This window comes from Wyeomyia smithii, chromosome 2 (assembly GCF_029784165.1).
Source record: "Wyeomyia smithii strain HCP4-BCI-WySm-NY-G18 chromosome 2, ASM2978416v1, whole genome shotgun sequence".
NCBI lineage: Eukaryota > Metazoa > Arthropoda > Insecta > Diptera > Culicidae > Wyeomyia > Wyeomyia smithii.
The window spans coordinates 240836216-240908304 of NC_073695.1; the positions used below are offsets into that span (position 1 = coordinate 240836216).

General features: G+C 38.1%; 2 protein-coding genes and 1 long non-coding RNA gene across 3 annotated transcripts in view; all 3 read right to left on the reverse strand.

The window, feature by feature from the left end:
• Positions 1-16476: 16476 nt before the first annotated feature.
• Positions 16477-17034, reverse strand: LOC129721713 (uncharacterized). Its single transcript, XR_008727446.1, has 3 exons — positions 16838-17034; positions 16664-16777; positions 16477-16599 (listed from the first exon to the last, which is right to left on the reverse strand). It is a non-coding gene; the product is annotated as an uncharacterized LOC129721713 (long non-coding RNA).
• A 2679-nt stretch (positions 17035-19713) lies between these two features.
• On the reverse strand, positions 19714-39913 carry LOC129721708 (transmembrane protease serine 9-like). Its single transcript, XM_055674606.1, has 2 exons — positions 38987-39913; positions 19714-20774 (listed from the first exon to the last, which is right to left on the reverse strand). The coding sequence occupies exons 1-2, from the start codon at positions 39837-39839 to the stop codon at positions 19972-19974; spliced, it is 1656 nt and encodes a 551-aa protein (XP_055530581.1). The 5' UTR covers positions 39840-39913; the 3' UTR covers positions 19714-19971.
• A 31194-nt stretch (positions 39914-71107) lies between these two features.
• LOC129721710 (fibulin-1-like) overlaps positions 71108-72089 on the reverse strand; it is a 1903-nt gene continuing 921 nt past the window's right edge. The window contains exons 1-4 of the mRNA XM_055674608.1: positions 71920-72089; positions 71728-71857; positions 71390-71625; positions 71108-71329 (exon numbers count right to left, since the gene is read on the reverse strand). The exon at positions 71920-72089 is cut by the window's right edge and continues 921 nt beyond it. Coding sequence (XP_055530583.1) covers positions 71325-71329; positions 71390-71625; positions 71728-71857; positions 71920-72089 — 541 coding nt within the window. The 3' untranslated portion in view covers positions 71108-71324. The remainder of the gene's footprint in view (positions 71330-71389; positions 71626-71727; positions 71858-71919) is intronic.

A 72089-nucleotide genomic window follows, 5' to 3' on the forward strand; every position in this document is an offset into this window, starting at 1 on the left:
TGCCAACCGGTTCGTAATAAATAGCTTGATTTGTGAAGCAAGTTAGAAGTTCATTTTTCATTTCTATTTATCGCAACCAGGGTTTTTTCAACGCAGATGTGGGTCGAACTAAGAGACTCGAAGCGGTGACATCAACAAACTACCGAAGATTCTGGTACGGGATTTCGCAACTGTGATTGGAAATAGTGGTGAGTTTGTTACCTTACAGTTGCGTTCTTCGTGTGAGGAAGACAGAACTTTGTTGAAAGCTATTATTTCGTTGAGATTTTATTTTCCCTCCAAATTCTATGTTTAAGATGTAATAACAAGAGCTTTTAGTTTACTTTCAGTGAAAGTATATTATTCTTCATTATCAATGAAACTGTGCAACATTCATCCCACAATAATATCTGTTCAAAGTAAACGCACATTTTCTCAACCACCAAAGAAGTGCTTCTAATCCAAAATCTCTTCCAGAACAAGTTCACCTCCTCTGCAGTGACAAATCAGCTACCGTCCTACGTTGTAAACGGTTTCGTTGAATAAAACATTCAAATGTGTCAACGGCGAAGCTCCCAGTGTGACACATAAGACGAACACACTCGCTCGCCTTCCCTCTCCGACTCCCCTCCCTAGTAAAACATGCACACTACAGTACTACTGGATTGTATGTTCGCTGTCATGTTGTTAGCAACAGGGTCAAAGAGTACGAATTGGTGGCCCCCCAAAAAAAAGAGAACAACGAATTTTCGCGTGACATCCATCGCATTCTGCCGAGGATGACACCGCTGCTGGTGGTGCGAAGGCAACGCGGACAAACGGTGTGATAAAACACCCGAACATGTCCAGGCAGTGCAGCGATGTCAACAAGCGGAAATAGAGAGCATTTATCACGGTCAACTGCAGCCGCGCGAGGTCTTGCGCCAGTAAGTGCATCGCGATTTCTGACACTTGTTCGTGTGACGTTATTTCTCCCTTCTGTTTGGATTTACCAACAGGAGGCTCGTTGTTTTCAATATGTTTTTCTAATTAGTAGTTTTTAGTTCCGTAATTAATTTCCGAAATTCATATCTAAATGTTGTACACGAAAAATTGATATCTCCCCCATGAGGTTTTATCCAATCAAACTACAAGTATGAAAATGTTCATTTGGAAATACTATAAAATGTCAAAATATACTAAAGTAAAAAGTAAAAAGTAAAAAGTAAAAAAGTAAAAAAAAATAAAATTAAATTAAATTAAATAGAAGCACAACGCAAAAACCCTCGGAATCATCTCCTCCAAACATGGATGCATCACCGAAAATCTCCCAATACGGGTATTTCCGGAACCTGAATGTCGCTTAGGGGACTCCTCATGTGATTTTGAGGTTCAAGATGACGACTTACGGCTTCTGGAAAACAGCCAAAAAAGACTAAATACTTCACAATATGAGTATATCCGTAATCGTAATAATCGCCGATTGTTGACCTCAAATACCGTTTTAAATTTTAAGACGACGACTTCCGGTGTCGGAAAAACGGCCGAAAGTGACGAAGTACCATCCAATGTGGTTATTTCCGGTATCAGATTCATGCTCGGAGGCAAGAGATCCATTTTTAAAACCAACTGGACGACTTCGACGATTTCAGGAAATTAGCTGCAAATGACCGAATACTATTTAATGTGGGTATTTACAGAATCGAAGTGATGAACGCGTTTTCTTTTGAGTTTGAACGTATCCAATGTCCGATACGTTATGCATTTGTAGACTATAAACAAATCGTAAGCTTAATCTTTAGATGTTTTTGAAATCAATGTAGAAAGTTTTAAATCATTTGAGCAAAGAAAAAAAACGAACGAAGTTTGCCGGTACAGCTAGTTTGAAATAAATGTGGAATCATTTCTTTTTTGGTTTTTTCGTTTTTTTTTTTGGAAAATAAAATCAAACAGGTTGAAGCCATGTTGAGAACCTTTCAATAATTTAATTTTCTTGTTTTGTTTTCTCTTGTTATCAGATCGAGTGTTTAAGGTTAATTTTAAATCATTTTTCATAAACTTTGTTTTACCAGTTGGAATAAGTTTTGTTTTTATTGCATCTATCTGAGAAACCCTTTTTTGATTCTTTCAGTACACATGATGCAAATAAGCATTTGATGTGGCAACCCATTTTCCAAATCATCCGATTAATAAGGACCCGGATGACAAATAATCGAAGGTCCAAAAATCAGAGTTGGCAGTGTGACTTTGCACTCGTATCCAAGTGAGTTTTAAAACTTGCTTGCACATTTATTTTCGGTTTGCACGTAAACCCTACACTAACAGTGCATTACACATGAGTTAGATTTGAGTTTGAATCCTGCATAACAATTGCATAAAAATCGAATTGCGATGAAATTCGCGCCGCGTCTGCTGCAACAGTTTGTTGCATTGTCCTTTGAAAGCATGAATTCGATCTAAAAACAAAACTCATCGCGTCACATCATCGCCTGCATCGTTGGATACATCGTGCACTGCATGCATTGCACGCATTTAAACTCAATCGATCAGAGCGTGCGGTGTAAAAAAACTCAAACTATCGAGAGAAAGCAGACAAGTTGGATTCAAATCAGGAAAAGTGTTACTCAGTTCAACTTTGCACGAGTTCATGCCATCACTGCCAAAAATACATCCAAAAATTAGCAAATTTTGCGGGCCTACCGGAACTCCAGAATTTTTCCTACATCCAGTTTCTTAGTTAAATGGTGTTTGTAGTTCCCCTGTAAATTGGTGTTTCTTTTCGGGTTTGTAGCTACTTTTTTACTAAATTATAGATCAAATTCTTAGCTGTTTCCCCAGTTTAAGTCGCTGTCTAACGTTTTGGTTACGGTTTCAACCGTTTGGCTGAATTTTTATCGTGTTTTTCTGGTCGTTCTCTCTACAAGAAGTTGGAGATTCATAAGCAGACAATGTGTGCAGCAGGGAAAGCGAAAAATAAGCGAACTGGAAGTATGATACATATTTGGAAAAATATACCGCATCCCGACGGGGCTTGAACCCGCAATCTCCCTGTCTCTGGCATGGTGTTTTGACCAATTAAACTACGGGGAACGGTGGAGATTATTTCATTTTCATGCTTTTCTAGTCGCGTTAGGAGCCACATTTCTAAGCCACATTTTGAAAATGACAATCGACTTCCAATGAGTACTTCGTTAGTTTATTATTATTTTCGTTTTAGGTCTCAAGTATTTTCAAAAGCAATTTTTAATTTTTTAAATTTAATTTGGATAGTTTTGTTTATTTTCTGCTTTTTAAAATACATTTTATTATTTTTGTTTTTGTCCCTTTACATGTTTTCAGTGACTTATGATAATATGAGGAATTATTTTCCTTTCGACCTCTACTTAATTTTAGAGATGTTTTTCAGCCTAAATTTTATATGCTTTTTTTTTACATTCTATAGACCTTGCGAAAAAAAATTCAGGTTGTTTTGGGATAAATTTTTGATTGTAGTTTTTGATCGTAAAGACGTAGCCGGTGCCGTTATTGAATTGCCGAATTTTCAAGGGTTTACTTTCAAACACACTGATGAAATTACCCATGCAGCATAAATCATAGTAACCCATGAAGCAGCAAAAAAAAATTATACAGCTCTCTCAGTCGAACTTCAACCCTGATGGCGAACACAGTGCTCAATGGTCCAGAAACCAAACTTAGGGGGAAATTTGGGTCTAGAGCTCTATAGCAACATTTTAGAGGAAAACTTTCTTCTACAAAGTTGTGACATATGATAAAGCGCTTAATGAAAAAATATCATAAATTAGGGTGACCAACATTTTCAATGCAAAAAAGTATCTAACTTTCTTATCTTTATAGATAGAAGAAAAATTTGTTCTGCAATGTTAAAGCTCCATTAATTTTAAGTAACTTTGTAACAAAAAAGATTTTCTCTATCTTTGAAAACAACCGATTTATATTGAAAAAACATATTTTACGCTCTAACTTTTTTATTTCAAGTTTCATCTCAAAACTGCCTTTGAACGACTTTAAGAGCTTTTTAAGAGAAACAATTTGCAATACTGACATCGTAAATATCTCAATTAAACTCAAAATTATTAATATTTTTCATAAAAAAATATGCGTTTTTCATTTGTATGTCATTCTTTTAGGGGCAAACATAAAATATATCTCTTGGTTTCATTTTTAAGGGCATACTTGACTCTATAAATGGAGGAATTTTCAATAATATGTTGTATTTTAAATTTGAGTAAATTCAATTTTAAAACAAGACGAAAATTTCAATAATTTTATACATTATGCATATAAATGCACCCAGATTTATTTTTTGGTATTTTTTTATAACTAGACGTAATTATCTTTAATTTGACTCAAAAAGATCGAAAATCGATCAACTGGTTCGAAAGTTATGAATTTTTCGAAATGGTCACCTTATTCCGGAGCTAATTCTCTTAACAACCCAACGAAACAATAAGGGTTTGATTACTTTCACCATAGATGCATCCTTGCGATTTTGAGCACAACTAAAGCACTTTGCGTGACCAACTTCAAAATAGTGTGACCATAAAAAACGACTGTGTTTAATGTTTTTAATTTGAAAAAAATTCATAATTTTGAACCAGTTGATCGATTTTCAATCTTTTTGGATCAAATTAAAGGTGATTACTCCTAATTATGAGAAAAAATAACAAAAAATAAATCTGGGTGTTTTTATTGCCTAATGTATGAAATTATTGAAATTTTTGTCTTGTTTTTAAATTGAATTTACTCATATTCAAAAAAATAACTTATTTCTAAAAGTTCGTCCATTTATAGAGGCAAGTATGCCCTTCAAAACGAGACCAAGAGATTTTGTTTTATGTTTGCCTCAAAATGAATGACATACAAATGAAAAACGCATATTTTTTGATGAAGAAAATTAATAACTTTGAGTAAAATTGTGACATTTACGATGTCAGCGTTGTAATTTGTTTCTCCTAAAAAGCTCTAAAAGTCGTTCAAAGACAGTTTTGAAATGAAACTTGAAATACAAAAGTTAGAGCGTAAAATATGTTTTTTCAATATAAATCGGTTGTTTTCAAAGATAGAGAAAAACTTTCTTGTTACAAAGTTACTTAAAACTAATGGAGCTATAACATTGTAGAACAAATTTTTCTTCTATCTACAAAGATAAGAAAGTTAGATACTTGATTGCATCGAAAATGTTGGTCACCCTAATTTTTGATAATAACAACTTTGTAGAAGAAAGTTTTTCTCTAAAATGTAGCTATAGAGCTCTAGACCCAAATTTCCCCCTAAGTTTGGTTTCTGGACCATTGTGCAGTGAAGCTACTCCATAATTTATAAACGCATTCATAAAACGCGCGGTACGCCGCTACCAAAAAAAAAACAAACAAACAACGTGTTACTGTGCGTCAAGACGTACGTTTTCACAACGCGTAGAACTTTTTCTGACATCGAGTTTTTTTTAGGTTTATATAGGGTCAATGAACTAGGTTTTTCACAGTTTATTTTGCTATTGGGTACAAAGTACACGAAAAGTTTTTGTTAGAAAAACTGTTTTTCCTTAATAGTGCCAACTGTGGTTAGTTCTGAAGATTTTAGGAAACTAAATTATTCACCTTAAATACTTTATATTACGTCAAGTTCTCAAATAACACTGGAAAACTAGGATAGTTTTTTTTGTACAATGAAAGCGGTTTCGTCAAAATTGATTGAATTGACTTCACGGAGTTCTTACTATTAAAAAATTAACGAAATGTCTTAATCATTTTGTAGTACCCAGTACCTCACCCTGGATGGCAACGACCGGCAGGGCACTTCGTATTTTATTTCTCCACGAAGAAGTACATTTCAAACACCAAGTTTTCTATAAAGGTGCTGCTGTGGCTGACAATCAGCGTCAAATCCCTTCTTCTCTCGTTCCGAACTGGCCGTGAACGGGAAAATTTATAGTACGAAGTGCTTGCCGGAAATGGCGTCGTTCATCAATCAATACCATAAAGGTGAAAACGCGGTGTTCTGGCAATTTATCAAACTCAATTATTTGTCCTAATTTTTTAGAACATAATAAACGTTAGAAGATAATAAACTTAGCTCAAATTTATTTATTTATTTCGTCATGTGAATGTAGACTACATACAATATTTCATTACGGTTGTTACTTATAATGTTCTACAATGTTTTTTGTGCTAAGCATTAATTCTAGTGTATTTCAGACAGTTTTTAATTTGTTCTTTTGACATTGTCACGCCAATGGTTCCACAATGTAGATTATACGCATCATTCGACTTGGGGGACCATTTTTTGCGTAATTAGTTCAGATGAATCTATACGATTTGAAATAATGTCATTGACGAAGAATAGCATTGCAAATTCGCGACGTAGTTTGCAGAGATATTTGCCGTTTGCAGATTAATGAGCATGCAACGTGCTTCATACGATGGCAGAGTAAATACAGTCCAATTCAAGTTGCGAAGCGCGTATAGAAGAAGTTGTTTTTGGACTGTTTCTATACGTTCTTCGTGTGCGGTAAAATTAGGATTCCATATGCGTTTACAATTATTTTACAATAGGTCTGACATATGTAATACAATAGTTTGATAGTGTAGTAGTGCTTAATAACTGGCTTTAGTTATTATAGAAATATAGTGTTCTGGTTAGCTTGGTGTCTAGGATTACTCCTAAGTTCCTAACAATCTTGCATTTTTGTACAGTTTGATTTTCTAGAGATGTTACAATAAGTGGTATTTCAATTTTTCGACCAAACGTTATTGCGTTACATTTCTTGACATTAAGTAGGCTTATATTGCATCAAGTGTAGAAAAAGTTGACTGTTTTCTGGAATTCTTCTGCGTCGCTAGAGTTGCTGATTTCTATGAGGAGTTTCATGTCGTCTGCGTGGATAAGTATATTTATACTAGGGTTTGCAAAATGTCAGCAGATACGTAAAATGTCAGCAGATAAACCTATTTTAGTGTTGTAGGGGAATTGGGGCAAAATCGACATTTTGCTGACATTTTACGTTGATCAGACACCTACCATTCGATTTCTGAGAATTTTTTACTCAAAATAAGATATAATTTGACAACCATTTTAAGATATTAGCGAAATACCATTAATACTCAGAAATAATCAAAATTATTTTGCTTTGTGAAATATACTAAAACTATGCCAAAACCGGTTTCGTAGAATCACCGTTTTGAGCTCAGTTTTTGTCCGATTTAAGATCTGTTTTTTTTTTTCAAAAGATGGGTAAAAGGATGCTAATATGTGGACAAACTCTTAGAGTTTTGATATTTGGCCTCAAAACAAAATGGCGTCGAAAAAACCACACTTAAGGGGCGCCATTGTTGCCCCTTAAATTGAAATATGTTCAAACTCAGGGAAATTTATTTTCGCATCAAACTTTATCAAAAAATCATACATAGGAGCCAAGGCAAAAAAATTTTTACACTGTGTAATCAATTCGCATGAAAATCGAATTAAAAAAAAAAAAAACAAAACATTCATGTTCACATCAGGAATTAGCGATCGATTTTTGTTGCAGATATTTGAAGAAGAGGAAGATTAAGGGTGGGTTTAATGCCCACTTTAGTGCTGCTAGTTGCTATACATTTGGACGACGTCAGTTTCGCGTTTTGATAGTTTATTTAGTTCATTTGCACTCTTGCATAGCAAACTATAGTGAATCTTGCGAAATTTTTCGGGAAACTCGGGAAACCCGGGATCCCGCGAATCAATATTTCTTTTCCCGGAATCCGGGAATCCCGGGAAATATTTCCAGGGATTGCAAACCCTAATTTATGCTTTCAAGTATGAGGGAAATGTCAAAGAAAAAAAATATTAAAAGAAATGGACCCAAATGCGAACCCTGGGGCACCCCAGTGGTGTCAGAAATGGGTTTAAAAAGTTTGTTTTGGAAGCGCAATATTTCTTACATATATCAAAATTTAGTGTACTTACTTTACTTACTTTACTTACTTTGTTGTCTGACGGACCGTTCACCGGTCTAGGGCCGAACGAATTAGAGGTGTCCAGCTTCTTCTGTCTTGGGCAGCCGTTCTCCAGTATCCTCGTACACCAGCAGATCGTGCATCTTCTTGCACCGCGTGCGAAGCCTACCACGGAGTCGACGGCCTCTTGCTGGTTCTCTACTGAAGATAGTTTTGGGCGGCTTTCTCGTCAGGCATTCTGGCTACATGGCCCACTGCAGCCTGCCCCGCTGTTTTATCTTCATTATATCAGCATGTTTGTATACCTGGTACAACTTGTGGTTCATGCGTCTGCGCCACACTCCTTCTTCTAGTTTACCGCCAAGTATCGATCGCGAATTTTACGCTCAAAAACTCTGAGCACTCGTCGATCAGTTTCCTTCAGCGTCCATGCTTCATATCCGTAAAGGGCCACCGGGAGTATCAGCTTCCTATACAGCGCTAGTTTTGTCCTATACAGCGCTAGTTTTGTGCGAGTTTGTAAACTACGGGACCATAGCTGGTTACGTTATCTGTAGAAGGCCCTATTCGCAGCAGCAACTCGTCGTTACACTTCACGGTTCATATCGTTGTCACAAGCGTACCAAGATAAGCGAATTCATCAACCACTTCAAATCGTTCCCCATCCATCTCCACTTTAGCACCCCACGCTCTCTGCCAGCTGCCATGTACTTCGTTTTGGCAGAGTTAATGACAAGTCCCGATCTCGCTGCTTCTCTCTTAAAAGGTACGAAGGCCTCCTCCACGGCCTTACGGTTGATACCGATGATATCGATGTCGTCCGCAAAACCAAGAAGCATGTGAGATTTCGTGATGATCGTACCGTTTCTTTCCACGTTTGCTCTTCGTAGTGCACCCTCAAGAGCGATGTTGAACAGTAAGTTAGAGCTCCAGTCCATCCAACGTTACGAACGCGGCTGATGTCTCGCCAGCTATCCGCACGCACGATTTTGATCCTTCCAGCGTCATACGACTCAGCCTAATTATTTTCGTAGGGAAACCGTGTTCCAGCATGATCTGCCACAGCTCGTTTCTTTTCACTGAGTCGTATGCCGTCCTGAAGTCCACAAACAGATGGTGAGTCGGTAAGTTGTACTCCCGGAACTTATCGAGGATCTGTTGCATGATGAAGATTTGATCTGTCGTGGAACGCCCCTGTCGAAAACCAGCCTGGTATTCGCCAACGAAGGATTCCGTCAACGGTATCAATCTGAAGAACAGGATACGGGAGAGCACTTTATATGCGGAGTTGAGCAACGTTATCCCTCGATAGTTGCCACAATCCAGTCGATGACCCTTCTTATAGATAGGGCATATGAGGCCTTCCAACCAGTCGTTCGGCATTTGTTCATCCGCCCAGATCCTTAGTATTTTGTGGTGGATCACATAGTACGGTCGCTCGCTTCTTGCTTTCGAAAGTTCGTCCGGGATACCGTCCTTCTCAGCGGCCTTGCCGTTTTTCAGCTCACTAATCGCCTTTTTCACCTTCTCCTGTGTTGGTGGCTCCACAGCTTGTTCGTCACTCATAATCGTCATCCTGTTCCTGCTCTGCTCATCCTCACCACTCAACAGCACCTGAAAATGCTCCTTCCACCAGAATTATTCCGACGGTGAGTTCTATTTTCGGCAGCTCTTGCCACCCTGTTCCTCTCTCTGTTCCTACGCGTAGCCGCAGTGAGCATGCGGCTCCTGGCACGGTTCTTCTCATCTGTCGCTCTCTTGCACTCGGCATCAAACCAGCCGTTAGGCTGTCTTCCACGCGTCGTACCTACCACCTCTCTCGCAGTCGTTTCGATGGCGCTGTGAATACTGCTCCACAGCCCATTTATGTCTTCCACTCCTTCCTCCTGCTGTTCTGCGATCCGTTGATCCAGCTCTCTGGCGTATTCTGCTGCCACGCCATCAGCTTTCAACCGCTGTATGTTGAAACGCGTCGTCCTCTCTGTGCGAGATTTCAGCACGTTCGACAACCGTGCGCGGATCTTACAAACGACGAGATAATGGTCCCCGAAAAGACCTAACACCAGTAACATCCGAATGGTGCCGACCGTCAATCAGAATGTGATCGATCTGGGAGCAGGCTTCTCCATTTGGATGCCTCCAGGTGTGTTTCCGAATATTCAAACGTGGAAAATAGGAGCTACATACATATGGCCATTCCTCTGGCCGCGGCAAAGTTTATCAGCCTCAGGCCGTTTTTATTGGTTGACGAGTGGAGGCTATGCATTCCAACTACCGGACGGAAGAATTCCTTCCTCCCAACCTGTGCGTTTGCGTCTCCGATGACGACTTTTACGTCGTGTTTTGTGCACTCGTCATAGAGTCGCTCAAGCTTGTCATAGATTCTGCCTCAATTCTCTACACGCATATATGGTCATCTACGGGCCTCCACCGGATGACTCTTGTTTTCTAATTTTCCAGCACTATGAAACCGACACCTCGTTCCGCTGCTTTGCCGCCACTGTATTAGATGAGGTACTTGAAAGAAGTGTGTGCAATAGGACCTACGATTTCAACTCCCTGCCGCTGTAGTTCTCGAGCTAGTAAGCCAGCCCGCGCCGATTCATTGAGAGACCGGACGTTCCTAGTACCCAATTTCCAATCGTTCACCTTAATCTTTTTCCGTGTTCGTAGCCTAGGTCTTTGCCGATTGATGCGTTTCGTATTTCTAAATTCGTTGTTCGTGATTGAAGAAAGGTTTCGGTATGCTACCTTACCAGGGTCGCAATTCCTACATCCTGCTGATAGGCCTGTAATCTTAGGTGTTGCTGGCGAGATACAGCATTCCATAATTTAGCCGCCCGCTCCGGGTCAGACGCTGTTTCACGCCCCCTCTATGGGGAAACAGCCACGTACGACCCTCTTCCCAGTCACCAAACGTTTTCACCGGAGGTTGGTTACCCTATCTCCGCTAAGGTAACTCATATTCCGGTCGGCACCACGTGCAGGTTGGGATAGGAGTTGCTGGACAGAGGTGAATGGCCACATTTGGGTCTTAAGTTACACGTGTCCAGCTATTTGCCAACCGGTTGATAGAGCTTAGACTGTGCAATAAAATACCGGAAATTAAGGTAGTAGGTATGTGTTGAAGATTTATCAATGTGATGACAGCTAGCAATTTACCAAAACCTGGGCTGAAAAATTGTTTAATAGGGTATTTGTTTCATTATTCATCTCATTAAGCCGATATTTAGGAAGTATACATGGATTAAACACCAAATTTTCGAGAAATAATCGAACAAATAAACAAAATACGCTGACATGCTCTCATGGAATCGACCAGCATTGTATATTTAGTAAACTTAGCTAGATTTATCTCAGTTTTGTAAAACAAACCATTTTTCACAACGCTTCCATATCCATTTAAAAAAAATCACTGGTCAATTATTCATCTCACGACGCCCCCATATTCATCACACTGTTTATCAGGAATGAATCACATTATCATGAATGAACGTAACCGCAGCCCGTCGTAGTAGGTTACCTAGATATCCGCTGTCGTTGTTTATGTGCAAAATTGGTAACCTAGGTAATCACTGCAATGCTGTCGATTTATGTCAATTATGTCGGAATAATTTAACATTTTCAGTATGATTTTTTCGTATTGACCAAAACTAATTTGGCAACTTTTGATTTTCTTCAACGCAATGAAAACAGATGAAAATACATACAGTTGTAATTTATGGCTTGAAAAAATTTATCTCATATATTTCTGCTAATTCAAGCTTGTTTTTGGATCAAAGATCAAAGTATTCTTAGTATAGTGAGTAATTTTGTTTAGTGATTAAAATAAAAAGTGGTCCGCTAGTAATGAAAGAACTTTGATTGGCTGCTGAACGAGTCCCGCTGTAGCCGTGTGGAGCTCGCGATAGATTTTGTTTTCTGATGCAGATTGAAATAAATGAGTTTTCGAGTGCAGATGCTCGACTATAATATCGAATTTAGAGCTTTTGAGTGAATTTTTGAAGATACTTTATGATAAATGAAAAGTGATCTAAGAAGAATCAATTACATGGATTGGTAGATAGGTTTAGTTAAAAGATATGCGTTTTTGCCTGTTTTCTATTGTGTTTTCATGTTGTATGAGATGAATATATGGACTGAGATGAAAAATGGAGCAGTTCGCTACTTTGATATGGTGTTTTTCTAGAGTATTGCGTTTACCTTTTACATTTCGAAGCAAGTTTTGTAGATCTGTAATTGGAGTCCTTCCAAATAGTCGATCGTTTCTTGCTCTACCTCTTAATTCGAGAAGAATAACTTACCAGAGAGCTGCACTTTTAATCTTGGATACAGAGAATAGCCGTTTATGACATAATCTGACGAATTTTAAGGGTGAAAACTAGTTATCGGTCGTCTTGATGAAAGAGCACTTTTTTATTCGCCTTATGCGGCTATTTCACTTTGATTTCAATGTCTTACCAATCCCATAATACTTTTTCATTTCTAAAATGCTTGATCGAAAATTCTTGCGAATGTCAAAAACAAACTTTATCGGATGACTGTTGTGTTATTGAAACCTATTTTTTTATCAGCTAGCAATGGTAACTGAAAAACAACAAAAGTAGCGTAACTTTCAGAGTCATAACTTGAGTACGAGTTAATAACATGTTATCAAATTTTGACATCATTTTAGACACAAGTAACGCCATCTCTGTGTCAGACCAATAGACATTAAAAACGTGAAAGTGAAATTTATGATTATGAACAAATGTGGAAATTGTTGCGGTAGTTGCACACCCCTTGTCATTAGATGACCCTGTATTGATACCGACACTTTGTTCTAATTTTCATTCGCTATTAGTACGTGCTTCTAGACGGTTGAATAAATGAATTTGGTTTAATTATATCGCGTGTATTACTAAAATAGAATATGGTGTCAGAAGTAAAAAAGTAAAGTTTGTTTGTGAAAATAGTGTTTTCTGCGTCATTGACATCGCGAAACAAAAAGTAACAAATAATCGAGACTTTCAAAAAGCGTCACGGGAATAGTGATTGTGGGAAAACGCAAAGTCGCAATTAGTTCGCGACCATTTTGTTTTCAGCAGTTATTACGCATCCTCATTGAAATGGATAATCAGCAGTTCCAGCAACTTTTGGATCATCAAACCAGAATGTTTGAAGAGCTTTTCCGTGGAATAACAGCGACAGTGAATCAACAATCAATAGCCGCTACCGTATCGGCTAGTCGCCAGCCATGCACTGCAAGCGTTTCGGTACCTCAGCCATCGCCGCTTGCATTAGAAGGAGATATGGAAGCCAATTTCGAATTTTTTGAAAAGAGTTGGAGAGACTACGAAAAAGCCATTGGAATGGACCGGTGGTCAGCTACAGATGATCCTCAAAAGGTTAGTTTTCTCCTGGCGGTGATCGGAGAGCCAGCAAGAAAAAAATATTTTAATTTTGAGCTCACCACGAACGAACAAGCCAACCTTGAAGCAGCCTTGCTTGCTATCCAACAGAAGGTTGTATTTAAGCGAAACATAATCATAGATCGACTAGATTTCTTCTCGGCTGCACAGCTTTCAAGAGAGACTATTGATGATTTTGTTTCACGTCTCAAGACTTTAGCTAAAATAGCTAAATTGGGTGCATTAGAAACCGAACTAATAACGTTCAAACTAGTCACTGCAAATAAATGGCTCCATCTTCGCACTAAGATGCTCACAATATATGATATTGACTCCTCGAAAGCAGTTGACATGTGTAGAGCAGAAGAGATAGCAGCCAATCGATCTTTAGAGCTAGGAATGCCGAATGCTGATGCGGAGGTTAAAAAGATACAGAAGGCCAAAACAAAGTTACCTCGCTGTAAGTTTTGTGGTGATCAACATGAGTTTGCAAAAGGTGTCTGCCCAGCGTTTGGAAAACGTTGTCATCAGTGCAATGGTAAAAACCATTTCGAAAAGGTATGTAAAATAAATAAAAAGTCCCGCAAACAGAAGCCACGACGAGTTAAAAAAATCAACGAGAAAACAAGTGAGTCAGAGGAAGATTCTTCCGTTGGTGATGAATCGGAGGAGGATTCAGATCACGAATACGAAATCGGAAAAATTTTCGATAGTACATCCAAAGGAGGAGGTGTATCAGCTCAGTTAGACCTAATATTTGCTGGTGCTTGGCAATCAGTAGTATGCGAACTCGACACAGGAGCGAACACGAGCCTGATTGGTCATGCTTGCTTGTCGAAACTTATTGGGAACGAAAATCCACCACTATTGCCTTCCGAGTTCCGTCTACAAAGCTTCGGTGGAAATCCCATCAAAGTTTTGGGACAAGTTAAGATTCCATGTCGTCGGATGGGAAAAGAATATAGTTTGGTGCTACAAGTAGTCGACGTAGATCATCGTCCCTTACTATCTGCAAAAGTGTGTCGTGTGCTAGGCTTAGTTAAATTCTGCAAAGCAGTTTCTCTGAGCGAACCTAAATCGTCAACATCATATAGCAATTTACTCAACGTTTATCGCATCGAAGCTCAACAAATTGTCGAAGCACACAAAGGACTCTTTGTCAGATATAGAAAACTAGCTGGAAAGATAAAAGCATTTCTCCACTAATTCAACAGCCACGTCGAGTACCTATCGCTTTGCGAGGTAAGTTAAAACAAGAATTGTTTTCTCTCGAAAAAGATGGAATAATTGTAAAAGAACCACAACATACCGATTGGGTTAGCAATTTGGTTTTGGTTCAGCGTGGAAATGCGCAATCGAATGGCATTCGAAGTTGCCTAGACCCCGTTCCTCTCAACAAGGCAATCAAGAGACCCCATTTGCAGTTCATAACTCTGGACGAAATTCTCCCAGAGCTAGGTAAAGCAAAAGTGTTTTCGACAGTGGACACAAAAAAAGGATTTTGGCATGTCGTTCTGGATGAACCTAGCAGCAAGCTAACGACATTTTGGACTCCCTATGGACGGTATAGATGGACACGGCATCCATTTGGCATTTCTTCCACTCCTGAGATTTTCCAAATAAAGTTGCTGGAAGTAATCCAAGGACTTGACGGAGTAGAGTGTATCGCAGACGACCTGCTCGTGTATGGGAAAGGGAACACGTATGTAGAAGCATTGATCGATCACAACAGAAACTTGAGAAACCTTATGTCCAGACTTGAGCAACGTAATGTTAGACTAAACCATTCGAAACTAAAATTATGCCAGACTTCAGTACCTTTTTACGGACACATGCTTACCGACCAAGGTTTAAAGCCTGATGAAAGCAAGATCTCAACTATTCGAAACTTTCCTACTCCTTTGAATCGAAAAGAAGTTCATCGCTTTATCGGTATGATAAATTATTTGAGCCGTTTTATCCCGAATCTTAGCATGCATATTACAAACATGCGGAAACTGATATCTAATTCCGTTAGCTGGCAATGGACTGCAGTTGAGGAAGGAGAATTTAAAAGCGTGAAAGAGTTGGTATCGGATATTGGAACACCACGCTACTACAACATGAACCTGCCGATAACCATCGAATGTGACGCGAGTTGCTTCGGTTTAGGAGCTGCCGTATATCAACAGGATGGAGTTATTGGATACGCTTCCCGAACGTTAACTGCCACAGAGAAATCGTATGCTCAAATAGAAAAAGAACTACTGGCCATTTTGTTTGCTTGCATCGATCAATTGGTTGTGGGAAATCCTAAAGTCACTATTAAGACGGATCATCGGCCACTCATAAACATTTTTCAGAAGCCACTGTTATCAGCCCCGCGTCGACTTCAGCACATGCTGTTGAATCTCCAGCGGTATACATTAACGTTGGAATATGTGACTGGCAAAAAAAATGTGGTTGCCGATGCTCTATCGAGGGCCCCGCTTCACGACGATATTACTGTAGACGCATATAAGAAGAGCAACATATACAAGGTCATCGAGGATTTGGGAAATGTCAAGATTAGCAATTGCCTAAGTATTTCGAATACTCGCTTAAGCGAAATAATGCAAGCAACAGCAAAAGACTCGACGATGCAGCTCATCATCGAATACATCCTGAATGGTTGGCCAACAACGGCTGACCAAGTGCCCGATAGTGTGAAGATTTATTTTCGTTACTCGCAAGAGCTGTCCACCCAAGACGGACTTATTTTCCGGAACGATAGAATCCTGGTACCGCAACCTTTGCGCAGGAAGCTCATTGATATTTGTCACGCAAGTCATAACGGAATTGAAGCTACGTTGAAGCTGGCTCGAGCGAATGTCTTTTGGCCAGGAATGAGTGCACAGATAAAAGAAGCTATCCAGTCGTGTGCAACATGTGCTAAATTTGCTGCATCTCAGTCCAATCCGCCTATGATGACTCACGGCATTCCAGTGTACCCTTTTCAATTTGTTTCCATGGATGTGTTTTTCTCTGATTACCAAGGAACTTAGAGAGCATTTCTTGTGACAGTTGACCATTACTCGGATTACTTCGAAGTTAATATCTTGAAAGATTTGAAACCTGAATCAGTTATAGCCGCCTGCAAGGAGAACTTCGCCCGTCACGGAAAGCCACAAATTATACTAACAGATAACGGTACGAACTTCGTTTGCCGAAAGATGGAAGAATTCGCCATCGAATGGGATTTCCAGCACACTACATCATCTCCTCATCACCAGCAATCTAACGGGAAAGCGGAGGCAGCCGTGAAGATCGCTAAACGTTTACTGAAAAAGTCAGAAGAGTCGGGAATAGATTTTTGGTATGCTCTTTTGCATTGGCGGAATATACCCAATAAAATAGGTTCCAGTCCAGCGGCCCGTTTATTTTCGAGATCCACGAAGTGCGGTATACCGACATCGGCGAAAAATCTATTCCCAAAGGTTGTCGAAGGTGTTCCGAATTCTATCGAGGCAAACCGGAAGAAAAATAAAGTTCGCTATTACAACTCAAGTAAACATCTACCTGATCTTCAAGTTGGATCGCCAGTATATGTGCAGTTATATCCAGAAATTTCAAAAGAATGGTCTCGTGGCACTGTGTCGAATCGCTTAAGTAAACGTTCTTTCCAGGTGGAGGTAAATGGTGCAGGTTATCGCCGTAGCTTGGTCCACATTAAACCCTGCAAAGATCCTACCACAATTCCAAATTATAGTATTTCAACGAAGTCGTCTCAGCAAGAAACTATTTCTGATACGCCTGTTCCGAATGATACATTTTTCGCGAATGACTGTCATGCGTCGAATCAGTCAGCATCTGCTGCGATTGATGCAGTATCGACTGCGCTCCCCGATATGCCTTCTGCGACACAACGTGGTTTTTATTCAAAAGAGAAACGTGCTTCATTAGCTAAAAGTTCCATCGTACGACCAAGAAGAGAAAGTCGTCTACCAACTAAGCTTAAAGATTATCATGTAGATTCAAGATAACTTTTTTATTAGTGAGGAGGATGTTGCGTTAGTTGCACACCCCTTGTCATTAGATGACCCTGTATTGATACCGACACTTTGTTCTAATTTTCATTCGCTATTAGTACGTGCTTCTAGACGGTTGAATAAATGAATTTGGTTTAATTATATCGCGTGTATTACTCAAATAGAACAGAAATGATTGTTTTTAATGATTGAAATAGATGATAATTTGTTCAACCAATTAGTTCTCATATGAAATAAATTAGTCATAGTTGAAAAACATACAAAATATAGCCTTAATTATAACGTTTTTATTTCATGTTGAAGAACATCATGTTTATGTTGATGCCCATACTAAACTTTACTCACGACCTTTAGGATTAGCAACCATATGGCAAGAAAGGGATTCCTTTCTGGTCGTCCAGCAATCGGAGTAATTACGTTATGTTGGCAAAAATTACCCTTTTGATGCTCCTCGTAGCAGCTGCTCTTTACCTAATGTGGTCAATGCTTTTGTCCGGCCGGCAGCGGTGATGGATCTCCAGAAGCGGACGGATAAACACGAAAAAAAAACAACCAATTCACTTTTGATCTTCCGAAACGGTAGCCGCCCGATAGATGGCGACTCTATCGGCGAACAGGCAGCTAAAATTGAATGAAATCATATTCCATTAATGGATCCTGTTTATATCCTCCCCGTTGCAAAAAAAGAGGCATTCGTTGAACATTGCAGAAAACTGTGCATCAAACTAACTGAAACTTTTCATCCCCTCACTCGCAGTCAGCCCCCTGTCACCGCGCTCACCTTTCGGAAGCTGAAGTAAAAAAAAAATTATTTGTACTTTTATTAGAATGCCCTTTCAACACATCAAAAAATCATCATTTACAACCAGCCATTAGCGTTTGTTCCAGTGCCGACGGATTGGACTTTTGGCTTTCACACGAGCCGGTAAACCCGGTGGCACCCTTTGCCTCTAATGGCGAGGAGGAAGCGATGGTCCGGAGCGGGCGCGAGCGAAGGGGTTAATGGTCGAAGGATTCTCGCTGCCGGCTGATGGGTTTTCCGCCAGACTGACCTTTTTTCCGCATCCGACTTTTCATCAATCGCGCTCCAGTCAGCCGGATTTCCATCGGCCAGCAAGCGTACAAAAATTGTATCATTATACGTTGTAGCGCGGTCCTCGCTGGCATGATTCTCACCATCGATGGTAGCCGGAACGCGCATCAAAGTGGCCTTTGATTCTGCCTGCCCGAATGTTCGTGAAGGTGAGCGAAAGGGAATAATAATCCGGGCAACGGCAATTGCACCTGTAATTGGACTGGGTGCGATTGCTCGGGCTCCGAGTGGGAGATTTCACTGGAAAAAATATGGATGTTTGAATTTTGTTTTCTGTCAAAATGAAACAAATATAAATTTTAGAATCGTCAATACAGTATTCCCTCATATAAACACCCGGCCCGAATTTACGCCTAATTTATATTCATTAAATCGCTGCTGAATAAAGCAAACTTTGGCCGAACTGTAGAAAAAACACTCATCAGGAAAATAAAATTCATCACATAGGAAATCAATTCCATTCCCATTTTCTAGCGTCATTTTCCGTCCCATTGTGGCCCAGGAGGTAATCAATTCAAAGTTCCTCACTCAACTTCCCTCAAATTAAGATTCCCACCCCCAGCGAGAAATCGACCTCATTTCGGCGAGTCCATCTACCGTTTTGCCGGAAACCCACCGGAACAGGATCTTCGCAAGGTTGGCGATGGGGGCAGAAGCGGAACTGGGCCGATGTGACAGAGCAAAGCCGGGTCCAAAAGTTTCATTTTCGATTGATATTCAGTAACGCCTCGGTTCGTGTCGGAATGAGTGAATAATTCCCACTCTCAGCAGCCGGTGCGAGGTATCCCGCCACTTACTCGCAGCAACCCATGAAACAGTTGTCTCAATATGTTTCTTTTTGTTCTTCTTCTTCTTCTCTATCATCCCTCGATGTGTAATAAGCGTCTCCGGGCGGTCCTCAACCATCCGTATAATTTATTTCATTAGACAGAATGACTTCTAAACTGAGCCGACAGCCCCGCTGAGCAGAACCGAACGATTGGCGAGTAATTTGCCGAACTTTTCGGGGGGGGGGGGGGGGGGGCTGTCAAGTGTCTTTCGCGACTGAGAGTGAGCTAAGCAAGCTCGAGTAGACAGTTTGGTTTTAGAAAATTGAAAAACAAATTCACTGGCATAGAGTGATGAAGCATGGGGGTGAACCAATTTTGCTAGATTATTCCATTATTTCTTGAAACATTTCATAACAATAAAAAAGCAACAATAATGATTATGAATATTTATTGTAGCATTTATAGAGAAGTTACACAGCATTTTTTCCTATCTTACATTGATCTACAAATAATCGAAAATCTCGCAAAGCTTTTTCCATGGGACACTTTAAGCAGTAATTTTCTTCTTACCGTAGAGGGGAACTTGATGTAACTCGTAGTTATAATTAGATGAGAGCTAACTCTTTTTTATGAATAAATCACACTACTTTTTCCTTAGTATATACAATCCTGTTTGGACTAGGTCTTGCTCACAGAGCATTACATTTTTATTACCCGCGTCTGCAGAGTTATTGAGAATTGATATTTGCTTCGTCTGGTTCTACTACTGAACTATTTTCGCAATACGACAGTGAACTCACCCTAAAAACTAACGCGTGTCTTTTCCGCGATCCACGGCAGGAAATGATAAACGTTCATAATCCAACGATTGCCCTTCGTAACACAATTTACATGTAAATCTACTGCGACTGGTACGATGCCTCCTAAAAACCATCTGTCACCACTTCTAAAGAACACCCCTCCTCCACCGAAACCGGAGCAGATAATAGAACCGTAAATAAATCCACCGCAGAATTTTTCCGCGTCCAGAGCATCATTGTATTTTGTTCGACGTCTTATTCGACGACTTCGCGAGCAGTCATTCACATTGATCACTGAGATGGTTGTCTTTCTCAATTCCGAAGATAAATCAATACCCTGTGTCGATCCCCATCCAACAACAGTACCCAGATCTCCCGTAATGACCTTTTTAGTATACAAGCATGCTGGCTGAACGTAGTTGGTATAACTAATATTAGTTTGAAGTGCAAGCAACGCTATTTTAAGTGTTCGAACATAATACTTGTCGACATCATACTGTTGCATGGTATCCGAATTTAGCGTGTCCAGATTGTGAATCCCTACACGAACAAACAATTTATTCGGTGCATAGTTCATGCTATTGGTCCGATCTTGGATGCAATTTTCTGTGGTCAGAATATACCGTCGGTGAATAATGGTTCCGCCGCATAAGTAAATGTGCGAGCTCCCCTTCCGAAGATAGATGGCTGCGTTCCACGGCCATTCTCCATGAAACGTTTCCCGTTCATCCGTGATCACGTTGTCAGTCTCGATTTTCCGTTTGCCGCACTGTAGTGAGTTCCCTGGGTCTTTACATACAAAAGCTAGAAGAACCAAAAATATGATATCAGTCAATGTGCAATTTATTTTAGTAGGTTTATGCGAATTTTTAACATTGAGTCGATTCGTGACTTTTCGTGATTCTTAGGCATCGTACATGGAATTACAAATATGTTCGATCAATACTCTGCAATTGGGCTCTTGGGTAGCTTTTGAAATGTGTTCGAATAGTGGATTCCAAAGTAATGATGTAATTTGGCCGAACAATGAACATTTATACATTGTGGCATTACTTCAGAAACTCGTCGAGAGGCTGCCTTCTACTGTAAAGCTGGATTGGGCCAAATACCGTCAAACATTGATAGCGGTGAATTTGGAGAACTTCAGCAAATGGCTTAAGGCGCTCGTGGAAGCAGCTTGATTCCGTCAACGGACAGCGCGTATGCTGACAAATCTGAGACACGCGTACGGAAGGAGGAAGTTCACGTTCACCTGCAATCCGGCTCCAATTAGGTAGCGACAGAGTCGTCGACGTCTAAAGGGTTTCCCAAAAATGCGTCGAAGCAATGTGTGATTTGCCAAGGAGGGTGTGGCAGTATGGAATCCCGTAGGAAATTCCAAGGATTAGATATCGGTGCAAGATGAAGCAGCTGCATCACGAACTACTGCTACATTATGATTCCAGATACCAGCGACCGGGAAGCTCCCCAAACTTGGATCGCAGGAACGCTGCAGAAACACCTGCCGAACAGTGCAACACTCACGTCAGCTACGCCAACTAGGTTCTTTTCCGATACGTTCCAGTTATCCTCCATGGACGAGGCAAGTTCGTTCGCATTCTTGCATTCTTGGCCGACGGCTCGTCGGCGACGTTGATGGAACACAGTTTGCTGGACGAATTAAATCTTGATGAAGAGTCGTTTCCCTTGTGTCTCAGCTGGATGGGAGATCATCAACGTCAGGAGATGGAATCCATGATGCTAGCGCTGGAGATTTCCGTAACGCGCGATGCGCAGATGTACCGGATGTCGATAGTTAACACAGTGGAGAGTCTTTCTCTACCACAGCAGACATTGAGAATGGAGGAGCTAGCATCAGACTATCGGTACTGGGAAAATGTGCCAGTGGATTCCTATCGAAATGTTCAGCCACGAATACTTATCGGGATGGACAACTTGGGTCACGCGTTGGACAGCAGAGAAGAAGGAAAAGAGGATCGCCACAAGAACTCGTCTAAGGTGGATAGTGTTCGGACCATGCTCGAAGACATCTCATCCAGCGACGAATTTCACAGCGCTGCACAGCCTTCACGTGTGCCCATGCTATAAGCGAAGCGACGTAGATCTCCATAACATAATGATGGCGTACATGTCTCTGGACAGTACCGGAGTAACGAGTCAAACCATTGTTATCTAAGTACGATGAGCAAGCGGAACAGCTACTAGAATCATTTTTGCAGGTGAGAGGAAAACGGATGGAAACCGGTCTGCTCTAGCGATTTGACGATGTAAGACGCGACTAATCTGTTTGGAGAAGCGTATGCTGCGGGATCCGGTGATGACTGAGGCGGTGAAGGAGAAGATTCGGGACTACGAACGAGCAGGTTACATCGAAAAGCTGACGGCAAGCCATTTAGCCGAGAAATTCGATTCGGTATCTCCCAATCTTTCCGGTGGTCAACTCTAACAAACCAAAGTCTTGGAAGTCTGCCTGAATTCGTTTCTGCTAACGGGGCCGGGTCAAGTCACTTCCTTGCTATCTGTACTACAGCGATTCCGAGGGTTTTGCATTGCCATCACGGACGACATTCGAGAAATGTTTCTCCAGATTTTGATGAACCGGCGCGATCAACAGTGTTCAAGTGTTCCTATGGCGAAGCGGTGAGCAAGACCGCAGCCCAAACGTTTACGCTACAAAAGTAATGACCTTCGGAGCGAGGTGTTCACCCAGTAGTATGTGAAGAACTACAATGCGCAATGTTTCCGTGGGCAATAATCTACAGGAGTTGGAAGCGAGTCCTGGTGAGAAGAGTTTGAACCTGTCGAGTGAGATGGTGACGGAGAAAGTTCTGGGCTTATGGTGATGTACAGCGACCGATACGTTCACCTTTCAAGTTATCTCCGAGAATCAACGGTGAACTGCTACGAAGTGAAATCGTCTTGACGAAAAGGCAGATTCTTAGCACGCTGGGATTACTGGCCCACTTCCTCATGTTTCTGAAGATACTTCTGCAGAAAATTTGGCACAGTGGTGTAGGCTGGGACGAGTGTATCCGGAGTGAGCAGCTAGAGAAATGGCAGACATGGTTACGTGTCCTACCACAAGTGGAGACGGTCAGCGTACCAGGATGTTACCGGATGAAAACTAGCACAGGAGAGCGGAATGTCATTTAGCTGCATGTATTCGTAGATGCGTCGAAGAAAGGTTTTGCTGCAACCCCGTTACGGTTCGTGTCGAACCCCAGACTACAACTACAGGCCGCAGATATCAGAGCTCGCTTAGCGAACGACGTCTTAAAGACTGACAAGCTGAGGCCTACGCGAAGAGTTTTCTGGATAGACTCTCGCAACGTTCTCTGTTGGTTGAATTCTGACCACCGGAAATACAACCAGTCTGTAGCACTGCGGATCAGCGAGATGCTTGAGTTGGCGGAGACAACGGAGTGGAACTGGGTCCCGACGACACTGAACGTCGCTGACGATGTGACGAAATGGCAGAAGTTGCCGGATCTTTCTCATACCAACTGCTGGTTCCGTGGCCCCGAATTCCTGTGGGGACCGAAGGAAGGATGGGATTTCCGTTAAATTTTCGCCGGAAGCGGTCGAAGAAGCCCATGGTTACTGGACCCCTAACGCAAGAAGAATTGAAGAACGCGGAGTCATTCATCTTAAAATCGGTGTAAGATACTGAGTTCCCGAAGCAGAAGCTCTGCTGCTGCAACCGAAGCCGATACAGTGGAGGAACGCTTTACCAAAGCGTAGTGCGCTGTACAAGCTTAGTCCGTTCCTAGCACAAGATGGACTGCTACGAATGAAGGGTCACATAGATGAATGCGCTCATGTCGAGGAATGTACGAAACATCCGATACCAAAATGTGGATGACTTTGAAATGCCAACTATTTTACTACTGAAAAATGTAAAACCTTGTTGAGTTAAGCGCTTGTTCTGACCAATCACCATAGCAGACACTAAACAATACAAAAGATATGAGTTTTACACCAATTTGTTGTTGTTGTTGTTGTTGTTGTTTTACTCGGTCTAGTCCACAAAGACACACCAACCGAAATTTTAACTCTCAGTAGTCTGATGCATATAAAAGCTGACATGCAAAAATTTAGTCTGCATTGTATAAGTGATTATGGCAGCGAGAGGACGGTTAACCACTACTGGAACCTCGCTCAACCCGTAGCCGACAGAGCAGGAATTAATTTTTTTTTTTTGAGTAGCAGCATAGCAGCGTTCCACAGTAGACAGAATAACCAGCAGACGGCAGCACTGCGCAGCATTGCTGAACCTGTCCGAACACGTTAGTATTTTTTCCGGATGTTGTAATGTATGCAATGAAGTATATAATTCAGTTCTTGTTTTTCTTTGTATTCATTTCTAGATCGAGGGAGAGGTTTGGGTTTTTTTTCCTGTATGGGCTTCCTCACTGCGACCAGAGTCGTAGATCTATTGTGAGATATGCCCGGGTGTCTGCTGTATCCCGCACTTCTGTTAATAGCAATACCTCTATTGAGATGTGGCACGCTTATTATTATTGTTCTTCAGTGCTTGTGTGTAATGTGCTACTCTTCTTTACACACTCACTGTTCTATTATACCGATACTCGTTCCTCTTGCCAAATATCACCAATTATAATTCCCTGAAGAAGTTTCGTCGTGCGTTCTTCTGGCTAGTTTCATTGATAAGAGGCACTTATATTTTGTTAAGAGGAAGTCACGCAAAGGTAGTTGTAGATTTCGGCGTAAAGGAAGGGTAACTGGTGGGGATCCTGAGAATAAACCCATGCTTAAGTCCTTTTTGACATCGGATGGCCTGGTTCTACTAAGATTCGAACCCACGACCATCCGCTTGACAAAGCGGACTCTGTAACCTTGCGGGTACGCAGCTCCCAAGGAGGTTTGGGTTACGAATGAGGAACTCATCGTGATCGACAACTCCTTAAAGGTGAGCAAGGCATAGGGACTGGATGGAATCTTTAACCTGGCAATCAAGTTGGCGATAAAAATGGCCCCGGGTTGTTTCGGACAGTCATGCAGAGGTCCTGGATGAGTGTCTCTTCCCGGAGAGGTAGAAGTTACTGAGTTTGGTCTTACTGACAAAAGCTGGGAAACCGCCAGGAGACCAATCGGCATACAGGCCTATCTGCCTGTTGGACACTGCGGGCAAGGTGCTTGAGAGGATTATCCTTAACAGACTGATGAGATACACGGAGGATGTAAACGGTCTGGCAAGTAACCAGTTCAGTTTCCGGAAGGGCAGGTCCACGCTGGATGCTATCCTCTCCGTCACCAAGATGGCGGAGGTAGCACTCCAGCGCAAGAGAAGGGTCATTTCTTGGCCCCGAAAGCCCCTATATACAAAATTTTACGCCGATCGGCGCGTAAGTTTTAGAGCCTATATGTATCAGACAGACAGACAGACTGGACTGCATTTTATATGTTTAGAAGAAGATTTGAGCAGTTCCACAAAAAATGTCCCTTTTCGTCATTTTTGATTTGAATTGGATTTTTTGATTTGCATGGACGTTTCTATAGGCAAACGATGCCATTTTGTGCTTTTGGTTGAATTTTTTGGAACACGACTCATTTTTGAGAAGCTATTGAAAAATGCAATTTTTAGGGCCAAAACGGTTTGTTTGATCGGTGTGACGTCTTCGGCAAAGTTGTAAATAATAATTTTATCTTTCCGAAAAAATGTACACTCTGTAAAAAAAATTATTTAATTTTTGAAAGAAGTTAAAAGAAAGATTAAAGATAATTATCTAAAGAAGTTCATTTATCAAAAATTTAATTTTTTTAGGAAATACTGCAAAAAATTACCTAACAATGCAATCGGTTCGATCATGGAGAAATCAGGAGAAAAGTCAAACAAGCCGTTTTGACAGTAAACATATTTTTATTTCCCCATAGAGTGCTCTATTGGAAATAAAAAATATTTCTACAGCCAAAACGGTTTGAATGATTGGCATCGTGTCTTTGGCAAAGTTGTAGATATCGATTTTGTCCTTTCAAAAAAAACCTAAATTGATCCACTTAGCGGTCAGACCCAGCCTTTCTCATTCAAACTTTTATTTGTTTAAATAGATTTACATGAACGCTTCAATCCAATAAATGTTTATTCACTCTGCAGGTTTTAACATATTGATGTTGTAATCTATACATATAAAAATGAAGTCCGGACTGTCTGTCTGTTTGATCCATATAGGCTCGAAAACTTTTTGGTCCCGATAAAGGTTCCTATGATAGTTTGAGACCCCTCCCTCTTCTGGAAAGGAGGGTCCAATACAAATGAAACATACATTTCTGCACAACTCAAACCAAGCAAATGAAACCGAATTTGGCATGTGGATATTTTAAAGGGTAATAAATATGTCCATAATGGTTCGACGCCCCTCCCTCTTATGAAAGCACATGTTTCTGCACAAATTTTTGCACATCTCGCGAACTAATCAATTAAATGGAACCATATTTGGCAGGTGAATGTTTCCAGTGGTAACAAATTTGTTCCATAATCGGCCTCAGGTAACATTTTGGATTATAAGATGGCAACTTCCGGTTTCTGGAAAACAGCTAAAAATGGACGATTTCCATCCAATATAATGATATCCGGATAAAGAAAGATACACAGGAGCTAAATTCGACCATTTACTATATTGAAATCTAAGATGCCGACTTCCGGTTTCGGAAAAACAGCGGCAAACGACCAAATACCACCCAATATAGGTATTTTCGGAATCGTAATGATGCACTGGAGCCACAAATCGACTTCAGACACCATTATGAATTGTAGGATGGAAACTTGTGGTTTCTGGAAAACAGCGACAAATGGCCGATTTTCGTCTAACATACACAGCAGCTGAAATCGACCACAGACCCCATTTTGGATTCTAGGTTGGCGACATCCGGTTCCTGGGAAACAGCGGAAAATGATCGAATTACACCCAATATGGGTGTTTCTTCAACCAGAATGACGCTCAGAGGCCAGAAATTATCTTAAATACCATTTTGAAATCCAGGATGGCGACTTCCGGTGTGAGAAAAACAGCCCAAAATAACCAAATACCATCCAATATGAGTATCTCTGGAACCAGAATGAGCTAACAATTGACCATATTTTGAATCGCTATATGGCAACTTATAGGAAAGAGTCGAAAATGTCCAAATAATACTCAACATGGATGTTACCGCAATCGAGATGATGCATAGAAACCAAACATTGACCTTTGACACCATTTTGAATTTCAAGACGACCACTTTAATTTTTGGAAAATTCCGGTGTCAGATTGATGCCAGAAAATTTGCTGAAAATTACCGAATACCACCCAATATGAATATATTCAGCACTAATGCGATGTACAGAAGCCAAAAGTCGAGAATGTTGTCATTTCGATAAAACCAATCATTTCAAACGATTTGTCTTTTGATTTTGATCATATCCTATGGCTGATTCGTCGTTCATTTGCAGACTTTAAACACATCGCAATGAATCAAAGAATTTGGAACGTTCATATAGTACAAAACCCCATTTAAATTATGTTAAGACCACATATATCAATCGAAGCAGGTATAGTTTTAAATAGCCTTTGAATTTCTTTTCTTTCCAAAACTTTTGAGCCACATATCAAATTGTTATGAAGTTTGTTATTTGTAAGTTTGAGAGATGACTCGTTCGTATGACACTAGTTATGTTCAAATAAGTCATGTGATCTTTGAGATAATAGACTTTCGTTGTTTTATTAACAATTAAATACATAACAGTTGCTTAAGTTCGATTATAATCAAATGAAATGGGAACATATAGGGCAGCCAAACTTTGAAACCACGTGTTCAATCATAATTCAACAGTTAACCCTTAACAAGCCCGCTCATCTGATAATAATATTGATCAAATCTGTTGTGTAGTTTCTGAGATAATGAAGTTTCGTGATTTTCACATTTTGGTACTTTACATACGAAGTTACAGTCCGATTACAGTAAAATTCAACAGGGTGTTACGAGGCAGCTAGACTTATTAGTTGACACTAATTTTGTGGAAATCGGGTCAGCCATCTCTGAGAAAAGTGAGTGAGTTCAAGTAGTCTTCGGAATATGTTCCTTTTCATAGCTGGATTTCACATTTTTAAACATAACATGCAAAGTAATAGTCTGATTGCAAAAAAATCAATAGGGTCTTATGTGGTAACTAGACCTTTCATATGACACTGATTTTGTGGAAATCGGTTCAGCCATCTCTGAGAAACATGAGTGAGATTAAGTAGTCTTCAAAACATGTTTCTTGTCATTACTTTTGAACCACAAGTTCAATCTTTATGAAATTCAAAAGTTAAGGGTATTTCAGGTAGCCCGTTCATTTGTAATCAATTTTGTTTAAATCGGTTATGTCGTTTTCGAGATTATGATGTTTCATGATTTTTACATTATAATACATAACCTCTAAACTAAAAATCCGATTACAATGAAATATAATAGGGTCTTATGGGACAACGAGACCTTCCATTTGCAATTAATTTCATGAAAATCGGTCCATCCATCTCTGAGAAAAGTGAGTGAGAATAAAAATCTGCACATACACACACATACACACACACATACACACACACACACACACACACACACACACACACACACACACATACAGAAAATTATCAGCTCGTCGAGCTGAGTCGAGTGATATATGCCATTCGGCCCTTTGGAGCACTTTTATACTTTCGGTTTTGCAAGTGATTGCTATACCTTTCTAGGAGAAGGGCAAAAACGTCCTTCGAAAAAAAATTTAAGAAACAAATTTTTTTTCAAAAAATCGTAACTTTTTTCCCTGAGTTCTATATTATCGGACCGATTGCATTGTTTAGGTAATCTTTTGTATATTTTATTTAAAAAAACCCTTAATTAATCCACCTAGCGGTCAGACTCAGCCTTTCTCATTCAAACTTATTGTTTGTAAAAATAGATTTACATGAATGCTTAAATCCAACATAGGTATGTATTTATATTCACTCTTTGTATTCTAATATATTGATGTTGTAATTGAAGTATCAAATATGAAATTTGACGTAATGTTAGTGCTTAAGAAATAGTGAAATAAAAGAAATTACCCTTAATTTCGAACAATTTAATCACGAGCGATACCGGGAACGCTCAAATAGTACGATACCACATTTAAATCACGTTGAGGCCATATATATTGATCAAAGCACGTATTGTGTTGAAAAGTCTTTGAATTTCTTTTCTTACCAAAACTTTTGAACAGCATATCAAATTGTTATGAAGTTTGTTATTTGTAAGTTTAAGAGATGACTCGTTTGTATGACACTAGTAATGTTCAAATAAGTCGTGTAATACTTGAGATAATAGTATTTCGTTGTTTTAACAATTAATACATAACGGTTGCTTAAGTTTGATTACAATCAAATGGAATGGGAACCTATAGGGCAGCCAAACTTTGAAACCACGTGTTCAATCATGATTCATCAGTTAACCCTTAACTAGCCCGTTCATCTGATATCAATATTGTTGAAATCGGTTGTGTAGTTTCTAAGATAATGAAGTTTCGTGATTTTCACATTACGATATATTACAGACGAAGTTACAGTCCGATTACAGCAAAATTAAATAGGGTGTTATGAGGCAGCTACGCCTTTCATTTGATACTAATTCTGTGGAAATCGGTTCAACCATCTCTGAGAAAAGTGAGTGAGTCCAAGTAGTCTTCGGAATATGTTTCTTTTCATATCTGAATTTCACATTTTTAAACATAACAGGCAAAGTAATAATCCGTTCGCAAAAAAAATCATTAGGGTCTTATGGAGCAACAAGACTTTCCATATGACACTGATTTTATTAAAATCGGTCCAGCCATCTCTGAGAAACATGAGTGAGATTGAACAGTCTCCAGAACACGTTTCTCTTTGTATTTTCTGAACAATATGTTCAATTCTCATACAATTCAAAATTTGATGGTTTTTAAATAGCCCGTTCATTTGAAACCAATTTTGTTCAAATCGGTTTGGTAGTTTCTGAGATATTGATGTTTCGTGATTTTTACATTTTGATACGTAACCTCAAAACTAGAAATCAGATTAGAACTCAATTAGAATGCTCAACTCGTCGAACTGAGTCGAGTGATATACAACAATCTGCCCTTTTGAGCACTTTTATACCTTTAGTTTTTGCAGTGATTGCTATACCTTTCTTGGAGAGAGGCAAAAAGTGAAAGGATAGAAATGATTTTTTATTTCAACTTCAATCCTGAGCAAGGCCGCAAACATTAAAATAGTTCAATATCAAAATTAAATTATGTTGAGGCCACATATTTTGATCGTTGCTATAGTTATAAACCGTCTGCGGGTTGCGTTTCTTTCTATAACTTTCAAACCACATGTTTAAACATTATGAAATTCATTGTTTAAGGGTTTAAAAGCCCATTAATTAGAATTCAACTATGTTAATGGCTTCTGAGATATAAGAGCGATTTTTACATTCTGACGCAGCGCCAAAACTCAAAGTTTGATTACAATGAAATTCAATTGCAACCCAAGCGGAAAATAGACCCTTGACACCAATATAGAAAGAATCGGTCAGACCATCTCTGAGAAAAGTGAGTGCGAAAAGAGGTGCACATACACACTTACACACCCACAAACAAACATATACACCTATACATGCATATATGCAGAAAATGCTCGATTTGTTAAACTAAGTCGAGTAGTGTATGACATTCGGCCATTTGGATCACTTTTTTACCTTTTAATTAGCCAGTGATCGTTGGGAGAAAGCCAATATGTTTACATCCATGATGTGATTACACATTTTTATAAACAACGGACAAAGTTACAATCCGATTACAATGAAATTCAATAGCATCCTATAGGGCAACTAGATCTCTCATTTGACACTAGTTTTGTGAAAATTGGTTCAGCCATCTCTGAGAAAAATGAGTGAGTTTAAACAACCTTAGGATAACTTTTCTTTACATAACTTTTGAACCATACGTTCAATCATAACGAAGTATTAGAGTTAGGGGTTTTGAAGACAGCCCGAACATTTGAAACCAGTTTTATTGAAATCGGTTTTGTGGTTTCTGAGATATTGATGTTTCGTGATTTTTACATTTTGATACATAACCTCTAAACTAAAAATCCGATTTCAATGAAATTCAATAGCAACCTATGGCGCAACTAGACCTTTAATTTGCAATTAATTTTATGAAAATCGGTCCAACCATCTCTGATAAAAGTTAGAGAGAAAAAAAAGTTGCACATACACACACACACACATACACACATACATACAGAAAATACTCAGTTCGTCGGAAGGGGTAGAGTGGTATATGACATTCGACCATTGGGACCACTTTTATGCATTTGGTTTTTCCAGTGATTGCTATACATTTCTAGGAGAAAGGCAAAAACATAGTTAAAAAACCTTTTTTGAATAATTAATTTTTAATTTTTCTTTTAACATTTTTCCAAAACTAAAATCATTTTCAGAGTGTACATTTTTTTCGGAAAGATAAAATTATTATCTACAACTTTGCCGAAGACGTTACACAGAACAAATAAACCGTTTTGGCCCTAAAAATATTTGTAATTATCAATACCTTTCCAAAATAACGTTTTTCAATAGCTTCTCAAAAATGAGTCGTGCTCCAAAAAGTTCAACCAATATCATAAAATGGCATCTTTTGCCTATAGAAACGTCTATGCAAAGTTTCGGCCAAATCAAAAATGGTCGATCAAATTGGTTGCCCGTTTTTTTGTGGAATTGCTCATTTTTCTGGAGCACTTTCCAAGTCCTTCTAGGGTCTCATTCATCCAAGGCGTGTCTTTTTTTGACACTGATGTCTTGATTGGACAACTTTCGTGAAGTCACAGAACAGATATGCAATTCGAACAAAACTCTACAGCAAATCGGTGCCCAAGCTTTCGCATTCATTTTTTGCTGTTCCATCCTACATTGATTTTACAGTGCATCGTTCGAACAGTTCGCTTCAATAGTTTGAACATGCACCAAAAAACTTTTTTTTTTCTTTAATGACCAGGCAAAAAGGTGATCTTGAATAGTTGAATCTATCAAAATCAAGTTGAGACAGGACCGCATTCAAGAGATCTTTAAAGTGAAATTCAGTAACAATTCACAATCAACGTCAATAGAACAAATCAAACTAAAAATCTTTCAACCATTCAAACATTGTCTAACAAATATCCTTGGATCGTACACCTCACGACTGTTGAAACTATTTTAACCTGTTAGTTGATTTACTTGCATATTTTCGTTGGACTTGGAAACCGAATTTCTCGATCAACGACAATATTTTTTTTCGTACCGTTTTTTATACCTAACATTGCTAGAAATGCATATCAGACGCGCTGTACCAGCACTGCTTACGACATTAGGTACAATGTAAAAAAATGATTGTCGTTAGTCAAGATAGTCAGTTTTCAACTTGGGCAACAATGAAATTTATTAAAAATATATCTACATAAAAACCGTTGCACGTATGCGGGTGGTACTGTACGATTATCATGAAAAGGCACCCTCGCTATACCAGTACCGGGGAGAACGAAAAAGCGGCAAAAGCTCATACAGTCCTTTTGTTGAATGAACGGAATATAGGGGAGGATTGTACAAAACGCACCAGTTAAGCATTTACGCGATTTACAGCGCTTCAAATCATTTCAAAGCGACATTTAACGTGTAGTATGGTTGTAGGATCTATTTATTGTATGGTATATGACGAAGTTTATAATGAAATACTCGATTTCAATGTCTTTTTTGGTAAAAATTACCATTGCCGCCAAACAAGCCCGTGACCAAAACGCACCACAACAAAGGTCAGTATGCTCCAAAGCAGTATGCTAATATGCCACTAGCAGAAATCAGCACGCGAAGTGAGAAGCGCTTGATGTCTCGAAAGTAAAATCAAAAATAATGGAACACGCTCTAAGTTGTCAAGCAATCTCCTGCAAGCTCTTCGTAGTGCGTCCTGCCCCAATTTTAATGTTGATTGTTTTTAGTTAAAGTTGACGAACGTTGGTGAAATAATTTGAACTACTCATAGCATTATAAACTCCAAAAGTGTAAAGGTTAGGGGAACCATAGTTTTTTGTATAATTTACAAGTCAGTTAATCATAAAAGCTTAAATAAAATTCATAAATAATTACATGTTGGACAGAGCCACAGCAAATAGCACAGTTTTTTGAGTATTTTAGCCATTATGGCACACTTTTTTATATGAGAACTGTAGAGAAGCTGGGTTTTTATGAGAAAAGCGCAGAATTTCGTCATATAAAGCCATATGTATAAGTATTTTGGGGAATTAATAGGATGGGCCATCTTACCCAACTGGTGCGTCTTGTACGGTTCTCCCCTAAGCGTAATGAAATTTCGAGTGTAAAATGCGTTCTCTCCACCGCTAGTTGTCGATGCTTGAAATAAAGAGATTTTGTCTCGTTTTTGGTTCTTCAGTTGAACAGATGTGGTTAAGTTAAATGTGAAATCTGGTATGTAAATATGAAGTTTCAAGTTTCTAAATTATTTCAGTACGAAATCATAAAACTACGTAATTTTTTAAAATTTCAAATAACAAAACCGTTCTTCAAATTTTTAGCTCTACATTTTTGAAGTAAGGTCTCTTGAATCCATACGCGATGAAATATTCATTTTAGCATGCAAACATTTTGAGAAAAACGAGTTTAAATTCACTAAAGTAGGGTAATCGCTCCATTATTCATCTCAACAGCTAGGTGCACCTATATTCATCTTATTTCTCTCATTTGTCCAATTAACCGTCAAATTTCTATAAATTTTTGAAAGTTAATCTATTTGCTTCTCGATTTTGAAAATATGGTAAAATTTGATGATAAATTGATCAAATTGGCGTACTGGTATTGGTACTGGTACCCATTTGCTTTGTTATAGGAAACAACATTATAGAACATTAAAATATTGTAGAAAATCACTACTAAAAGTTATGTTGAAACAACTGATTTTTAGTGGCAATCTGTAGCAAACTCCACATAAGTCCATTAAAATAGGCAGGTAGAAGTATGGTGTCTTTGACAAAGTTGTTTCCTATTAAATGTGCTACAATGCCGAACACGATGAATTTATATATGCAAAAATGAAAAAAGTAAAATTCGCTTTTTACTGTTAAGTGGATTGATCACAGAACTGTAACTTCTATAACATGGAAAATAATTAATGGAACAACTTTACTGAAGACACTATGGCTCTAAAATCAAGTTTTTTGGGTCAAAATAATTTCGATCACGTTTTTGCAGCTTTGGAAACAGTGTGCGCCGGTCCGCTAATCAACGGGTCGTGAGTTAGGGTCTTGGGTGGAGTCGCCTACCCGGGCGTCGGTAAAAAAAAAAAAAACAAACAGATATTGAAATCCTTAAACATATGAACCAAGATTGAAAACAAAACATTGCAAATCTCTTGGAAGTAAAGCATTTTAACAAAACCAAAAAGAAATGAATGAAGATTCATTTTCATGTAAAATGTATTCAAACCAATCATTCCACAAATGAACGGCATCTATGTAACAGTGGATACCAGCAGCATCAGCGGTAAGTGCAGCGGCACTATTTTCTCCAGTCCTATGATCGGAACTTTTCCATTGTAACAACAGAAGGGTTTTACGCAAAGCCACGACTGCAGAGTTGACGTACACCCAACGCAAACGGGGAATATTTTATTACTTTTGGGCAATTTTTTATTACTTTTTGTGTCTTATGACTGCGCATTATACACAAAAAATAACAAACAGAAAGTAATAAAAATTATGACGGCCACACGCTTGTATGTGTTTCTGCAGGAGAACATACAGCCAAGCACCGCAATGCATGTGTTGGCAAGACTTCAATCGCTGCATTTGTATTGATGCAACGATCTGGTTCATTTTTGTCTCCCTCCATCCACACATAATCAGAATCTCAACCGTCAACCTCAAATGTCCAATTAGAAACACTTTCGTTTCGTCCCCCAGTGTTTACTTGAAATGGAAATATGTAATACTGTCTGAGAGTTGCCGAAGTTGCGAATATTGTTCTGGATGGGCACGAGTTTTGTATATTCAAACAGGTCCAAATGAGTTTCCATGAACCAATGATTATGTGCTGTGAATAGCTTGCAAGAAAGCGAATGTTTTTTTTTTCTCTGACGCAGTTTACAGATCGTGATGTCATTTTAAGGCGCATTTCAAGTCTTTGAAATCATCAACGTTTGCATACTCTATGACGGGGAAAATGTTGCTTGGCAGCTCTTGTCATATTTTTTCGCTACTCCGTATGCATACAACGAGCGAACTAATACACGCCCACCGGATGAATTGGAGATTAAAAAAAACTTGTAACATGTGCAACTTATGCGACGGTGTGTGATTTTTTTTGACTTGAGGTGGAAAGGGAGCATTTTTCGGCAGAAAAAACGTTGCATGTGGTTGAAACGACCATTATTAGATAGTCGTACTCTCATAACACGTGCTAAATATATGACAGTATGTGTTGTTACTTGACTGGGGAAGAATTTTATTGCTATTTTAGTAATGGATTTGTTACCTAAAAGGTAATTTTGCGCTATTACTTCCAAAGTAATAAGGAAAAGTTTTGCGTGTAGAATTACATGGGTTGCTTGCTACATTACTTACATTGTTGCGTTCGGGAGTTCCTAATAACAATAATGTTTACCCAACACTAATAAAAGGAATCAGTAAGAGTTCAAACTACCCCTCTGAGATTTTTTGCTGCATTAAAAAAGCACTTGCTTTATAATTCAGCTCAAGTGATTCTTCCAATTAACTCTATAAAAATAATCTAAAATGACTTATCTCACATGAGACCGATTTCTGGAATTGAACGCAAATAACATATAAAAAATCAATTGAAAAATACTACAATGTCTTATACTTTTTTCTGATATATTAATTAACAAAAATTCCATTGAATAGATCAACAAGTTTGGAAAAAAATATGATCCAATGAATTCATAATTCAGCATGAATAAACAAGATGGGCTAGGTAGGAAATTATCGAAATAAAGTAGGAAATGAATAGCCATGAGGGGTGATTACCTGCGTCTTTATTGAGAAGCGTGCATGAGTGTTGTTTATAAATTTCTTAACTTTCAGCTACGTCTAATTTCCATAAATTAATCACGGGGCGGAGGAGGTGAATGTTATCCGAATTAATTATTTCAATATTTATTTCCAAAGTTATTATTTCAATATTTATTTCCAAAAAATTTAGTAGAGTATAACGGAAACCGATAACTATTTCTTTGATTGATCTCAATCACTCCGCTAAGACGCTCGTTATAGATTTTCTAGATTTGACAATGGCATCCAAGCCAAATGAGCCAAATAGGTTTTTGAAGTTAAAAAAGAGCATTGCGGGTATCCACAAATCTATTTCCTTTCTTAAAAATTGTTTGAAATATCATGTCACTCCCACGAGTCATAGAGTAAAAGTTAAAAGTCCTATAGCCCCTCCATTATGAAACATATGGAACGGGAGTGTTTGAAAAGTAGCATCAAGTTTCTTTATAGTAAACTTAGCTCCACAACTCTGGAATGTTATTCACTTCATTTAAAACTTGCCAAAGAATTTCCTTTTGAATTTCAAAATTTTCTAACTAAAGTTAAAGTAGCCGAAAAGTGTGAAGGGGAAAGAAAACGAAAATTGGGATTGAAAAAGTTAAATCAACTGCTTCTATGAAATAACAGTAGTAGAAAGACAGCCAAAGTACACCTCATTGACGACTTTGTGGTCAATAGGTTTTCGTACGAGTTTTCACAACCCCAGCAAAATCTTCCAAATATGGGCCTAAATTTCGCAATTCCTTCACGACCCAATATTGAACAATCGATCATCGATATAGAAGCTGGGATGGACAGTTGTAAACTTTCCACAGAACAAACTGGTGAAGTACGCCAATTTTTTTCAAAAATTACTAAGACACTGCCACGTCATGAGAATTCGTCTGATTTAAAGACAGTTGAGGAATTACGTAAAAAACCTGTTTTCTATTTAAAAGCAGACAAGGGGAACAAAACCGTCATCATGGACAAGTCTGACTATGATGAACAAATAACCCAAAAAATTGATAAAGGTCCATATTGGCAACTGCGACTTAATCCTCTTGCTGATATGCTAAAACGTGTAGAAAATACAATAAAAGAATGCAAACCCGTTTTGGGTAATGCGTTACAAAATCTTCGTGTTTCAAATCCAGTTCTTCCAAGAATAAAGGGTCTCCCCAAAATTCACAAACCTGGAAATGAAATGAGAAATTATCTCAGCGGTAGGGGCTCCCACAGAAAAATTGGCTAAATGGCTGGTAAAAGAATTTCAAGCCATGCCCCATAAATTTCCAAGTCGATCAGTAAAGAGCACCGGAGATTTCGTTGGAAATTTAAGATCCTCGGGTAACATCCAATCTGAGGAGATAATGGTTTCATTTGACGTTACGGCCTTATTTCCTAGCGTTCCGGTGAATGAAACCTTAAACCTTTTAGAGGACTGGCTTCTTTCCCAATATTTTGATAATACTTGGAAAAAGAAAGTTGACAGTTTGTTGAAACTTTCACGCCTTTGCATTACAGAAAACTACTTCACATTTCTGGGTAAATTTTACAAACAGACTAAAGGGGCACCAATGGGGAATCCTCTTTCTCCCTTTCTATGTGAGCTCTTCATGGCAAATATAGAAAGTACATTAGAGAAGAGGAACATCTTACCGATTCGATGGTGGAGGTATGTGGATGATATTTTTTGTATTTTGAAAAGGGCGGATCTTGAAACTTTTTTCATATCCCTTAATAATACCCATAAAAATATAAACTTCACAATTGAAAAAGAACTTAACAACAGACTCCCTTTCTTGGACGTCGTTGTAGTCAGAAAGTCTACGGACTTGGAATTTGAAATTTATTGGAAAACCACGAATACAAAACGGGTAATACCTAACACTTCAAACCATCCCTTCCAGCATAAAATGGCATCCTTCCATCATATGATCCACCGCATGGAAACTTTACCTCCAAGTGAAGTAGCCAAGCGAAAGGAACTGGAATATATTTTCGAAATTGCTAAACTTAATGGCTACAATGAAAGTATCATTCAAGCCATTGTTGATAAAAAGAAGCGTGCTCAAATTCGGAAATCTTTTACAACACTCACCCCAATAACATAAGATCTGAAAAGAGTAGCCGTTGAATATGACTTTAATTTGACACGCCCACTTCGTTCAAAATTTAGAAAATTTGGGATGGCTATTGTCTACACCAGTAGAAATACCCAACTCAAAACAAAATTAGGGTCTACAAAAGACCCTATTGATACCCTGAACAAAGCTGGAATTTATAAAATTGCATGCAGTCACTGTGACATGGTTTACATTGGACAAACTAAACGTAACCTAAGGATACGTTTCAAAGAACATTTCGCAGAAGTGACCAAGCAAGTAAAGTTTCAACAAATGCCCCACCACACCATTTCAAATCAAAAGTGGCTGAACATATTTTTAACGAGGAACATCCACTAACTTCGGATAACATTCACCTCCTCCCCGATAATAATTTATTGAAATTAGACGTAGCTGAAAGTTTAGAAATTTATAAACAACACTCATGCACGCTTCTCAATGAAGACGCAGGTAATCACCCCTCATGGCTATTCAATCTGCTTCCCAAAAACCCCAGACATGGTACGGTAAACAATCGACCGCATAATTCCCTACCTAACTCCAATTAAGGGTGCTAAATTTTCATTTTTACCTACTACAAATATAAAAAAAAAAACAGGATTTACGCTTTGCTCTTTACCAGTCCACATAAGCACTGAGGAAGACTGTACGTCACAGTCGAAATATATATTTGCGGACTGAATTTCAATATTTATTTCCAAAAAATTAAGTAGAGTATAACGGAAACCGATAACTATTTCTTTGATTGATCTCAATCACTCTGCTAAGACGTTCGTTATAGATTTTCTAGAATAAACAAAATCAGTTAATAACAACTTCTTACGCTTAATACTCATTCCTGTGTTGTCGCTTATCCACGATATATAGTGCTGAACCCTCACGAACGCTGCATAACTTGCCGTATGACATTTGTTAGATCCGTCAGGCCGTTTTCGTGTGAAGGACACAATTGCACCCAAAAACCATTTATTGCACCTTTTGAAAACCATACCTCCTCCGCTGTCTCCATTACAGACAGTTGCTTTATCATTATATCCAGCGCAGATTACACCGTTGGACAGGCTTTGGCCGAAAAGATCTCGGTCACTTTCTAAACAGGTGGATGTGTTAACCACAGGAATTTCTACCTTTCTCAATACAGGAGATATTCTATCATTTTCCGTTATGCCCCACCCCACGACAGTACCGAGTTCTCCAGTAATGTCCGACTCTAAATTCATGCATACCGGCAGAACATAGTTATTGAAGACGATAGGAAAACTAGGTTCAATTAATGCTATGTCGTTTTCTATTCCAGAGAAACCCTCATGCATAAGAATTCGCTTGACATCGCGCTTCTGGGAAAATGCTGGATTTAACACGTCCAGATCGTACAAACCAACTTGCACCAGTACACGTTTCAATGGGAGCGAAAGCTTATTATTCCCAGCAACACAATGTGCTGCCGTAACAATAAATTTTTGACTGATTATGGTTCCACCGCAGACGTTTTCGATCCAAGTCGAATTGCGGTGGAAAATGGCCGCGTGCCAAGGCCAATCCCCACGAGTGGTGTTCTGTCCATATCGGATCAAGGAGACGGCAACGTTTCGCGGAATACCGCACTCAGGTGAACTTGTGTGATCACAGCTAATGGAAGCCAGCAGCACTGAAATTACGATCACTTTAAGTTGCATGATTTATTTTATTAGTTATAGTAAACGAAACACTACGTCAGTGAGATGTTACTACTGTGTACCGATCGCGATGAAACTTGAACGTTTACTGTGAAACTAAGAGGCATTCTAATCTTTCACCCTCTTTTATAAGAACAAACACGCGTACATGTGTTATCAAGAATATCCCGCCTCCAGATTAGGTAAAAATTAAAACTCGTTTTGGGGTAGGGGACGTGTTCCTATATTGGGACATGAATTATTCCAAATAATTAGCTAATGAGTCAACAATATAGCTTTGCTGCCACAGTTAAATGGTGCAGCAAATCTTTATCTGATTCACTTTGTAAATCAGCATCAATAAGTTTTGAGTTATGTTCTACCAGAAACTATCCGCCGCAAATTGTTTTCGTTTTTCAATAATAAATTGTCTCAATGAATAAATTTACTATGTAATGTTCGATATATCGAATTTTCCTGTTTCTACGTTATAAATTATTTCTACAGGTAAATGTAACTGGAAACACTGAAGATGGACCGATACTACCAGTAGGTCATAATTACACTCATTTACCCTTAGTTTTGTTCTTATCACACCCCTACAGCATGATAAAATACGATAAAAATTCTAGATGTTTCATCGTGTTTTATAATTCCTCAACCAGAATACAGTGCCAGAATAGCCGGTTAAACTAGTTTTTTTCCTGCCTCCCTGGCGCATAAGAGAATTTATATCATATATGTGGCACGAGAATTTCGGCAACAAATTCAGCCAACGATTGAAAAGACCTAAATTAATTGCCAATAATTATTTCCAAAATATGCGCAGTGGATGATATTCTTTGATACCGAAAACTGCCCAGCTGTTCAGTGCTGTATTACGTTTCTACCGATATTAGTCCCTTGTTAATAGAAAACTCCATAGAAACTAGGACAATACACGCACAAAACGCCAGAGCATAACCACTTTTAGAACAATTCAAAGAACTCGATCTTTCTTCAAACTGGTTATTGAACCAGTCTTTAGAGTTTCTGCCTGTCAGAATATTGGAAATGTTTCATCTTCCGTTTATGCTTACTACTGCGCCAAACTTGCCAGTTTAAGGTTGAAGCCACAAATAGCCAACTTCGAGCCACTACGTGATTGACTTCAAATTTTCAACGGCGTACCACTCGGTTATAGTTAGGTAATGAGTCATCTGTGAAAACATATTCTCATGTTTATTATGGTGATTAGGACCAGATGATTCAACTAAGGTCAATGCATCAACTATTTTCGAGTCTTGTGTTATTGAAAATACCTAATCGACCACGTGGTGGTTTCTACATACTACAACCTTAACAAGTTCTTTCTACCTCTCAGGCATCGTAAACCAGGGTGACATCATTTCAATTTTTAGAATATTTCAAGAACATTTCAAGAATATACTAAAAAACCACATTCTAAATGAAAAGTTTATGATGGCGAATGTCTACGGCATTTGTTCACAACAATTTAAATTCTAGTACTTTGTTATTTATCAATGCGGTAACACTGAAATTACCGCTCAATATAAAATTTATAAACAAGATTTCAGGGTTGAACGGGACTTATGCCGTTACAGTGTGCGCCGTGTAGCGTAAAACCTTCTTATTCAATTACAACGTCTTCCACGATTGTGTGCAGTAAATACACGAGACGCTTGTAAATATCCTCTCATTAGCAGGAATTTTAAACTTTGTTTAAAGAAGACATTTTTGATATTCCAACAAATTTTTAGACTAGCAATGCTTTGGGGCCATCTACATACCACGTGGACAGGTTTTTAACGATTTTAAGTATCCAACACACTAGTGGTGTGTCAATTTTTTGTTATTTTTTGAATAATTTGCATGGTTTAGTTCAGGATCGCGTTTAGTTATTTGACTTACAGAGCCCATTATACATCGCAAAAAATGTATTTTTCCCATATACAGTGATCACCCGATTATATCACGCCCTGATGATTTTTGGCGTGATAAAATAGGGAAAGTGATAAAATCGGGAAATTTGAAAAAAAAAAATTTTATTGAAGACGTTAAATCAATAACTAAATACGTAAAATCAGTGATTTTAATTTTTTTTTTTGGAAAATTTATCTGTACAAACATATGAAAAAAGCTGCAATTGTTTTTTTATAAATCGATATATCTGAATAATGACAAAAAATAGAGAAAAGTTGTCAAGGGATGAATTTGAGAAAACTGTCTGAGCTTTTATAAAAAATATTGAAAAAATTTAATTTGAGATCCTGTACTAAAAAAAAATATTTCAAAAACAAAAAGTGAGTATAAAAAATCGATCATCACTATTATTTTAAAATATTTTTTTAGATAGATAATTTAGTTGCCTAAAACTTTTCTGAACAAACCAAAGTGGGCACTCCGAAGGAAAAAGAGATTTTGTAACAAAAACTTTTTTAAACAGCTCCATACATGCATCGTCGTTCTCTAGCCTCTCATCTGGCAGTTCTTTTTCGGTTTAGTTTATACTGAAAAACGTGTGTGGCTTTGTTTTGTAACACACACACTCCTATACTAAATATTCATTTGCCGAAAAAAACATTCTGAGCAAACTTCCAGCTCAATCGGACTATAATTGGGGTGGCGCAAAGCAATTGAAGTTAAGCCTTCTTCACATCTGAAAAGTTATTCAAGGAGGCGCGCATGAAATTTTGGTTTATGAGAAAAAAATATTAAGCCATATGGCTTAGAAATGCATGAAATGTCGAGATCTGATATCATCTGATAAAAAATTTCCTAGGGTAATTTTTCGAATTTACGAAGGCCAAACTTCGATCACATTGCGTCACCTCATTTTTAGTTCGATCAAGCTGAAATGTTGCACAGGGTGTTTTTTTTTTCAATTCGAAATGACCATTTTGATTGACACACTAGTGTGCATGAATTGTCCATATTGTTCGCTCCACAGTTGGCTTCACACAATATATCAGGGGTGGGCGAAACGGCTTTTGCCGAAGCGGCTCTGAACCGCTCACTAACCGTTCCACACCGGCTCATATGAACGACGGAGCGTTGACAGTTCGTGTTATCTCGGTGAACTTCGAGTTCGCGCGAACTCCCCGAGCAGGACATAATATCACAACCAGATATTGGAAATACACCTCATTTTGATCTTAATATGGTTTACATAGTTGGTAAAATAACAAAAAATAATACCGAAATATTGTTCCTCCAAGACTATATGAATAACAAAGCTTGATATTTCAATAACAAACCAATATTTTTCATTGAAAATCTCGAAAATGACCGATTTAATATTTTCAACTTATTGAACACTGAATACATAACTGAATATATTATAAATAATCAATGACGAACAATTTTCACTTAAAAATTTACTTTTAATCAGATATTTAAAATCAACTCAAATATCTTATTGAAGGCATATCGAGATATGATATCAAAATGTTATGATATTTTCATATGCATGTTTGAGACGTGAATATCTTTCGAATAACACGATAAGTCCTCATAGCTTAATATACTATTGATGAGTCATGATTTTGTTATGCTCTCCTGCCCGGGTCATCAGTTCTGGTGCGCCCAAAGAACCGTGGTTCTTTTTCGTGAGCCGTTCGTTCTTCCACTCTTTCTCTAGAACCGGTTTATATGAACGGCTCGTGAACCGTTCGGCCATCCCTACAATATATGAAAGAGCTCACACATACACTTTCAATGCGTGTTGCTTTCTTCGCACACTACGCTTTCTTCGCACATACACACTTCGCTTGAGATGGCAAGGACGCTGCATAAAATATACACAGCAAAAACTGTGTACTAACTGATGTGCTGACGTGAGTCGAAATGTGTATTACTAGACATTTTTTGATATTATCGAGCTCTTTCGAATGCCACCTGGTCTTTCTGGTTTCAAATAGAAAGTCAGTGTAAAAATCACTATGCACACCTTTTTTCCTTTATAAGAAGAGTGAAAAACGCACATCCCAACACACTACAATAGGTGGTTGTCTCATGCACTAACACATTCACGAAAATTACTGTCCGTGATATGAATGACTAATTCGTTAAGCTGTGCATGATATTTCCTGCAAATTTGTTCAATTCATTTTAGTTTTGATTACAGCTTCTTACACTTGACTATCGTATCGTAAGTTATTAGAATCAAAAGTATCGGATAAATTGTGATTTCTTATGCTTTATAGAGCTTGACATGACGCCGAAGTGGATGAATTTTGAGAGGAAGAAGCGTAATGCGCTCAACCTTAAGGATAAAGTGACGATTCTTCGAAATATCGAGAGCGGGGAAATGACTAATGCAGAGATTGCCAAAAAGTTCAATATTCACAGAACCACAATACTAAAAATAAAGCAAAACGCGGAATCCATACTTCGAGCTGCTTCCAATCGAAATTGTCGACGGAGTACGAACTTCAAATATGTTTCGTCAGGTGCGTACAAAAATTTGGAAAACAGCCTGTTTTTATGGTTCCTAAATCAAAGACGTATTAACAAAACCGTATCGACGACAATGATTATATTGAAAGCGAAAGCATTTGCTGCGCGATGCGGTGTTCCTGAATCATTTAAATTCTCTTATCACTGGGCTTCAAATTTCAAAGTCAGGTATGGAATTCGAAACCTGAAGATTTGCGGGGAAGTTTTGTCAAGTGATTCAGGGAGCATTGATGGTTTCCTTGAACAATTTCATGTAGAAATACAACATCGAGAGCTTACAGCTAAACAGATTTATAATGCGGATGAGTCCGGTTTATTTTTTAAAATGCTTCCGTCAGAAACACTCGTTGGGCCAAGTGAGAAGAATGCTCCAGGGCGCAAAGTTAACAAACAACGGGTTACTTTTATGCCATGTAGTAATGTGACAGGCGACCACTAGTTACGGATGGTGGTCATCGGAAAATATAAAAATCCCAGAGCATTTAAAAACGTCAAGGTACCTGTCACATACTTCGCTTCTAGAAATGCCTGGATGACGCAGGATATCTTTAAAACCTGGTTCCATAAGGATTTTGTGCCAGCAGTTCGTCGATTTTCTGCTGCAAGTGGCATTCCACCTAAAGCTATTTTGCTACTAGATAATTGCTCGGCGCATCATATGAATGATGATCTCAAAAGTGAAGATGATTTGATCATTGCATACTTTTTGCCTCCAAATGTGACAGCCATGATTCAACCTATGGATCAAAACGTGATTCAAAATTGTAAGCTACGATATCGCGAAAAACTTCTGCTTCATGTCATGGCACGCAGCCGAGAAAACGACATAGATCAATGCTTGAAGCAAATCTCGATGAAGGATGTATGTTTCTGGATTCACGATGCTTGGACTGAAGTACTAAATACAGTGATTCAGCTGTCCTGGAGAAAAATTGGTGTTATTTTCAATGATAAACTAGTACACGAAGACAACGTTCCTCTGACACAACTGCTGAATATTGATAAAAGCGAAAATACGATGGAACCACACATTGTTGAGGAGAGATATGTTAGTAAGGCTCATACAGACGAAGATATTTTGAGTATAGTACTGGACGATCAGTCAGCAAGCGAAGAACTCGAGCAATTAGAACTGAACTTACAGAAACAGCACCAGGTTCAGAATCAGCCGCGTCGGATTCTTATCAGCAGGGTGAATCGCCAGAAGTTATTAACGATATTGAAGCAGTGCGAATGTTGGACAAGATAGTTGATTGTGCTGATGCCTCAGATCTTTCGATCGATGATGTCATCTTCTTGCGTCGAATTAGGGAAATTGCTCTAAAAAAATCGATGTAAAGTTGCAAATAAATAACAATTAAGTTTTTTATTCGTTCATGTTTTTGTTTAAATTGGTGAAATGAATTACTTGTTTTTTTGTAGTGCAGTACCATCAGCAAAATATTAGATGATCTCACAACACTAAACGTTGCCGAAAACAGCATGCTTCGGCAACGTTTAGTCACATATTGCAACCGGAAAAATCTTAAAATGTAAATTACGATTTTTAATGCCTTCTCATAGAAAACTTTATGTTGCCTGCAATATGTAAGAGATAGAAACATGATGTCTTCTGTAAAGTTTCTTGTTTTGAGATCACCTAATACTTTGCCTAAGACACCAAGCGTCTATCTTTATCTAATGAAAAAGTAAATATTCTATCTCACTTTTGGGAGGATTAATCACCCAGCTTTCTACATCAAAAGATGCGTTTTCAAATATATTGAAACTTCTTCGAACATATTATACGGTTATAATAAACATTTGTATTACTATTTTACTATTCAATTATTCGCACGAAAACAGCAAAATTTGTGCATCGGTTGAATTTTTAATGTAAACTACATCCAGAATGATGTTATTTTACACAGAATTATGAAAAAATTCTAAAATATTGAAGCGTAATAGAAAATCAGTTCACCCTGACATTAATTTTAATGAAATGTTTTATGATGATAAAATCGGGTGAAAAATGTGATAAAATCGGGGGCTGATAAAATCGGGTACAGATATAATCGGGTGATTACTGTATTTTTTTTTAAACCCCTCAATTTAGGATAAAGCGCCTGTCCATTTCACCCCAAACCATCCCATTAAAAAAATTTCAGTAAAGGTCTGATACTGCAAAACGGGATTAATTACGACAATTTACGCTAATTGAGATTTTTGATATCTTACCAGAAAGCTGAAATATTAATAGTTTTAAATGTAATATAAAACTATGCAGTTTTTCAAAACTGCAATCGATTAGCAATGAAAGAACCTTGCAACCATATACTTTGCAGTATAATATCTTGAAATTGATTCTAGTGCTACAAATAAAACAATTCTTAAGATTCGCTGATGGCAACTGCCAAACATTGTCAAAAGCACCCACTCTTTACTGATAAACATGTGATTTACCTACGTGGCAGTAACAAAACAAGATTTTTTTCAATTCTGTTTGTAATTTGGTTATTATGCTTAGATATCGAAAGAAACTACCACAAACAATATATTTGTAGCAGTTTCTTTCAGTAAAATTCATATTAAGGGTGTTTTATCGCACAACAATTGCAGTCTTAGAATTGATGGTAATTCATTGAAAAACGTCATCATACAAGCAAAAGCCGTGAGTTAAAATGAGTACTCCTTATTTCAGGCCAGCTTCGAAAACAAACTTGAATATAGAACAACTTATATCACAAATCAACTGGCTTGCGACTGCCTATGGATGCAACTTGATGTCGCGGTTAGAGAAAGTGTTATCCATGACCCATTTCTCAGAAGCTTTAAGAGCCAGTTTGCGAGCGGCTCGACCGCATGTTGTATCAAGGTTCCCCGATCCTGCTGCAACTTTTAGGGTTCTGCGGATTCACATCTGCTTATACCCACATAAGATAAGTTATACATTGATTTCTCTCTCTTTTCCATGTTTTACATTTCGTACTTATATTCTAATATCTCGTTTTCTTTTCTGTCTAGAAGATGTTCTCTTTTCTAAAAGATGTTTTTAGAACCCAATCCTTCTAGAAAGCAAAGAACCCAATCCTTCTAGAAAATAATCATACAAAGTCAAAGCATCGGATAACAATAACAAGTGCTCCAGAGAATTCACTGATAAATTGTGAAATACATACTTGATTCATCCCAGTTGGCCAACGCGGGATAGACGAAGCCTGGCAGCTGGGGTCCAAAGTGTTCGTTGGAGGTAAACGTATTCACAGACCAAGTTTTTCTCCCGGAACTTTTTTCCGATTCCAAATATTTCAACAAAATTGCTTGGAGAGAGCCATTGTTTCGATAAACGCGGCGAAATTACATTGTACGTTTCGTTACATCTATCTGAGTGGTGTGCGTTATCCTTTTTGCAATCTCGGGATAGCTGGTGCTATTGACGTTATCACCATTATCAGTTTCGTTTCACTTTCTACTACTGTTCTGCTCTGCCTGTAACTCTGCCAGCAATCAAAACAAAACCGGTAAAAATTACGGCAGCCGGAATGGACTCGGACACAGAGGAACAAATTGTATGCAGTGTATGTGAAATTACAGAAGAAAATGCATCACGGGTTATTGAATGCGCCCAATGCAAGAGGTCAGCTCATTTTCGTTGCAAAAAAATATACGGCAATGCAATCGCGAAAGTGAAGAGGCAACCATACTTCTGTTCTCTACAGTGTATCGACATGTCCGCGCATAGTACGAAGCTAGGAGGAAACTACTATGACGTCATAGCTGAAATTCTTCTGTTGGGGAAATCTGTTCGAGAGGCAAATCAAGAGTCTGCACATGTTCGACGTACAGTTGAGCAAACTCAATCGCAAATCATGGTCCTGATATAAACTACCGAACATATTGAAAAATCGCAGGAGTTCCTTGCAAAGCAATTTGACGAGCTTCAAACCAATTTCAATACTTTCAAGCAGCAACTAGGAAGTTTGTCAGTGGAAAATAAAAAAATACGTAGAGAGGTAGACGATCTGAATGAGAAGTACAGGAATCTGTCGCAAACATTCGAGCAATTGGAGAAGGACATGGATAAATTAAATCGATCTTCAGTGGCCAAAAATGCTGTGATCTTGGGAATCCCTGCAACCGAAAATGAAAATACAAAAGATCTGGTCATTGAACTTGCAAACGCTGTTGGATGTGAACGACAGGCAGGTGACATGGTGAATGTTCGAAGATTTACGAAGAAGAATGCTGCAAACCGGGACGCGCCAATAATGGTCTCGTTTATTTCGGAACAAATCAAGGAAAAGTTCCTCGCGCAGAAACCATTACGTGGCATTTTACCTACGGCAGCTGTTTGTAGTTCCTTTGCTGGCTCAACATCGAGAGTGGTTGTTGGGGATGAGTTGACGGCTTTCGGGAGAGAGCTTTATAGTGCGGCTAAAGAGTTCCAAACGTCGACAGGATACAAGTACGTCTGGCCGGGAAGAAACGGAAAGATCTTATTGAAGCGTCAGGACGGAGCGAAAGTAGAAGAAGGTAACGGTAAATATCAAATCCAGGAGATGCTAGAAGGGTCGACAAAGCGTACTCTCAATTCGTCATGTGATAGTGCGGGATCCCCTGAACTGGGTCCATCGTTAAAAAATCAAAAAACCTCCAACCAATAATGCAACAATGAACTGTTAGTAGTAAGATCATTATTCAAGTGCATTCGATATAAATATAAAAAAATAGTACGAGGGTGGTATCCAAGACACGACCGCATGTTTGACGTAGGACTACGATAGTTTTATATTTCATTTAGAGAATTCAGACTTTGTTCGATTTGACCACGTTTCACTTTCGACACGGTTTGACTTTGGCACACATAAGCCAAAAACGAGCGGTTATGTTTAATCATAATTTATAGTTTTCTTGTTTTGCTTTTAAACAATTCAAACTCAACAAACACCAAGAGAAAGGCATTTTGTCCTTTATGTTGCCGAAACCGAAACCAAAATAGTCATGATTAAAGTAGTACTTAATACCGTGCTATACCTCTAGTTACTCGGAGGGGTCATATCAAGTGTCTAGGTCGTTGAAGGCTTCATGCGGACGTTGCGTTCCGGTTACTTTCAGATTATTGAGCCTAAATCCATCAAACGACACCTCTAACAACTTACAATCCTAAAACCAGTTAATTGGTGGCCACATATTGTTAAGGTCATATGCCACCAGAAAGTCATAAAAAGAAAAGCGTTTATTTTTAAAAATAATTTAAATTATTTAATTGCAGACATCTATTTAAGAAAAAAAAAATACTGTTTTTAACATTGATGAATACCTTTCATCCTAATGCCGTCAAATTTCTTCAACACGCGAAAAGGCAATTTTTTATATAGGTCTTAATTAAGAACGATTTAGTAGAAAGCAAACTTCCTTTCATCTTCAATTGCGCTTGTGAAAGATAGCTCACTCACCGATTTCAAAGCAGTATCATTGTTAGTTTCTTGCAACTGCTTAGCAAAGAAGTCACATAAAAAAATCCTGTATTTACAAGTTCGTTGGAAAAGTGGCGATAAAGAGCTGCAGCTCTTAGTGGAAAATCTATATCCACAAAAATTTTGAAATTGACATTGGAATTTATGAGGATGTAACATGTAACCAGCGTTGCCATTGTGCCAGATAAATCTGGACTCTGCCAGATTTCTGTTCGCGCGCGAGACAAACAGATAAACCTCCGAATCTGCCAGATATTTGTAAATGAGCCAGATATTTGCCAGATTTCATCCGCGTCGTCTCACAAAAAGGTCATTACTGCGATATTGGCCGTGCCTGGCCTTTACCTACCTACCCGTCGAGAACAAAAAAAAGGTCATCACTTTCAATTCTGCCAGGAATTTTATTCAAAAATGAGTGACAGATTTTTGCCAGACTTGACTGTTTATTTTCGTTTTGCCAGATTTTATTCAAAACTTAGTGGCAACGCTGCATGTAACAGTAATTTTTTTTTTCATTTTAGGCCAATTGAAACATTTATTCATTAAGCAGAACCAGAAAAAAATTAATCAGTTTCAAGATACCAATGATAAAACAAACAACAAAATGCCATATTTAAAAGTCATTCGCCTGTTTCCTTCAAAATAAACCTAGCTCGGTTTGATAAACAACATCAACCTCTCCAAATGATGTTTGCATAATGTTGTTCAATTACAAGTCTGGCAATGACAGGTTATGTTCATATGTTTAGTATCTTTACACGGTTATGTTTATATGTTGTGTTGTGCGACAGGTTGTGTTTATATGTTTAGTAATATTTTCTTGCAGATGCTGATGTAATATTTTTTAATTGAAAAATACGAATATGAATGTTTAAATCCTAACGTCAAGATGCATATAATTTGGGTTTTCTCTATACCACAACCGCGTAATGCAACTAGGATTGTCATATTGAATTAAACTTATTTAACTGGAAAAATATAACCATCAGTACAGCTTAAACAAGCTATCTGAACTATCTGTTTAAAAATCTTTACGAAGCATATTGGTTTTCTATTGTCTTTTGAATTGCCTATAGTTGGTCATTTAAATAAATCTGAGAAAAACAGAGTGTAGAATTCAAAAAGACAGCAACCCAATGCAACTTCTAATTTTAGGAATTTGAAAAAAGTTTTTATCATTAAACATGGATAAGAAAATCACTACGGTTGCAGTTCAAATGCCATCTATTTGTCACGACTACCAACAGGAAACGAGAAACGGGGTAGCAAGCTTCTGATTAGTAGAATGTTAACACAACTTTTGTTGAAAAGATATTCTAATTATTATATTACAATCTATCGCAATATTCTACCTGTCGATTAAGACATCGGTGTTCGAAATCTGTTCAGGGGTAGTAATACAATAAGCACTTTAAAACTATGAGAAAACATCTGTTGCAGCTATATAAAGTGAGCTCGTGATTGGTTGAAAGCTGCGAAACTGAACTAAGAAAAGTGGATTTCAACTGAACTTTTTACTAATTTACTGTTCAATGTACAATGTACAATGATATGCCAATTATTGTATCACATGCTTTGGCAACCGTCGTCGTTCGATCAAAGCATTGGTGGTCAAAATCCGTTCAGTTGTAATCCCGTATTGGATGCAACATCCAACATCTTGATATACTGTTGCGTACAGAATTATTTTATCCCCGGCCGCACAGAGTAGTGTGCGAACACGCACCACTGTACGTCGACAGCAGCTACATTGTTTCCACTTGGCTTGACTGCACACAAATGGTAATCGAGTGCTACTGCACTGACGACGAGCGACCCTCTTCTCATACATGGCTTGGTGCAGTACTGTTGCCTGGTGCCAGCATGTTTTCCTTCAAGACATCAGTTTTAATAACATTCTCACAGCAGATCGTTCAATTGTCTGATAAAGGAGGTTGTTACGAACTTTCCGAAAAAGCTTTACTTTCGAGACATCAAAATAGTCTAGGTTCATAGAATCAAATATTACCCAAGTAACACCTGCAACATCTTTTACGAAAAAAATGAAAGGAAAAAGTTATAAATAAGTCATAAATAAGTTACAGGGAAAACATCAGGTTTTAATTCACTCGCATTGATGTTTTAAATCGGAATGATGTTTAAAATCGAAATAATAAGTTGAAGTTGTAAATACATTACGAATTGCTGTAAAAACTGATCTATAACTTGTTTATAACCAGCTTTTTTCTTGAGAATGTAAGAGAGCCAACAGTGGTGAATATGTGTTTGACAGCAAAACGTATAGTGGAGACAAAGTTGAAAAATGGCCGCAAAAGTTGTAGTTCAGTTTTAAATCAGTTGTAAATGTGATTTGATGGTGTGAACTATTTCTTCTCCATCAAATACAGTGCAGATAAAAAATACTGTTATAATAATCCAGAGAGTGTATTTTTTTATAAACATAAATAATAAATTTGACAGTAAATTATAATCAATAAATTCATCATTCAATTTACATAGAACAATAAAATCGTTTTATTATCGGCCATGATTTGTTTCAATTTTTTTTGTTTTGCTCAACGATCTTCAGTTTTACTATTATTATTTTAATTACCGTTAATAACCTCAGATCAATGTTGGAATATTTCTGTTTTACTTAAATTTCAAAATATATTACTGAATGCGGAGTTTAGTTTGGAGAATTTTTATGTCATTTTTCTCTACTATAATAATCAAGATGGTGACGGCGATTTTTTTTTAAAGATTGTAGTACCTTTATATAGCCACGATTCCATCTCCAAATTGTAGCAGAATTTACTCCTCGTTTTGCCAAAAGAGTAAGGAAGTTCAAATAATTAGTACACAGTACCTGACTTCTTAGTTCACCTTTTACTTGTATGGGTGATGTTTCAATGTACATTTTTTTTTCAATTATTTTGTGATATTTCTCCCGAAATAAACTTTATAGATAGTGGTTATATAACGGACAAAATCATTGGGCAATTGGTGTACCCATTCAGCGAATGCTAATAATCAACATGGCTGCCTCGTTAGCGAAAGCGGCGTGCTTAAATAATTTTCAACACCATTTTTCTGTGCTAAAGGCACGTTTCATAACACAATCCTATCAAATATATATATACCCAAGGCTCATTCCTCTAGAGTTCATCTGTTACTTTTTTCTTTATTTCAAATTAAAAAAAAAATATATGATATCGATTACTATCATATTGTGGTATTTGCGAAGCGCGTAAATTTTATCGAAGTACAAGGCAAATATTCACGACAAATCTGAAATCGCACGTAGATTTGTTGTATTTAATCACTGTACCAATACTCTTGATAATTTCTCAAATGAAGAGCCATGATTATTTTCGTGGGTCATCTGTTTTGTATGTATTAGAAACAATCATCAGCGAGTAAAATTTCAACTCATTTGTGCAATTTGTTTATGACCTATTAATAACAGGCCGCCATTCGTGGCACTGGAAATGTAAGAGTGGTGTTTATAGTCGTTATAAAGTTGTTTTATATAAGTCGTGTGAACAATTCATTTAAAGTTGAATATATGTGTTATATTGGCTCCGCCCCTTGCGCTTTTTGAGTTGTTAACAAGGTGTATATAAGTTTATACGTTATTTTACCAGTCACGAGATTTGTTATACATCAATTACCTAAACTTGTTAATGACAAACCGTGTTACTTGGGTAGTTGACCTATTGGGACGGGGAGATTCTGTCAATATTTTTTTTGCCACTAAATAGAGGTTGTCATAGCAGACAGTTGGTGTCCACTCATGAAGTCTGTGCCAGGAGTGTTCGCATGTGATTGGTGATGATGATGATGATGATGATGATGATGATGGTCCCGCCACATACCCCTACAAAGGTTTGAGCTGGACGATTTATCTATAGATAATTAATGTGATCACATTTTAATCAGTTATACAAAACAAAAAAAAAACGAACTGATTCTACCTCCAGATATAAACTTCTTCAAAAACTGTATACTTGATTCAAAGAGCACACAAAACTAGTACAGGGTTTTCATGACCTTCAGCCAGACTAACCACAACTATTTCATGATTTTCTCTAAGCATTCAAATAACAATTTTAATTTGCTAAAAGAAATCATTTATATCTGAAAACCGCGCGCGAGGCTCAAGCTTTTGTAGTCTCTTTCTATTATTTTTAAAGCTACAACAACAATAATGAAAAGAAAAAAAAATCCATCATCATCACCGTGACGAACACAGTAGTTTTGTTGTTATAAATTTAGAAAAGTCCAATTTAAAATAAACATATAAATAAAATTTTACAACAAAATCAGATCCGTTCGTATAAAACTTCGTCATTTACAAGCTTCAATAAAACAATCAATATATGAATAGAAACCAAAACCAATAGTTCATCCAAAATAAATCCGTTTGTTAAAACTTCGTCATTTAAGATCCGTTTGTTCAAACTTCGTCAGGTAAACTCTACATCATTTTGTAAAACTTAGTATCGTTCTATACAATAGAAACTTTCACGTGTGAAATACATTGTCTCTTGAACTCCGCAAGTGTTGGTGCACGTTTAACATGTCTTGGCATCGAATTGAAAAAATTTATACCTTTATAAAACAATGAATTTTGTGAAGCTCTCGTTAGAAAGAAAGGTGTTCTCATTTCATCCGCGGTTCTAGTGTTATATCTATGAAAATCTCTTCCTCTTTCAATTCGATCACTCAAATATTGAGGTAGCAAACCATTAATCATTTTAAAAATGAACACCATAGACAAATAAACAACTCGCTGCTTCACAGATAGCCATTGCAAAGCATCCAACATGAAAACAGAGGAAGTTAATCTATCACAATTTAAAATCAAACGCATTATTCTATTCTGCAAACGCTGTAACCTCAATAGTTGTGTATTATTGGCTAAGTATAAAAAAGTAGGGCAAAAATCCAAATGTGGAGAGATGATTGACTTGTATAGGTGTATTTTACTACTAATCGTTAATTCGTTTTTCAGACGGCATAGAATTCCATACTTTTTGGCAATTTTCTTGATGACATTGTCAATGTGAGCGTTGAACTTTAGATTGTCATCAATAATCACGCCAAGATATTTAATCTCCCGAACGCGACCAATTGCCTCATCATCAATCAAAATCAAAATCATTTACAACGGTGCGCGAGAAAATCATAAATTTAGTTTTATCAATATTCAATTTCAATTGCTTATACTTCAACCATCTGCTTAGAGAACGTAAATCCTCGTTCAAGTGTGAAACGGCTTCTTCAACGTTCTTAGCTGCAATGAATGATACGGTGTCATCGGCAAAAAGATTAATATCACAAAAACGTAAAACTCGTCGCGTGTCATTTATATACATAAAAAACAAACGGGACCCTAATACACTTCCCTGTGGAACTCCAAGATCATTCTCCACGGGACTAGAAACAGAATCATTAAAAACAGTCCGTTGAGTTCTGTCAGACAAGTAGCTTGCAAACCATCTGAATGCAGTACTCGAAATTCCAAAGCGCTTGATTGTGTTCAACAATAAGGGCCTAGAAATTGTCTCAAAAGCGCGTTTTAGATCCAAAAAAACAGCAAATATTGTGTCTCTATTTTCTAAGTTATCTTTCCATTTTGCTAGTACTAAGTTTAACGCGGTTTCACATGAGTGGCCTTCCCGGTAGCCTGATTGTTCCGGAATTAGCAACGAGTTACTATTTAAATATTCTAGAAGCTGGCCTTTAACAACTAGTTCTATTATCTTTTCTGATGTGTGTAACATGTTGATGGGACGAAACTCTTCGGCTTTAATCGTTCCAGCAACCTTTTGAATCGGAGCAACCAACGATTCTTTCCACACCAAAGGCACGTGCCCTGTTTGCAACGATTCATTAATGAGGTCCAGCAAAGTGTGACCAATGACATTGAAGCAATCTTGAATAACTCTAGCATTTACATTATCTACTCCAGCCGTTTTACCTAATGAAAAACAAATTTTTCTCAGTTCATCTAACGTGATTGGGTGAAAACCATCAAATGTACAACTACTGTCAATCGGCTGTTTTATTTCGTCGGGTTCCTCGACCAATTCAATGGATTGATTGATCAATGAAACACTATTGACAAAATAATCATTAAATCTAGATGCAATAATTTGTTCTGAATGTTCTAATGTGCCTTCAAAAGTTATGGACCGCGATTGGTACATTGTTCGTAAAAATACGATATTGAAACTTTTCATCATTTTTCACTGTTTAACAATTAAGTAACAATGATATATGAAGAATCACAAAATTGTCCATCATTTTATCAATCCAACGACATATTGATTATTGTGATCCATCATGTGGTTACATCAGTATTACCGTTTGAAATCTTTCATTCCGACGTTACATCTTGGTTTTTAGTTTCCTCAGAATGTATCTCGATATAGTGCGATTAGACGTAGTCCTACGTCAAAAAAATAAAAACTTCACTTACGATACTATTGATGAATTGAACAGGAATATTTTCACAAGCGGAACAAATCAGGGTCCAAACTTGAAAATACTACAATTAAATATCAGAGGGATGAATTGTATTGATAAATTCGAGAGCATTGCAGAGTTTTTGAGGTTGTATAAAGGAGATGTCGATATTATTGTTATAGGAGAGACATGGATTCGGGAGGCTCATGTTAAACTGTATCAAATTGATGGATACAAGAGCGTATTTTCTTACCGTCCTGATACATCTGGCGGAGGCTTGGCGATGTATATAAGAAGCTCGATAGCTTATGATGAGCACGAAAACCGTCATGAGTTAGGTTACCACCACATTCACATTCAGATGAAGGTTAATGGATCTCCTCTTAATGTACATGGAATATATAGACCGCCTTCATTTGATTGTACAACATTTTGGTCAAAATTGGATCCAATATTAACAGCCGGAAGATCCAATTCATCTTCAGTTATTGTGGGTGACATTAATATACAAGTGAATCTGAGGAACAGTAACGTTACCCGGTAATATATGGACCTTCTGAACTGTTACAATTTTACAGTAACAAACACGTATCCAACAAGGCCTGTCAGTAATAATATATAGGACCATGTCATCTGCTCAGAGTCCGTAAACCATGTCGTAAATGAAACTATCGCAACTGATATCAGCGACCACAGTATGATTCTATCAACGGTTAAACTGGAAAAATCTCTCGAAATACGAAATCTAGAAAGGATTATTTTTAACCATGGTGGGTTGCATGAAGCATTCCAGGTCGCTGTGAAAAACATTCCGCAAGGTCCAGCAGTAGAACGATTAATACATGTGATAGAGTTACACAACACACTTAAGGATCAATATTCCAAAAAGGTGTCTATAAGAGCTAAAATAAAAGGCCACTGTCCCTGGATGACGTTTGACCTGTGGAAATTGATCCGTATAAAACAGAACGTTTTAGCAAACAGTAGGCGACGACCGTTGGATAATCAACAACGTGAACTTCTACATCACATCTCAAAGAAAGTTCAGCATGTAAAAAATGAATGTAGGAGGAGATACTATGATCGTGTATTTTCCCAAGCCAATTCAAAGGAACTCTGGAAAAACGTTAATCAAATTATGGGACGTACAAAGGCGGATCTCGGGAAAATGGAATTAGCAATTAATGGGCAGACAACATCCGATGGCGTAGCTGTTGCCAATCGCTTCTCCGAGTTCTTCTGCACAGTTGGACTCCAGCTTGCGTCAACTATCCGTAGTAGTCGAGACATAAATAAGTACAACACGCTCACTCCTATAAACGCTTCCATTTTTTTGCGACCAGCAACAATCTAAGAAGTAATACTACAAATAAATAATCTCGACTCTGGCAAAAGTAGCGGCCCCGATGGTATTCCAGCTTCATTCGTAAAAGATCACCACTGCGTTTTCTCAACTCTATTGAAGGATGTGTTCAACGAATGTATAAGTACGGGAAACTTTTCTGCTATACTTAAAGTCGCGCGTGTGACACCGATCTTCAAGACAGGTAACAAGGCAGATGCGAATAATTATAGGCCAATATCGGTGTTATCAGTACTTAGTAAAATACTGGAAAAGCTGCTGGTGACCAGAATATCCGACTTTCTTAACGAACATAAGGTGTTGTACAACTATTAATACGGATTTCGAACAGGATCGAGTACGTTAACAGCCACGAGTGAACTTGTAGATAATATATACAAGGCGATTGATTCCCAAAAAATGGTTGGAGTGCTTTTCCTAGACCTAAAAAAGGCTTTTGATACCATTGATCATCAGATACTACTCCAGAAGCTCGCTTGGAATAAGAGGGATAGCAAATGATCTTATTCGAAACTACCTCTGCGACAGAACTCAGTTTACTTGGGTTAATGGTACATCTAGCTCGAAAAAACCCCTAACAGTGGGTGTTCCTCAGGGCAGTAATCTGGGACCTTTACTGTTCTTAATTTATATCAACGACCTCTCCAAGATTGACCTGCATGGGAAACCGAGATTGTTCGCTGATGATACTTCATTGTCATACGAAAACGAAGATCCGGAAGAAATTGTTCGTCAAATTACAGATCTGGAAAAAGTTCACGGAAAATCTTCTGTCATTGAACTTGGCAAAAACGAAGTATATTTTGTTCCGTTCGCCACGCCTGAGAGTTTCACCTCACTCAGATGTTATAGTTCCCTCAACTAAAATAAATGAAGTAGAATACTTCAAATACCTAGGGCTAAATTTGGATGCCACATTATCCTGGAATCAACACATCACTGAACTGCGTAAATGTGTAAGTTCAACATGCGGAGCTTTATAGAGACTCCAAGTTTATGCCGCAGAAGGCTTTGGAGACCATGTATCATGCCTTCATCCAATCCAAGCCTAATTACCTGGTAGCAATATGGGGTGCTGCTACAAAGACACGATTGAAGCCCTTACAAGTCACACAAAACAGGTGCCTCAAAGTGGTGTACGAAAAAAACAACCTGTATTCAACATTGGACTTGTACAACGAGACAAAAGCTTCTATACTACCAATACCAGCACTACGTGAAATCCAGTGTTTATGTCACATTCACAACCTGTTGTATAATCCACATGCACATCACAATCAAACTTTATCTCAACGGTCACATTCATATCAGCTAAGAAATCCAGCAACATTCGTTGTCAATCGTTCAAACACGGAGTTGGGCAAAAAATCTGTAGCTTATCACAGTAAAACACGGTTCAATTCCCTGCCGGCTGATTTGAAATCTGAACATGTCGGTAAAAAGTTCAAAGACAAAATAAACCTACGCATTAGGAGCAGAATGATGGACTTTCTGTACTAGAATCCATTACATCTATCTACGTAATTGGATTTGCTTCGAGCTACCTTGCACCCCTCCTTTGGTCAGGCCACCTGCATTTGCAAACTGCACTTCTCAACTGCTACACTCGGGCTACTCTGGTAGCAAGGACAACTATAATGTAAGGTAACTTACACAAGTATATGTCTGGCCGAAGCCAGAGATACTACGCCCCTAATCAAGTAAATTAATGGTTATAGAATCTCTCTCGGCTCTCAAACTTCGGAGATCCATGGACATGGACATCTGTATGCACTACTGGATCATCTGCCTTCAATACTGCGCCAGCTTCGACTTAACTCCGCATGGTCTGCACCCGGCAATCATCATTCTGCGTCCGCTGCGCTCTGGTAGCGAACTATACTGCTGAGCATTTCCTCAGGTCAACTATCGCCTCATTGATTCTGGAACCCTGGCCCACGGTACCCGCCACCTATAAACGCCACCTGCAAACCACCGCCTCCGCACTGCTATTTCACGACAACACCCGTCGCCAACCACCAACAACTTGCCACCATCTATCACGCTCCTTCAGATACAAATTAGCAATCAATATTACGTTCACATTAGAAAAAGCTCATATAATGATATAAATGCATATGTATATATACTATTTGGCATTCCCTTAAAAGAGTCTTGAAGCTCACTGGTGAATGCTACTGTGAAATGTAAAAAAGATGAGCAGGTTTTGTGCCTGTTGGAGGATATGCTTGAAAGGAGCTTACTCCACCGGGCTTTTCCCTGCTCCAAAGAACGAAAAATAAAAAATAGCATTCTCTTCCCCAAACAACATTTTAGAATGCAGAAGAATGTATTCTAAAGAAAACATGGGAAACTACTCCCCGAACGATTTGTTTCGGGTCACTTTCGACAGAAAAGTGCTCCAAGATTTTCGCGAGCTGTACAAGCATTGACTACCGGTACGTCTGTTTATCCCAAAAATCATGACTTGGACAAATTGTCTGCAGTTAAGGCACACGAAAACCTGCCGCAGTAATAGGACCAAATGTTATAAGTATGGAGAAACCTTAGAGAATAACCACACCTGTTAGTAGCGAACAGGAAGCAATATGCCCAAAATACAAGCAGCGCTCGGATACACTTTAAAAATAGACAAAACAACGCCGTAAACTGTCTTTTGCACAGATTACGTCTTACTTTAGTAGCGTGGCAATGAAAAATCGGGATGGAGTGAAAAAAAAAGCAGAATGAAAGATTAAATACTCACAACTTTGTTACCACTGAAAGAATTTAAATCGACACAAAAACCTTGATCCTTGGCCCCGTATCAAAATCGTGTACATCACAATTCGTACAGTTGTGCAGTTGTTTACTGTACTGATTAAGGTATTCTAATGGTGCGTTATCACCACTGTTTTCGGTTTGAGTCCAGCTTACATTACAATGTTTCGCTTCGCTGGTATACATTTTCTCTTCTGATTTGCAAAGCCTACCACGGCAAATATTTATCTGACCTTGCTCCATTATACTAACACAAATACTAGAACATGATGTTCGACACCATTTTAAGAGCCAGTTCGCGAGAACCGCAACCACCTTTACAAGGGAGGTTGTATTAACGTTCTCCGATCGGACTGAAACTTTCAGAATTTGCTTATTTATATCATAGTACAATGTTTTGTATAATATCAGATTTTTTGAAAAGGGGTAAGTGGGGTAAAAAAATACGTCAATAATTGATGTACAAAAACCACTAAAGAGATAAAATTGTTATAACTTTGTGTAAACTGAACCGATTTTCATGAAAATTGTTGTTTGTTCTACTCTATAAAGGGAACAAAATGAGGGTTATTGGAAGTTGCTATCGAGAATACATGATGAGATATTCGCATTTTTCTAAAAAAATTAAGGTTTTTTTACACACTTGAAATGAATCATTACATGATCAAAGACGTGGTTAATCTGGCGACGGAGAACATCTTTTAAATTTCCATTTTTTTTTTTCATTTCACACTTCAAATCAAGTTTTCTCCTAACTCAGTTATAAACAGTGGAGTACCCGACAAATTCATGGTTCACCGAAAAAATGAGTTTGAACATAAAAAAAATCTAAATAAATGCAAAATTGAAATTAAATAAAAAAGTGTTGATATCTTTTATTTTTTTTAGGAACTAGAAGGCATTATGCAACTTTTGAAAATAAGTCCAGGATAAAGAGATGAAAATGAAATTGTTTCATGGAAGATTTATTTTTTTTCAAAATTCTAATTTCAACACATTTTAAAATATTTGTATTCTAATGATTTAAGAGATTAAGACAGTCATTTTAAATTATCCTCAACATAAAATTGCACAATTCTAACAATTTCAGGAAACTTGAGGTGTTGCAAAATACCCTTAGAAGTCCTTGGTTAAACAAAATTTGTAAACAATATTCTTGGTGCAGCATAAAAAACATTTTTCGTTGGTGGCAATATAGTTACCACTGCCTTATAAAGGGAGGAACGGTTCTCAAGAAAAGAAGTAAAATGTGGTGATAACCATAGAGGTATAAATTGAATATTCATTTTCGAGTTTTATTATTAACCTTTACAATAATTTGTATTTTGTCACTTGATTTGTGAATACAAAGGAAGTGGTGGAGACGCCAATCTGTGTACTCTTGACGATTGACCTTCATATCAAAATCGTGTTTGCTAAAATCTTACAGCTGCGTAGCTTTTAACAGAACTGATTATAGTGTACAAATGTTGCCTGATCACGAGCTCAACTGAAACATTCAAAAAAGAATTTTTTTGATGGATGATCAGCGCATGAGTAACAACATAACATTCCTAATCCATTTGCAAAATGCCTAAGCAATCAATTGGTTTTATCGTTACAAGCTTGTCATCTTCGAAAATTTAAAATAATTGTCAAAAATTTGCCTGAAAGCAAAAGAAAAAATATTCAAAATCTAGAGAGTCATAAAATAAAAAAGACAAATTAATTATTATTATTAATTGGTCGACGTGCAACCAGACCGAACCAAGCGCCGAAAACATTATTACGAGTAATCGGCGATCAAAGTTTAACCACCCCGTATATTTCCTGTAGGCTGCTGCAGAGAAATTTTGTTATAATACCATTATAAACTGTTCAAATGATTTAGTTTTTTCATGAAAGATAGATTATCAATTTAAACATCCACTGGTGAGAAAAACTCGATTTTTTCAAAAATGGCGCTTTGTTCGGTCTGGTCGCAGGACGACCAATTTTTAAAAAAAATAACATAAGAATAGTCAAACCAGTCGCTTATTCATTAAGTACAGCGACAACTATCTTCTAAAATATCTATCTCCCAAAATTATGCTAAGGCGAACTTTACTATATCACAATAGTATTCGATTATGTTTTATTCGCGGCTTATAGTTTTTCAAAAGGGTAGAAGATGAGCGCTTAAGACAAAACAAAAATCCTGCCCGTCATACCTGCGATTTTTTTTAATTATTATATATTCAATGGAAAAAAAAATACAACCCCGGAACTGTCACACGATAATCGTAGAGAGTTCAGCACATTTACTAAATAAAATGTCTGAGCGAGTACATTTTGCAAGTTATTTATAAAAAACAAGCATAAATTGTCTTACTCGCATCGGAAAAGCCAGCAAACTTCGAACGCCAAACCACCACTACAACAATAAAACCGTGCATTTTGGAAATGTTAGACATCAATACTAATACTCATCTGAACCGCTGTGATTATGCTTTAGCGAAGTACCTAAAACAAAACACAAACTGACAAGCAACAAGCGGCACACACCGCTCTCCAAGAAAGAGCTGTCGTTCATAACGCAGCGCCTTCACCAGCACGACACCTGGTGTGAGACCAACGCAACCCTGCTGAATTTTAATTTTTAATAATGAATAAATCTATCACTTTCATGCAAAGAACACTCTCTTATTAAGGCTTAAGTTTCACTTGAATCATGCAAATAAGAAATAAAAGAACACTTATTTTCCCTTTTGAGCTAATGTTCCAACAGAAATCACTTGTAAAACAATAACTTCCAGGAGCTTTTTCAGATCAAGGACTAAAAAACTCATCTTTTACATCGGTTTCTTCTTACGAATTTTTAAGTAACTTGGTTATTATACTAAGGTATTGAAAGAAACTACCACAAACAACAACTTTGTAGCAATTTCTTTCAATAAAAATACATTAAGGTTGTTTTGTCACACAATAATTGCAGCTTCAAAATTGATGGTTGTTCATTGAAAACCGTCATCATACAAGCAAAGGCTGCGAGTTGAAATGTATACTCCTTAATTCAGGCTAACTTTGAAAACAACTTTATACATTGATCACATTTAATCACAAACCAGCTGGCTTGTGACTTCCAGCGGATACAACTTGATGTCGCGGTTAGAGAAAGTGCCATCCATGACCCATGTCTCAGAAGCCGCATGCTGTATCAAGGTTTTGCGTTTCTGCTGTGACTTTCAGGGTTTGTTTATTTTAAAAAAATGCTTTGAATTATTGCAGATTTTTTTAAAAGGGGAGAGAAGGATGAAAAGGTCGCCCAAAAATTAATGTTTACTTTGAATAAATTTAACGGATTTCCCTGTATATTGACATGTTTATTCTACCCCATTAGGACTACAATATGTAAGTTATTGGGGGTTACTGTCGAGATTACATGATGAGAAATTCGCAATTTTTCTTACAAAAAATGGTAATTTTTCTTACGGATAAGGTGATATATTGTTATTAAGTCTACGACAACCGGTGAAAATTAAACTATAGGTGAATGCATAACTGTGTCACGTGTAATCGAACAACATTTTGCTACCAGTAAAGCGATAATTAACGTTCTCGTCCAAGGTGTTCATATTACCACCCAAGATGCAAAATTTGTTTCGATTATGAACTTTGTGCATCACAGCAACAAATTCTTATGCGAAACTAAGTTGCAGCTACATTTCAGTTTCTTTACAATGACAGAAAGAGCGCAGGACGTGGAGCTAATTGCAACATTTTCGTTGTTTCAACACAAGTTTCAATGTGTGTAAACTAATGCATGGAATAACGCAAGTAAACGCGCAAGTAACATTTGACTAAAGCTACAACCCACACTAAGTCACATCAAAAGTTCTTGCATTTTTTCATAATTTGTAGCTCCATGGAATAATTGTGCGATAGAAGCCAAAAATTCTGGTTTTCTTAAAAAATTTATAACTTGGCCAAATATCAACCGATTTTCACAAAACTACTTTCAATTGATTTGGAATTGAATATACTTTCAAAATTGTAGTGTATTTGTGGTATGTTTTTTTTACAAAAATAGACAGCAAATTAAAAATAAAATTGAAAAGTTGCGTGAAAAAGTCTAAAAAAATAGATTTAAACTCAAATAAATCAACATGTGTTATTGATAATAGTAAAAACCTTTATATATATATATATATATATATATATATATATATATATATATATATATATATATATATATATATATATATATATATATATATATATATATATATATATATATATATATATATATATATATATATATATATATATATATATATATATATATATATATATATATATATATATATATATTGAAAGCTCTATTTGTCTTCTTTCTAAGACTGCTTAAATATTGAAAATCGGTTGATAAATGACTGAGTTAAAAAATATTATATACGCTAAGGTCCAAAAAACCGTATTTTAACCATAACTTCAGATTTTGGGGGTGTTTGGAAAATTTCTAGTATGAGCGAATGTTATACTCAACAAGACCTACAACCTACACTAGGTCACTTCAGAAGTTCAAAATCGCTGTAGCATAGTGTAATCACAATTAATTTTTTTATTATGTTTCAATTGTTGCTTGGGGCACCTCTCTATGATCATTTTACCCACACGTGGCCATTTTACCTCCAAAAAACGCTTTTAATAGCTCAAGAAAACTTCGAAAAATACTTTATTAGAGAATCTCTCATTCGGTGTTTTGCTTTCGTCTCGATTAGGCGCAATTTGTTTATCTCCGTTTGATTCGCAAAATAACAATACACGAGTTATCGTACGGGTTTTTGTTTTGTCGATTAGTTCTTGTGTTGTGCGATAACAAAAGCCTGCAGTATGTAGGCAGAAACATCTTCTGCACACTGGTAGGGGCAGGCTACCCCGCCAGTGATCTGATACGCAGCTGATATATCAGCAAGAATAATTCTCCCGCACCGCTGTTACCCAGCTAGCAGCACGGACCACCATACGATCGAGCGAGTGGAAGTCAACTTCAAGTGGCATCTACAAGGCCACTGTGTCACAACGCGAAGCTAAATCGTCATTGTTTGTTCTGCGGAGACACTCTTCCAGATTGATCCTACTAGCAGCCGTGAGGTCGTGACTTAGACGTTCGGTGAAGTATTCACTTTAGAATTTTCATTATTAATATTAATATTATTACTATGTTATAATATTATTATTAATATTATTATTGATATTATTATTATTATTATTATTATTATTATTATTATTATTATTATTTTTATTATTTTTATTATTATAATGATCATTATTATTATTATTACTTTTGTTATTAGTATTAGTATTACTGTCTTTTTTTTATTTGCTTCATTGTAGATTGAAAAATTGTTTTTAAAATTTATTATCAACTACTTGATCCCCCCCCCCCCCCCACATTCGAATATTTATCGTTTGTGTGCGGTAGAGCGAACGCTCCGGCAAAATGGACGACATGCAAGTGCAACTTTTCCTGGATGTGGATACAAACGGGGAAGAAATTAAAATTTCTCCCATCAGCTCTCCCCTACCTTCCCCTGTGCCGTCCACTTTGCCAAGTCCTGTGTACCGGAAGTACGGGTAAAAACTTACCCAGATGCCGCTGGCGGTCCCTACGTTGTTTTTTCCGGCCTATAAAGAAGCCATTGAAAGTTATTCAAATTGGCAAAGACCTGGCAAAACATTTTTCGGCCGTAACCGAGATTACGAAGGTGAGGCCGAACAAACTGCGAGTTGTCGTGAGTAGCTTGAAGCAAGCAAACGAAATTGCTAGCTATGAGCTCTTCACGAGAGAGTATCGCGTGTAGGAGAAAGTAGGTAAAGACGGACACCCTAAGGTTTAATCTAAATAATTACTTAGGTATTGCTATTTAGATCGCAGTAGTCATACAAATTGAAACTTAAGGTCATTTGTTTTCATAATCATTTTTGGTATTAGTGAACTTTTGTGTGAAGTGAAGTTTTATGTGTTTTGGGTCTTCAAAAATAAAACTACAAATTGCTGTTTTTTGACATGGTTGGGAAAGACGGACACTTGAGGTGGGTAAGATGGACACTACGAAGGTAAAGGTGGACACTCACAAAAAAGATGTAGTACGTTAAGTATTCTTTTGATTTATGTGTTAAATGATGGCCATACATTACTCTACGTTATTAGAGTTCATCTATACATCACGTGAACAGTTTGAGAGGATGGGTTTCGATGAAGGCGAAAATTCTCCGCCTATATGGCCTGTTCTAACTGCTAAGTGATTAATATCTGCTGGTTTCTCTCGCGGGTGTACTTTGTGAACATCTGTAGTACACAACAGATGCTACATGTGAAAATTCTTGGAAAATTCGTGTGTCTATCTTTCCCTACCTTAGTGTGTCCGTCTTGCCCGACCTGGTTGTAAATTTTTCAAACGATCGTAGCTCTTCATCGGAACATCGAAAATCTTCTGGATTTTCACTAGAAAACCGAGGAAAGACTAATTAATCACTTTACTATTGTGAACAAATGAAAACACGTAAGTTTCATGAGTTTTTCACTATTTTTCGTGGAATAAAAATTACATCAAATTGCGCGTTCACGAAAATATTCTTTGTTTTACTTACAAATTTGACAGTTTGCTTGCTAAAAACCGATAATGCAACTCAAAAGCATTAACACACTCTAAAGAAGGTATTCGCATCACTCAACTATCATAATACATTCTAGTTTGTGAAATATTGAAAGTGTCCATCTTACCCGCAGTGTCCGTCTTTACCTACTTTCCCCTACATCCCTGCCAAGGATGTAGAAATCGACGGTGTGGTTACCGAGGGGTATCTCACTGTCGATGACATTTTGCGTCATAGGGTTGGCTGTTTTAAGAACCCCTTGATGCAAAGTGTAAAGATACTGGATTGCAAGCATTTGCATTCAGTATCCATCGACGAAGGGAAGAAGAAATTCCTCCCTTCGGATTCCTTCCGAGTAACATTCGCCGGATCCGCGCTGCCGAACTACGTTTGCTTGGACAGGGTTCGTCTACCTGTACGCCTGTTCGTACCGCGGATCATGCATTGCCAAAACTATGAGCAGTTAGGTCACACAGCCACCTACTGCTGCAACAAGGCACGCTGTAGCAAGTGCGGAGGCAATCATGCTGAGACCGCTTGCAGTGGGGATACTGAAAAGTGTCTCTATTGCGAGGGAACTCGGCATGACCTTCCGGTATGTCCCGCGTACAAACAGCGCGAGGAAAAAATTAAGCGTTCCCTTAAGGAACGATCAAAGCGCTCTTTTGCAGAAATGCTTAAGAGGGCTGAGCCACCTTCGCCAGGAAACATCTTTGATGAGGGTACATCTGACGATCCCGTCGAAGGGTGTTCTTATGCCATGCCAGAAGGATCTAGGAAGAGGAGAATGATCAACTCTCCTAATCTTTCTCGCAAAGGTCGCAAGATAACCCCTAGCGGAATGACCAATAAGCCAACACAAAAAGGAAGCGGTGAAGAAAAACCGAAGCAAGTACCCCCCGGTTTTAATTTCAAATCAAACCAGGAGTACCCACCGCTTCCTGCGGCACCAAAAACCCCTCGTGCACCCATTTCTCGATCAGAAGACATAAAAGAAACAGGGTTCATAAAATTCTCTGATGTTGTGGACTGGATATTTAAAACATTCAACATACCAGATCCAGAGCTGTACGCGCGAAGGTCCGCGGCGTTTAAGGACTACCGGGAGTACGGCACAGTCAACCTACTTCGGAAGTACGAGGCGCTGGGCAGGCAGATGAAGAGCTTAGTAAAGGCGAAAAAACGCGGGTACTGGCGGCGGTTCGTAAACGCGTTGTCGAGGGAAACAGCGGTGAGCCCTCTTTGGGATACCGCCAGGCGCATGCGGAATCGTAACGTTTCAAATGAGAGTGAGGAGTATTCAGATCGCTGGATACTCGATTTTGCCAAAAAGGTCTGTCCGGAATCTGTACCGGAACAGAAAACCTTTCGCGACGCGTTTTTAGTAACTACGGAAGAGCCTCCATTTTCAATGATGAAATTTTCAATGGCTCTCCTCTCGTGCAGCAATAAAGCTCCAGGATTGGATAGAATCAAGTTAAACCTGTTGGAGAATCTACCCGATTCTGCAAAAAGACGCGTGTTGAATATATTCAACAAGTTTCTTGAGCTAAACATTGTTCCGCACGACTGGAGGGAGGTAAAAGTCATTGCTATTCGAGAACCCGGAAAACCTGCCTCTGATAGGCCGATTGCTATGCTCTCTTGCCTCCGGAAATTAATGGAGAAAATGATCCTCTTACGGCTAGACAAATGGGTTGAAACAAACAATTTACTGTCAGACACTCAATTTGGCTTTCGCCGGGGCAAAGGAACGAACGATTGCCTAGCGTTGCTTTCTACTGAAACTCAACTAGCCTTTGCTCGAAAAGAGCAAATGGCTTCTGCATTCTTGGTTATTAAGGGGGCTTTTGCCTCTGTCTCTGTTGAAGTTTTAACCGAGAAACTTCATTCGCAGGGACTTTCACCAAATTTGAATAATTTTTTGCTCAATTTGTTGTCAGAAAAGCATATGTATTTCTCGCACGGTGATTCGACAACTTCCCGAATTAGTTACATGGGTCTTCCCCAGGACTCATGTTTAAGCCCTCTCTTATATAATTTTTATGTCAATGACATCGATGAATGTCTTGCAAATTCATGCACGCTAAGGCAACTTGCAGACGATAGCGTTGTATCCATTACTGGTAGCGAAGCTAGCGATCTGCAAGGACCATTGCAAGATACCTTAGACAATTTGTCTGAATGGGCTCTTAAGCTGGGTATCGAATTCTCTCCGGAGAAAACTGAGCTGGTCGTTTTTTCTAGGTAGCATAACCCAGCTCAGCTGCAGCTCCTACTAACGGGTAAAACAATCACTCAGGTTATAGTCGCTAAATATCTCGGGGTCTGGTTCGACTCTTAATGTACCTGGGCTTGTCATATTAGGTATCTGACACGAAAATGCCAACAGAGGATTAGTTTTCTTCGTAAGATTATCGGAACCTGGTGGGGTGCTCACCCAGGAGACCTTCTAAGGTTATACCAAACAACAATACTGTCAGTTCTTGAATACGGTTGTTTCTGCTTTCGCTCCGCTGCGAACACGCATATTTTGAAAATAGAAAGAATACAATATCGTTGTTTGCGTATTGCCTTAGTTTGCATGCAGTCGACCCATACGATGAGCCTTGAAGTGCTAGCGGGTATTTTCCCGTTGAAACATCGTTTTTGGAATCTTTCTTACCGGTTGCTAGTCCGATGTACGGTCATGAACACATTAGTTATTGAAAATTTCGAGAGGTTGGTCGACCTTCAATCTCAATCCAGATTTATGACTTTATATTTTGACTACATGGCTCAAGATATTAACCCTTCTTAATACGTTCCTTTCAATGTCGCACTTTTAGATACTTCTTATAATGCTATATTCTTCGACACCACCATGAAAGAAGACATTTCTGGTATCCCGGATCAATTGCGAACGCAAGAGATCCCTAAGATTTTTTCAAATAAGTTTAAACATGTGAGTTGTGATAAAATGTTTTATACTGATGGATCTAATCTAGATGAATCCACTGGCTTCGGTGTTTTCCACGAAAATTTTACCGCCTCCTACAAACTCGATGCTCCTGCTTCCGTGTACGTCGCAGAACTTGCTGCTATTCAGTACTCTCTTGGGGTCATCGAAACCCTGCCCATAGACCACTACTTCATCTTCACAGATAGTCTCAGTGCCATTGAGGCTCTGCGATCGAAGAAGTTGGTAAAGCACACCCCGTATTTCCTGGGGAAAATACGGCGGTTTTTAAGTGCTTTAACAGATAAAAATTATCAGGTTACCTTAACGTGGGTACCTTCTCATTGTTCCATTCCGGGCAATGAGAAGGCTGACTCTTTAGCTAAGGTGGGTGCTATTGATGGCGATATTTATGTAAGACCAATTGCTTATGATGAATTTTATAGCATTTTGCGTCAGAGAACACTCAACAGTTGGCAATCATCATGAAACTCAGATGAACTGGGACGGTGGCTACACTCCATTTTTCCTAAGGTATCGACGAAAGCATGGTTCAAGGGGTTGGATGTAGGTCGGGACTTCATTCGCGTGATGTCCAGACTTATGTCCCATCACTACACGTTAAACACGCATCTCTTTCGTATAGGGCTTGTAGACAGTAATCACTGCGTTTGTGGCGATGGCTACCATGACATCGAGCATGTTGTTTGGTCGTGTACCGAATACTGTGGTGTTAGGTCCGAGCTTATAGATTCCCTTCGGGCCCGAGGAAAACAACCGAACGTACCCGTTAGAGACATTCTGGGAAGCGGTGATCTCCAGTACATGACACAGCTATACTGCTTTCTGAAAAACGCTGACATTAAAATTTAAAATTTTCTTTGTCTATTTGTCAGATTAAGGATACAAATATGCTATGCTGAAGACACGGAAACGAAGAGCCCGCATCTATGCTTACACAAATATTTTGAGCCCACAACAAACAAGAATACAATTGCTCTACCAGTTGAAAAACAAAGCTCCAAAATAGTTTTAAGCCTATATTGTATCTCCCCTCCTCTCACCTTAAATCCCCATTAGCCCGTAGTCGGCCGCGAGAATAAAAAAAAGGCCTCCCTCTTTACCCTGCTAACGTAGAATTAATACGAATTGTACTTGGCTCAGTAAAACAGAAAATTTATCGTGCCGTGTCAAATCAACTAATTTTAAACCAAAAAAAAAACTTTTAATTGTGAACTCAAAATATAATATAGGGTAATAATAGAATAAATTATAATAGTAGAACTGTATTATTAGGCACTTGAACTCATGCGCGGACACCATGAGAAATAGTCTGCCGATCTTGAAATCGACGCGTTGTTTATTCTCATAGAATACTATTTTTATCTCCAACTCAATGCCCTGTGGTCCTTCTATACTCTTGACTAGTATCAACAGCGCTTTACCCTGGGACGTTTTATTCAAGCTGTAGCAATTGAAAAATAAAATGAATAAAAATAAATAATTTATGTTACTCTCATCGTACCTGAAATATTGTCATCCGCTAAGCGAACAGAGGGCAGTGCATTTACCGATAATACTTTCAGCTCGAACTCCGTTAACCCGGACCATTCGTATTGAATAGTGGACAACTCCTCATCTGTAGGTGGTACCGGCATGCTCGAAACCATTGCTAGAAAATAGTACGAGTAGGAAGATGGCGTTTGTAGACATTCCAAATCGCCTTTGTCGCAGGATTCGATCTTGATCTTTAAGCATTCACTGATTGTGCGGGAAAGAATGAAACAGAGAGTTAGCGAACACCATACGAGTAAAATTCAATCAACTTTGGACACTTGCGGCTGAGCAAATAATATTGCATACTTTTTCCTTTTAGGACTGATCACATATCCACCTGGGCAGTTTATTTGTGTACATCGATAGCTGCCAGGAATATTAGTACAAATCTCATTTCGATCACTGCAAGCATCTCCAGTGCCGCACTCGTTTATATCTGTAAAGTAGAAGCCAGAATGTAAGAAGAACTAATAAAAATAACTTTTAATGGATAATTACCTACGCAACTGCGTTCATCATGTCCTAGTGTGTAGCCTTGTGGGCATCGACATCTATACGATCCGGGAGTGTTTTCGCAGTGTCCGTCGCAAATAAAATGCGCCTTGTATTCCTCGCACACGTTGATATCATCGCAGGTTCGGTTATCAGCAGCAAGTTTGTATCCTATT

Excerpts from the sequence above, each read along its gene's own strand:
- LOC129721708 (XM_055674606.1), bottom strand. The coding sequence starts at position 39,839 with ATGCAACTTAAAGTGATCGTAATTTCAGTGCTGCTGGCTTCCATTAGC. Across the intron at positions 20,775-38,986 it reads CACAGGAATGAGTATTAAGC|CTTTTGTATGTAAAGACCCA; the intron begins GTAAGAAGTTGT and ends TGGTTCTTCTAG.